General features: G+C 43.0%; 4 protein-coding genes across 5 annotated transcripts in view; 2 read left to right on the top strand and 2 right to left on the bottom strand.

The window, feature by feature from the left end:
* Positions 1 to 9,073: 9,073 nt before the first annotated feature.
* PDE6B (phosphodiesterase 6B) lies at positions 9,074 to 30,380 on the top strand. 2 transcript variants are annotated; one of them, XM_027901171.1, is made up of 22 exons: positions 9,074 to 9,673; positions 11,986 to 12,138; positions 12,475 to 12,564; positions 15,249 to 15,389; positions 16,402 to 16,476; positions 16,566 to 16,630; positions 17,561 to 17,627; positions 17,775 to 17,822; positions 18,004 to 18,153; positions 19,153 to 19,296; positions 19,882 to 19,947; positions 20,523 to 20,669; positions 22,123 to 22,230; positions 23,201 to 23,310; positions 24,312 to 24,399; positions 24,972 to 25,072; positions 26,477 to 26,584; positions 27,310 to 27,373; positions 27,714 to 27,788; positions 28,704 to 28,787; positions 29,040 to 29,196; positions 30,257 to 30,380. In XM_027901171.1, the coding sequence occupies exons 1-22, from the start codon at positions 9,263 to 9,265 to the stop codon at positions 30,313 to 30,315; spliced, it is 2,511 nt and encodes an 836-aa protein (XP_027756972.1). In that variant the 5' UTR covers positions 9,074 to 9,262; the 3' UTR covers positions 30,316 to 30,380. The 2 variants fall into 2 exon arrangements, with proteins under 2 accessions (XP_027756972.1, XP_027757056.1); XM_027901255.1 differs by lacking the exons at positions 9,074 to 9,673; positions 11,986 to 12,138; positions 12,475 to 12,564; ... (2 more) ...; positions 16,566 to 16,630; positions 17,561 to 17,627 and having other exon boundaries at positions 17,793 to 17,822; positions 18,008 to 18,153.
* Positions 30,381 to 34,176: 3,796 nt separating this feature from the next.
* Positions 34,177 to 36,435, bottom strand: ATP5ME (ATP synthase membrane subunit e). The gene is made up of 4 exons (XM_027901494.1): positions 36,358 to 36,435; positions 36,120 to 36,174; positions 35,807 to 35,905; positions 34,177 to 34,316 (listed from the first exon to the last, which is right to left on the bottom strand). The coding sequence occupies exons 1-4, from the start codon at positions 36,391 to 36,393 to the stop codon at positions 34,291 to 34,293; spliced, it is 216 nt and encodes a 71-aa protein (XP_027757295.1). The 5' UTR covers positions 36,394 to 36,435; the 3' UTR covers positions 34,177 to 34,290.
* A 2,426-nt stretch (positions 36,436 to 38,861) lies between these two features.
* On the bottom strand, positions 38,862 to 52,161 carry TMEM175 (transmembrane protein 175). Its single transcript, XM_027901375.1, has 10 exons — positions 51,995 to 52,161; positions 51,605 to 51,643; positions 47,612 to 47,709; positions 46,430 to 46,481; positions 45,528 to 45,563; positions 44,066 to 44,149; positions 43,255 to 43,419; positions 42,310 to 42,388; positions 40,494 to 40,635; positions 38,862 to 39,980 (listed from the first exon to the last, which is right to left on the bottom strand). Exons 1-10 carry the CDS (start codon positions 52,145 to 52,147, stop codon positions 39,317 to 39,319), a joined length of 1,512 nt encoding a protein of 503 aa, XP_027757176.1. The 5' UTR covers positions 52,148 to 52,161; the 3' UTR covers positions 38,862 to 39,316.
* Positions 52,162 to 55,838: 3,677 nt separating this feature from the next.
* The window catches only part of LOC114066698 (S-adenosylmethionine synthase-like), a 15,428-nt gene continuing 1,273 nt past the window's right edge, over positions 55,839 to 69,993 (top strand). The window contains exons 1-9 of the mRNA XM_027901630.1: positions 55,839 to 56,189; positions 58,937 to 59,014; positions 60,603 to 60,725; positions 61,253 to 61,365; positions 61,973 to 62,116; positions 63,223 to 63,441; positions 64,862 to 65,044; positions 66,511 to 66,644; positions 69,857 to 69,993. The exon at positions 69,857 to 69,993 is cut by the window's right edge and continues 1,273 nt beyond it. Of these exons, the coding sequence (XP_027757431.1) occupies positions 56,117 to 56,189; positions 58,937 to 59,014; positions 60,603 to 60,725; positions 61,253 to 61,365; positions 61,973 to 62,116; positions 63,223 to 63,441; positions 64,862 to 65,044; positions 66,511 to 66,644; positions 69,857 to 69,959 (1,170 nt within the window). The 5' untranslated portion in view covers positions 55,839 to 56,116 and the 3' untranslated portion in view covers positions 69,960 to 69,993. The remainder of the gene's footprint in view (positions 56,190 to 58,936; positions 59,015 to 60,602; positions 60,726 to 61,252; positions 61,366 to 61,972; positions 62,117 to 63,222; positions 63,442 to 64,861; positions 65,045 to 66,510; positions 66,645 to 69,856) is intronic.

Raw genomic sequence — 69,993 nt, forward strand, 5'->3', positions numbered from 1 at the left:
CATGAAGGCTGCGGGTTTAGAGGTTTTAATTTTCTGTGACTGCTGCTCGAAAGTGCTGATCTTTTCCAATGAAGAGGGTAATGCAACACAGATGAAGAGCAAATTGTTTGAGGTTTGTTCCTCTGTCATTCAAGGGCAAGGTTGTTGGGTGTTTTACATCATCAGGTTAAAAAGGGACCACAGATCACTGCCGTATGACTTTCAAGGCAACAATCAAATACCCCACAGTTTTGAATGCCAGGAATAGAAAGGCACCTTTCTCTCCTGAAATATGATAGTGTAATTCCCAGTAAATGTGTTGACTGACAGCTGGCAGAGCAGGGACTCACAGTACTCCCCTTGTATATGACATATCTCAGACAAAGATACACACATCTTCCCCTGCTCTCAAGTAAAAACAAGGGGCTGCTCAAGGCACAGAGGAATCAAAGAGCCTCAGCTCCTCTGCCACAGTGGATAGTCAGGCTGGAGCAAATGGCTTTCTCAGGGCAAGGTCTTGCCAGAAAAATTAAGTAGCAGCTGCTCTCCCAAACCCTTCAGCATCTTGCTGCCTTGGTAGAACAGGGTAAAGGCAGAGGTAGCTAAAATCTCTCCTGCAGTGGGATTTTAACACTCAGTGATCTGCTGGGCAAAGAGGCACATCAGGTTTTGTGCCATCTACTGGTTTCTGCACGGCTGTATAGATGGTGGTTGCAGTTTGATCAGTGAGCTACTGGATTTCTCTCTCCAATGCATGACAGTTTCCCCAAATGGCCTGTTGCTAATCTCTAGCAAAAGACAATTCAGGCCTGAGGCAGTCTCATCAAAAATAGACCTTTTTTTGGCCATCAAATAAGAAGGTGAACATTTTGATTGTTGTTTTCCAGTATTTACTATAAGGCATCCCGTTGACATATCTCCATATGTATCTAGTATTTACGACAACTGAACTAATCCATTTGCGGGCGTTGGCAGGTTTATTCACTTCAGATGCAACATTTGTTTAAAGATACAATATTTGCCTTTTTCATGCCAAGCTGCCACTTCCTGGAGGGCAGAGATCAGCCCTTTCAGTGAAAGAAGGCTGGAGATTCTGCCATTTCAAAGTGGACAGGGGAGGTGAAATGTGCAAACATGAAAGGAATTCTCCTCTCAGGAGGTAAGGTGTTTACACCTGAAGGTACACTGTGAGGTATCTCTATGGCCTGATCCTACTCTTTCCCTAGGGTAAGGCAGGAGGAAGGAGATTGTTCCCTTCAGACAGCAGTGAGGTAACAGACCAGAGTTAATTTAATACCTGATGTTATTCCCAGGATGCCTTCCAGAAACAAGAGGCTATGTGAATATCCCTGGAGGTATAAATCATGCATGTAGTATTCTATTTCCTTTTCTGTCCCTGCAACAGAAGCAGCTTAACACCCAAAATTCAGGAGTAAATGCGTAGGCTCTAACCTGTTGCAAAGCGTGATGTAACAAGAGGCCAGATGTCAGTATGCTGCAGAACAGTAAATGCTGCCTCCAGATTATTCCACCAGATTACTCCAATGGGATACAGCTTCTTACATAGCATGCATCTCAAGGTGCTTTACAGAAGTGATACTGCTGGCACAGAGCGTGAGTAGCTATGGATAAGCCAGGATGTCCATGCCAGCCCCGATGATGGATTTAAAAGCTAAAACCAGAAGCACAAATTACAAAAGCCAAGGAAATCTGTATGTGCACGCAGTCAAAAGCCATTAGCTGGGCACATGGCCCTAGTAGGCATTAGAGGACACAGTTTTCATCTGCAACAGAAGGTCAGGGAGGGAAGGGTTAGGTCAGAGCACCTCTCTGAATTCCAAGAGGAGGGAAGGTGTGAACACCAGGCTGATCAGTGAGTGATAGAGCAAGATAATACACAAAGGCTTTCACAAAGAACTGCATTTCAGCTTTCAATCTCTGCACCTTCTGCAGGACAAATGGATGGAAGTATGTAGCTTCAGAAGGAGAAAAGAACTGTGGGGGGTTTTCTAAGCTGTCAAAGATGTTAAAATTATTTTTTATTCACGGAGGATTTTTTTGTTTGTTTTATGCTTTGAACAGCTGATCTTTGAAGCTGCAAGACCTTAAATAGTGTAAATCTTCTCTAGGTAGGAAACTTCACCATTTTCACTATGTCATGCTTCTCATACGCAGCAAAATTGTTTGTTTTACTGAAGATCCCAGAGGTCTCAGTCAGCTCTCAGAGCCCCTCAGTGCTACTACCTCTGTAAATTTACAGCTGGAGAACACTTGCCCTGACCAAGTTTACATCTGCTTCAGACTGAGCAACAAGGTGGAAACACTGAAAACTGCAGTGTTGCCTTAAAGAAATAGTGACTAATGCCCATTAAAAATATCACCTTCAGCAAACTCTGCTGCAGGAAATGAACACCAAGCACCCCTCTGCCCACAAGGAGAGAAGGAAGAGGAGACAGGCCACAGTGTGCCCAGACATCATCAAAACCTCTGCAGGACTCCCTGCAGTTCGGTGCCTGCAGCCCCAGCACGGGGAGCTGTGGCCACTCCTGTAAAACACTCAGTAGCCTTTTTTTTCTTCCCCATTACTTTATCGTCTCCCTGCTCTTTCATTACTCTTGAAGTCAGAGTCAATTTCTCTGCTCCCCTTCTTTTCCACTAAACAATCCTGCTCTCCGTATTATTTTCCCCCTCTCTTTGTGACCATATTTTCCAAAAATCACTTTAATTATCTGTGATGCTGTCCTCTGCAAATCTTTCCTTAGAGCCTCTTCTCCTCATTGCCTGCTCCTGAGACAACATGAGCAAACCCACTTTTGCATACATCTGAGCACCTCTGTTTTGTTATCTGTATTCTTTCTAAAAGTTTCTTGTATCCTGCAATTGTGTTTTCCTTTATTTCATGCCCAAAGTATTTTGGGAAGATGGTTGCACAAGGAGTGCACACAGTTTAGCCTGGGAAGGGTTTAATGATCTTTTTTGTTCTTGAGCTTCACAAGACATTTGATGAACAAGGTAATCTTCTTATTCAAGGTTCAGTGATTTGTGCTAAGAGCTTTGAATACAGTCTGTCAATTGAAACATAATAAACTCAAGTAGACTTATTGCAGAAATTGCCATTGCTACTGTATTGTAATATTTTTTACCTGAGCCATCTCACCATGACCTTAAGGGAATCTGTGCATATTTACCATGCATACGAGGAGTCAAAAAGGCGTTTATCGGGTCTGTGGTGTCTTACTGAAGGCATAGGCATGTTTCCAGTCTTCTGGCAAGGCAAAGATACATTTCCTCATAAATGTCTCCCAAAAAAGTACCAATCAGACTTGCCAGATCCCAAACTGACCTGTGAGCTAGAGTGCAAGGAAAGGGCTGCCACTTCCAGAAATCCACCTCCTTTCTGTGAGGACCATTCAGATGGAAATCTCTGACTGATTCCTGCAATTTACCAGTGCAATACATTAATTAATATGCTAATTTTGAGGTAATTCTCCAAAGGAATTAATAAGGTGAGGGCTGATGTTCCCTTGTCATGACAAAATGGAGTCAGCATCCTGGCCAAAAAGTAAGCACATTGTTCACCCCTTGCAACTGAACTGGCAGCAACACACTTTCCCCTCTACACAGTAGTGCTTGGGATTTATAGTTTATATAAATATTTATCGATCCTGCTACAATTCAGATATTGGCTGTCCCTCCAGCAAGGAAACACTGCTCTAGCATAATCAGCTGCTACTCAAGCTGCGTTTTCTGCAGATCTAGAGTTGTCAGTGATCCATGCTTCTGTGCTCTGCTGCTGCATTTCTGTGCAGATTGCATTAAACAAGTGTGTGTTTCCAGCTGTGATCATGCACACATCCTGGCTGACACACGTCCCCACTGCTGCCGTCCTGTACCTCTGACGGTTCCTGCCAGGGCCAGGAACAGGACTGGACACTTACCCAGGCTGATGGTCCTGATGAAGGGTAGCACTGCCCCCTGCTCCCTCAGCTTGGTACCATCCCCAGGCTTTAGCTAAAGTGCCCTCGGCCCCCATCCAGCCCCAGCCAGACTGACCATGTGTGTTGACAGGCAGTGGGTGGCATCTCCCACACACTGGTGGCTGCACTACCTGGCACTGCAGGCAGGAGTGTGGCCCAGCAGTGTCTGGGATGAGGAGCAAGATCCCAGGTGGCAGGGTCATGCTGTGGTGCCATCTTAAGGTCCCTGGACAGCCACAGAGGGGAAGGAAAAGGGGAAGATGCTGAGCAAGAACCATAAGGTTTTGCATGCTAGCCCTCCACAGAGCAAGAGACAATCCACATCCAGCTGGGGGAGCAGACCAGACCTTGGTGGGGAGAAGAAGACCCTGGCCCAGGAGAGGCAAGGGACATGGCTCTGATCCTCGCTGGGCTCCCATGGCTCCAGGCAGGAAAGCTTATTCTTGTGTACAAGCAGGTGGCATGAGAATATTACACGGTAAATCAGATAAGCTGCAATCTCGTTATGCAGCAACGGATGAGGGGGTCAGAAAGGTTTGAGCATAGCTGTCAATACAGCGTCCTGTAAGGATAGTGTCTAATCAAATTAGCCACTTGCAGCTCCCCCCCCCATAGCCTCTTGGTTAGGAGGAAAACAACCTTCCCAGGAAGCAGAGGCATAAAGCGTCTTCAGCCCTGGCACCCTCAGCACGTGCCATCCCTCCTTCTGCTTTGCAGCTCATGTCTGCACCCACTGCTTTGGACACAGTCCCATGAGTGGTCCTAAAAGCACTGCTTCTCCTGGGAGGTGTTTTGCACCGCATCAGCTGGATGATTTTACTCCACAGTTGGAGTTTTCAGTAGTGTCCCTCCTAGGACTGGGGACATACTGTCCTATGAGTCGTTGGGAGGAAAGGAATTTTATTCCCAGGTACTCGAGCTCATTTTCCCATCTGCCAGCCAAGCCTTCAGGGCAGCTTAAACATTTGAGGTTTTCATTTGAAACACTGTTTAAACGACGTCCACCAACACCCCACGAAGTAGAGGTCCTATTCCAACTTTGCAATTCATGTTTAAAGCTGCTAAAAACAAATTTGTGCAACCACACGTGTTCCGATATTATTGTGCTGCGTGACAGCCTAGTGCAAGTTTCCTAAAATAGCATCCTCATCCTCCATTGTCTGCCTAAGTCCATTCAAAGAACATTATCCTATTGCGAGCTTAGATTGTATCCACCTCAGTTACCAATGTTATGCCTGCAGGGGCTTTCTTGGTGCCACTTGAGTATCCCTGAAGGCCGAGAGAAGGAATACCTGAAGCCTTGGAAACATGCTTTGAATTCTGGGTACCTCAGCCCACCACTCTTCTCCAAGGGGGTTTCTGTGGCACTGCTGGCTCCATTTGCAAAGGAGATTTAGATTTCCACCTGCCATTCCTACATGGTTTCAACTGGGCTGCACTTACACAGCCCTGGCTTGGCTTAACAAATATTGCATCAGGTTCTCCACCTCCGCAACTAGAAACTTCAGCACTTCAGGACTTTCATTCCTTCCCCTTATTAAGAGGAAAACTTCTTGTTAAGTTTCAAACCCTGAGTGCAGAAGCAGGAACTGAGCTCGGATCTTTAGTATTTTGGGCCCGGAGTATTACTGTTGGACGCTGCTTGTTTTTCTTACAAATGTTTTGAGACAGAAACATTTATCCTGAATGAAACATAACCTTTCATACCAAACAAAGTGTGAATATCTGGAAGGTTTGGATCCAAAAGGGTGCCAGTTTCGATTGAATATGAATAGTTCACCCATTTGCAATTTTTCAGCTCCCAAATCACAACCAAAATGCGTACACAACAGTTTGCATACCCCTTAATGCATCCACAAGAAAACACCACATGTTGCCAAGCCCAAAGAACCTTCTGTTCAGATAAAGACCATCCTGAGCATACCCTCTAACTGTATAGCTCTGTCCTGTGGCAGCCATCTCATACGTGGTCTGATTCCTGGACACTGAAACATCTCTGAGAAGTGGCTAAGAGCTCCGAGGAGGCCTTTCCTTACTCAAATCTGACCTGGCCCAAGGAGGTTCCAGTAGATCCTAAAAAGTGCCAAGCTGTGGTGATGCTGGACTGTAAGAGGAGCTATGCTTCACTTCAGGCTTTCTTCAAGGAAAGAAAGTGTCTTCAGTGATAGAAAAATTAGTTTTCCTCCAGTTTTAGGAAGTTTTTTGTCTTTATAAGCTCCAGCTGGCTGTGTCACTGCATGTGTATCTCTTCTGACTGGAAGTGTTCACTGAGAAAAAGGATGGTGTCTCTGCTTCTAGGGGTACCTAAGATTGGGTAAGAGCAATCTCTTCCCACTGTTTTGGAAGCCTTTCCTGTGCAGGTTTAAAATCTGCTGTGCTAACATGATTATGGAGAACAGACTGATCCCTTTTCCTCAGCGGTAGTATTTAATATAGTTGGAGATCGTTTTGTTTAGAAAAGAGATGACTCCAAAAAGAGACATGAGAAACCTCAGTCTTTCCTCAGAGGTCACATTTGCCCACTGTATTCCACGTGAGTCATCTGTTATGCAATAGAAGGTTCATCCCGGTGGATGTACATTTCCTTCTGCCTGGTAGTCCTGACACATGTGAGGTCCCTGTTAAGCCCAGGTAGTGACTCATCCCCATGAATCCACCAGGTGACTGTTCTCAATCTAGGTGGAACTTTCCATACACCCCTGGTGAGGTCCAGTGCTCTAGTCCTGAACACACCTGTCTGCAACTTAGTTTTAAGATGGTGCTAAAGCACATTTACAGACACCTGACCACGGCTTGCTCACTGGCTTAATGTTTTTCCACCCATCAAGGGAAATAATGAAATGCCCTGCATCTGTGACAGCCTCCACAGAGATTCCTACTCAAGAAATTCTATGTTTCATTAGTGACCTACTAACAACAACTCTTCATCTCTCAAACACATTTGCTGCCACCTTTTAACTATTTCATCTAAGCCTTTACTTGAAGAGACAGAGTATCTTGTGTGTCATTTGCTCATCAGTTGAGAGTTGTGACAGTCAATCCTTTCCTTGTGTCCAAAGACTTTTTTACTCCAGCGCAGAGGAAATTATGATGTATGACACAGTTTACTCTTGACAAAAACACGCTGACTCTTACTTGCCTCCTCTATTTATGTTCAGACACTTCTGTTCCTGTATTTTCTTAGAAGCCTAAAATGGTCTCTTGTTAAATTCTCCAGTTCTTCTTTTTTCTTATTTTGCAGTAAGAATCATTACATTTACCTTTTCCCAGCATTTCAAAACCTCAGAAGATCCTCCATTAATTGTCAGAAAAAGTCATTAACAGTTCAGAGGTTACTTCATACAGCCCTCTAAAAACTCCAGCTCTTCAATACTTTCCCTAAAATTCCCTTCCTTATATGATAAACAGAGTGTTCATTGCCCTTCATGTTCCTAATGTAATCTCATATTCAATTTGACTTTTCTTACTTTCCATTTTTACTTCTTCACAGTATTTTTATACATATCTTCAATAATTTCACCATGCTTATACATTTTCTGTCTGGTTTTCTCTTCCTTAAGATTAACAAGAACACAAAACTTACAAAATGGCCTGTTTTTTCCAGTTTGAAACTTACATTTCATGGTCTCACTCACCTAAACTGTCTCTCACCTTCATTTGTCAGCCAGTTCTTTCCCTTACTTTCAGTCAAACCGAAAGAAAACTCCCTGGTACTCTTTCTGCCACCCTTTGTACCCAGAAAACTCCTGCAACGTGAAACCTCGCTTAACAACCTGCAACTTGAAACACGTTTTGAAAAGCAGGTTTGAAAACTAAAATTCACCATTGCCACCATGTTCTGTGCTTGGGACTGTCCTGCTTGTTGCTCAGAAAAAGGTTTCACTGACCCCCATTCTGGAGATCTGGAGCAGTCACCCACCATGCTAGCCCTGAGCAGGTCCCCCTCCCTCTTTTAGAACGTGGTTTTTGGAGGCAGTGAATGCCCTGGTATTCACATCACCTCCTTCAAGAGTCTTCTTGAGCAGTAATTCTGTTTTAGTATCCTGGCTACGAGAACTACCAAGACAAGCCACCATCCTCCCGGGCATCCACATTCCCATTTGGGCTGGATTGCACCACTCCTGGCAGGAGTGACGATACTCACAGAGAGGCCAGATGAGACCCTTACTCCTTCAGCAGGTTAGCCTTGCTTATTTTCCAGCAGTGTGGTCGATGGGACTTACTCTTGTTTGCCAGTAATGAAAACTCCTGTGCGTTGTTTAATTCCTCTGAAAGGTAATGGCCTCAGAGGCATTTTGCCTCCGAGCATCACATTTATCCTCACTTGCTGTTTGCACAGCGTGGTGGCTTCACTGATGTGAAACAACTTATGTTCCCCACAGCTATAGATCTCACTCTTTCTCTCCACTGACAGTAATGAGGGAAAATTTTCTACCTTCCTGGTTTGCTTGGGTTTTATTTGGTGTTTGTTTGTTTGTGTTGCCTTCAGGGCTTACCATGTTTCCTTAGAGTGTTTCAATCATAACCAAATAAAACTTCTCCAGATTCCTTCCTAAAAGGATCCACTAAGAGGCACATTTTTCTGTCCTTACTAGGAAGAAGAAAAGGCCATAGCCCTTTCAAATTCAGTCCAAATCCTGGACTAAAGCACTCAGCATTGGTGTTTTTGTTAGAGAACAGACATTAGAAGAGCCACCCAAGACCCATGAAATTGTAGAGAGAGTCCTGAAAGAGCAGTGTTATCTCGATATTTTTGTTCTGGCCACTGTGTTCTTTTGTGAAGGATGCACTTCCTACTCCTGCTAGGAGCTGGGAGAGCAGAAATAATAAGATGCTCACCTTGTTAGCCAAGGATTAGGCCCAAGCAGTATATATTTAATTAGACTTTAAAGAGCTTATTTCAATGTTAGGAGATGCAGTTCTTCCCTGTTGCTGCTGCCTCAATATAATTGTTTCAGTAAGTGTTCTGCTTATCAAGAGAAAGAAGAGCGTTTTCAGATATTGTGAGTATTCAGTGTTTGTTTGCATTTAGATTAAGAAGAGGAAAGTTGACCCAAAGCTCTTGTAGAGGTCGTCTAATCTCTTTGGTTGAGAAGATCTGTCCTCCCACAGACTCGCCTTCGACACTATAAAGGAATACATCTTCCTGATGACAAGCTCTCTTTGCAGTGATACCTCACCCTTGGTCATTCTAGAAGCAGCATCTTCCACTACAAAAGCTTAGGAACTACATGAGAAGTTAGAGTGCTGCTTGCAACGACCACATCTTTGGACTACTACCTTCCACAAGATCCAGGGCATTCACAATGAGCATTAGTCAAGACGACGTGGAGAAGTTTCTTGATGGCAACCCTGCTTTTGCCAAGCAGTACTTTGAGAAGAAGCTGAAAACAGAGTCCTGGGATAACAACGAGAGTGAAATACTTTTTGAGCTGATCCAAGACATGCAAGAAAGCATCAACATGGAGAAAGTGGTTTTCAAGACCTTGAGAAGAATCAGGTCCCTCATTCACGCCGACCGCTGTAGTCTCTTCATGTACAGGCAGAGAAATGGCACGCCCGAACTGGCAACAAGGCTTTTCAACATCCAAGAGGGAAGTACTCTGGAGGAATGTCTGGTGCCCCCAGACTGCGAGATTGTCTACCCGCTGGACATAGGCATTGTGGGTTACGTTGCACAGACCAAGAAAACCATGAACATCAAGGATGTCCACGAGGTATGTTTGCCATTTATTCATTTACTGGGTAGAAGAGAGGCTCACATGCTTACCAGTACAAAGGGGTCAAGAGGTAGCAGCACATCTCAGTGCTTGGCCAAAGGTCTTGTGGTGGTAATAGCTGTGTACTGGAAACAAAAGCACCAGTAGCAGGTCTTCAAGTTGCTTTCAATTTCATTTATGGAATGAGGTGAAGCTAGGCTCGTTAATTACACTAGGTCTTAGTGTCTGGAGACACTTGGTGCCTGCCACACTTGGCCTGTCTAATTAAAAAAAAAAAAAAAATTCACACAGTCCAGTGGGGGAGAGCGAGGAAGTCAGATCTGAACTGAATGCACATGGAATTTTCCACAGAATTTTATGTTCCATTTGTAAGTTGCAAAGAGAGAGAAATCCTTTACAGGAGTTCAGAACAAGTTTTCACACTACAGAAAACATTTGAAAATGTTTGCTGTCTGATGAAGCTTCAGCATTTAGAGACATTTTTGTCAAATAGAGTGAGTGAACCTCAGAGCAAGTGCTTCAAGTGCAACCTGTGTCTGATGGATCTTCAACAGAAGCAGAGACAAACTTTGACCAAAAAAACTCTTTCAGCAAACATTGTGAACTGCAATATCAGGAGGGATCTGAGGAATTTTAGTGTTTTATTTTTATACCTTCATGACAACATTTACTCCCCATATTTCTGGGTTGAATCACATAAACCAGAATGGCAGCAATAACAATCCGCTTGTTCTAATCACAGGTATAAAACTAAAATCCATGTGACCCAAATATGGCATTTGGGATTACTCCATCTATTGTTTGCTAGTTACAGAGAGACCATCTGTTGATCCATTCATTTGTTGCTCAGTACAGGCATATCCAAACCCTTCAGCAAAACCTCCCTTGGCTTCCACAGAACATAGATATTGATTTGGTTCTGAAACTTTTCTTTTGACAGGGGAGGTTTCTGATGTTGGGGGAAGCATCAGAATGTGGTAAACTTTTTAAAGCTGTTTGCTTTCTGATATTTCCTCAGAAATAGGGGAGGATTTCAGTGCTGTGAGCTAAGAGCTGCACTCCAACTCTAGTGCTTTCAGACATGGCCATAACACATTCCTTTAAAGGAGACCCAGAGACTCAGTGCTTGGCCTATCGCATTTGGCAGAAGGCCCAGCAGTGGGGAAAGGTATGGGGAGAAATGCAGTAGGAAGAGATTATTCTTTCTGGTTCAACCTCCTGAATATGATCAGGTCTGTGTGCCTTTTTCTCACCCAAATGGAAGGACTTATAACTGACAAGTTATTCAGCTGAGCAGAGAGAAGACCCTGGGTCAGCAGGACTGTCCCTACACTCCCTACTGGAAGGTGATGAAGGTGTCAATAGGACTCTGTGCAGGTGAAGTGATGGGCCACCTGCCTTCCCTGTGCTATGCTTTCTCTGCTTTGTTTTCTTCTGTCATGGGGGGAAATGTGACATTGAGACAAGGATGAATCAGACAATTTATTTTTGGGCTTCCCCTACAGCATGACCTAGCTTGCCCCCAGTGGTTTGAATGGCACTTTCTTCCTGGGTGACCTCCTGGGTAGCCCAGTCCATTGCAGAGCTGTCTGCACATGGCAACTGGCTGCCAAAATGCTCCCGGGGCAGAAGGGGGTGGGTTGCTGCCAGGTGCAGGGGAAGATGGCCAGGGAACACGCACTAGCGGTGCCAGCTGCATCCTCCCTTGGAATACGTGCCCTACCATCTACCATCCCATGCACAGAGGCCCAGCAACAGGTGAGGGAATGTCTGGGAGAACATTTTCAACAAGGAGTAGATGGGCTTCAAGGATGCTGCAAGCTGACAAGAGGCTGCAGGGCCCAGGCAAAAGCAGAAATAAAAGGAGGGTGAGCGAACTTCCCGGTGGCTGCACTGGTTCAAACACTGTGGCTACACAGTGCTGCAAGGTATCTGGCTGTATTCACTCCACAGTGCTAACAAGAAGTCAGAGGAAAGGATGAAGGAGGCACTATGAAGAGTGTAATTGATCCGAGAATGATGGGTGCAGGGCCTCCTTGTTCTGACAGATTTTGACATGCTAATGCCTATGATTTGCAGGATCTCCACAGAAAGTTAAAAGCACAAGTCTGAAGCCGCAGCCTCTCCTCTTGATACTAGCTTTATCACCTGCAGACTGTCCAAATTTCTGCTAATTCATTTATCTTCCTCAACAATTTTTAACTAAAACTTTCTTTAGGCACCTTACTTTGAGAGGCTGTGCTTTATCTTGGTTTCAAGACTGTGGATATTGTGGAAAATGCCTAATTTGTAAATTCTCTCTTAAACAGTGCGCCCAGTTCAGTCCATTCGTTGATGAGCTCACCAACTACACTACGAAAAACATCCTTGCAACACCCATCTTGAATGGCAAAGATTTGGTTGCTGTCATTGTGGCTATTAATAAACTGAACGGCCCCCACTTCACCAGCTCTGATGAAACAGTAAGTGGTCAGTAGCTGAGTTTCTACCAGCAAGGTGTTACCTGTGTCATGTAACATAGACTCTTTTATACCGGGGATGTCTGCTTTTGTGAAGCTCCAGTGGTGTGAGTTTCCCTGAAGGGGACTCGCCTGCTAATAAAAGAGGCTTAAAATGAGGATGCTTATCTCCTAAGTCTTTCATGGAAGACACAGTGGGATAAGCCTCATCTCATGCCAATGCACAGCAAAGCATTTTCCCAGGGAAATTACCATGATGCTTGTAAAGCAGTGTTATGAAATACAGTGTACACGAGGCTGCTACTGCATTCAACTCAATCTCATCATTTGTCTTTGCAGCTTTTTCTGAAGTACCTGAATTTTGCGTCCTTGAACTTGAAAATTTATCACTTGAGTTATCTTCACAATTGTGAGACTCGAAGAGGCCAGGTAAGAGTGAAAATGCAAAACGGGTTATATCTCAAAACCAAGTGAGTGCATTCTTCTGATTTCAAAGGTGTACCTGATCTGCTTCAGAGATTTGTGCCCTAAAAGCAGGGAAAAAAGATACCCTCAAGTGCTTTCAGATACTGCTCCTTCCCCAGAGCCCTTCATTACTCTTTCTGCTGCTACTGGCAAAAGTGTGGGACCTGACACGGTGGTACCAGTTTCAGCAGGACTGACTTCCAAATGTTTTGTGGACTTGAGGCTGTGAAACACTCCTGGGTCATTTAACCACTTCGACCAGCAGCATTGAAAGATTTCCTGAAATATTTAAGAATGTGGTATTTTTAACTCATCTGCTCATTGAAAAGTACCATTGAATTTCCTCTTACAACCGGTGAAATGTTTGTCATATGCCTTTTGTACTGGCCTCCATCAGTAGGAATGAGCACAGATTAGGGTTTTAGGGTATTCTGAACAGAAATAATTAGCCAACATTCTTTTCAATGACTTGGATTACAATAGGATTCTCAAATTTATTGGGATGGATGTGAATCCTTGCAGTCACTTTCTGTGTAAGGCAGTCATTGAAGAGGACGTGCAGTTGTGTCTGTGCTTCTTGGCATCCATACTCCCCAACCCATGGGGGTTCCCATGGGGGATAAAGGCCTATCTCAGCAAAATGAATGCAGAATGCAAGTTTATTTTGAAACTTTGGGACAGCACTTTTATTCACTAATTCATTGTTTTGTAAGTTTTACCTAATTTTATTCATCAAAACCATGAGTGACGGCCAGACCATACAGCCTTCAGCAGTGATGAGTATTTCAACTAAAGTAGAACTGGCAAAGGCTGCGGGTTTAGCAGTAGGGCTGGTAAGAAAATGGTTAGAAGATAAAGTGGAGACTCAAAAGGTGGAAGGCCTAATGTCTCCCACAGGGTGCTCTGGTCTAGCTCTGAACCCAGGAATCCTGTGTTCACACACCACTGCTGCATCAGCAGGTCCCACAGAAAGGGAGGAAAGCGAGAACGAGATTCAGGACACACTGCTGTAGTTCTTCCAGTAGTTCAGTTATCAGACCTCTGGCTATCTAGGTGTCACAGTCTGTGTGAGAGTTAATACAGTTCATTGTATAGGTGGTCTAGTGGTTAAGGACGTGGCACTGCCACCGCAGAGACCCGGGTTCGATTCCCGGTCAGGGCCTCTCCCCGGGCAGATGGAGCTCATTAGCCCTGTAAGGCAATCCATCTACGTCCTGAGGACCTCGCTGCCACCGTCCAAGCTCGCTTGGCCCCGGCAGATGAACCTCAGGATTAAAGGGTGGGCTCAGTTCCGCGCACACTGTGTCTCACCTAAAAAATCCAATGCGCAGGCTGGAAGGGGTAAAGACCTTTCCTGGTTCTTTGTTCGCGAAGACTGGCCATTATTATAACAAAAAATACTGAAATACAGAATGAACAAATCACATTCTCAAAGGTGGTCTAGGATTTTATTACTGTAAATCCCATCAAGACAAAGACTTGTGCAAAGACACAAAGACTGCGCAATACTGTGGGTAAAATGATTTGTGTAAAGAAAGTTCAGTCTGTTTGCACTCAGATACCGTGTAAGAGTCTTATCAGAAGATCATATGATACATTTTGACCATCTTCTTTACATCATTCCATGAATTAGACATTTTTCAGATGTTTCTTTCCATCCTCCTCACAGAGCTTGTGGCTTTTAGCATTACTTATTGCATGCTGTAAAGTGCCAAACACTAAACTGTTGCTCATTTTTCTCCACTATCCTATCTGAGGGATGCTGACAATGAACATCTCAGATTTTATAGAGTTGTCCCAGTTTATGGATTAGAAACAGAGATAGATGCAGCTCACAATTGTCAAAAATCTCCACCAGTGTCCAGTGAAGAGGTGGGGCATGCCTTTTCTGACAGTGGCCATGTAATAGTACTTCTTGTTTAAAGCACATGTCAGCCTACTCCAGGTTGCACTCTCAGTGCTTTTGAAGCACTGCTCCTCACATCTCCTGGGCTCAGAAAACAAAGCACTCACATTTGGCTACAAGCACACATGCGTTAGCTAAGCTAAGCAGTTGTGTAGCTGCTTCCTTACCATTTCAGAGAATATTTCCCCTTTAGGCCCACGAAGACTCTCCTTGTGCCACCAGCAATACTTGTGTAACCTCCATTTTTACAAGGGAAGGAGCCTAATAGCCGCATCTTTCTTAAGGGTACATCTGCGAGGTGCAGAGCAGGGGAAAGGATCAAACACTGATGTGCACACGAGGCAATTGTGCAAAGGCTTTGAGGAAAGTGTTGATTGGCATATTTTGAATGCCAGCCTCTGTAATTTGCAACACTTCTGGCGTTAGCTGATTTTGGATGCAAGACTTTACCAATGGCTTTAAAATGTAAGTGGAGACAGCTCTTTAACAGACAGAACTATTTTTTTTGTGCTGTATTTTCAAGACTGCACTTCTACGTAATACTCCAAGATGACCTGACTCTTCCTCCCTAGTAATTCTCAGTGGGAACAAGAAACGCTTTTGCCTTTTGCTTTATAGGTTTCCTGCACTTTTCAGGAACTGTAGCATAAACCCCCTATCATTTCCTTGTTACTCCAAATACATTTGGGAAGCCCATCTCCCAAGGAAAGGCTGCCCCTTACGTTTTGATCCCTCGCTGCAGGTGCTGTTGTGGTCCGCAAATAAGGTTTTTGAGGAACTGACGGACATTGAGAGGCAGTTCCACAAGGCTTTTTACACCGTGAGGGCGTACCTGAACTGCGACCGGTACTCAGTAGGTCTCCTGGACATGACGAAGCAGAAGGTGAGTGCTCATCTGTGTTGTGCTTCTATCTGATTGTTGCCTTCCCCTGAGGGGAGATAACGCGGAGATAAGTTCTCCCGAGGCAGTCAAAGTGCAAGCTAACTTTGAGTTGTAATTCCTGCTTTGGTTGGCATCTTTTTGTTGTGCAAATGAAGAGATGGGGTTAACGAAAAGACAGGAAAAGGGGAGAGCTTGTCACTAGAATGAGGCTGTCAAAGGCTGGGAAGACAAAGGAGGGGAAAATGTGTCTGGCAGTGGCAATGCTGGTCAAAGCCTGCAACACAAACACAACCCCAGAAAGCCAGTGGATATCAGAAGTATAGTGAGATACTTGTGGAAACGCCATTTCCCTGAAGGACTCATCCATGTGCACAATATCCTTTTAGGCTTTTAGATAAAATTTGTCTTCATGAAGACAAGCTGACAGAAGCTAAGTTACTTCTGATTTGATCTGACTGTTTGCAACTTTGTCAAGCTCTGTGTGGGGGTCACCCAGCATCCTTGTCAATATAGCCCTGCTTTATTCCATGGTCAGGCTGACCATTGTGTTGCCAGAGCTTTTACAGCATACTGTCTTGTGAAGAGGCGTATTAAAACATCAGCAGTGTGCTAAAGACACTTTGATCAGCACATTAACGAAGCCTAAGAAAAACAAGCAAACAAAATATTTCAGCAATCTGGCAAGTAGCAGATCAGCCCCGTAGTCACACTCTGGAAAATGAAGAACACCAGAAACACTGGCATTGCTGTTTGCACTGAGTACAGCCAGCACTGTTCACTGAATGAAGCAGCACCCTGTGTACAGGCAGTGTATGATTATGTAATGTACCCCACACTTCCCAATTTAGGTATTTGGGTGCTGTTCTGCTGCCCAGTATTGAACTAGTCTTACTATTTGATGCCTTGTTTCGCACACTGCGAAAGCCAGCATGGTAGAGCAATAGTTGCTGTGAGATTAGAGGCAGAATGCACTTTTCTTCTCTAAAACTGACTTCTTTAATTTTAAAACCAGGAATTTTTTGACCTGTGGCCAGTCCTGTTGGGAGAAGTACCCCCCTACTCAGGACCTCGCACTCCAGATGGCAGGGTACGTGAGAACAGGACTTCTTTACCTCTCTCCTGTCTCCTGGATTGCCTCACCACTAATTTTAACACCACTCTTCTCTTTATTTGTAGGAAATAGTCTTTTACAAGGTCATTGATTATATATTACATGGAAAAGAAGACATTAAAGTCATCCCGTAAGTGCCTAGTCCCTGTAAGTAAGGTACTGACACAGAGTGCAGGTAAAACCAAGATTCCCCATGATTTAAAGATATCTATGAGGAGAAATGCAAAGGACTAGTAGAAAACTGAGTAAGAGAGACAGAATGTAAGTTGGTTCTTCAGCTCACATCTCTGTGGGATAAAGATTTCCTCAAGGTCTTTGGGATCCTGACTTGTAAACCAGGCTCCTAAATTCACTGCAACCAGTGATTCTTTTCAGATGCAGAAGTGAGCTGTCTTGACTGCTTGCTGTTTTGCCACTCTCCTTGCCAGGCTGAGGCATCACTCCTCCTCCACGCCTTCCCTGTGGCAGTGGGTGAGCCCACTCAGGGTGCCCTTGTGTTGAGTCTCTTCCTTTCTTCTCTCTAGTCCTTCGGTTGCTGACCCCACCTTAAGGATACCCCTAGCCTTTCCCCCTCTCCAGAAAGGAGAACTTTCTGAGAACTGTCCTCCCTTCTTGCCACTGAATGTTTCAGGGGAGCCTTGGGCACCTTAGACGAATCTGATATAGCAGGAGTTCTGCTCAGTTCTGGTCCCCATTACAGCAGTGTTCAAAGTTCAGGCTAGCAGACATCCTTGGCCAGGAACTTCCTTTTATCTTTCTCTGTGTTAAAGGTCTGAAACATGGCCCCCATTCCCAGGAACTATTTTTTATTAAACCTCTCCAGACTATGATATTTTATGTGTTGTTTTGTATTGAATCCTTGAAGAAAAAGTGTTTACTTATGTGAAAAAGTTTTTGCTTGTGCACATGGATTCTTTGAAAGTTGACAAGACTGTTTAGGAACTGATAGTAAAATATGTAAACCTGGATTATGCAGTCAGCTGGATACACTTCAACTCCATGATCATCCTTCAGTAAACATATATCCTTAACTTCCTTTATACATTTTTCTTTCCTTCAGAAATCCTACCCCGGATCACTGGGCACTAGTTACTGGACTGCCAACCTATGTGGCTGAAAGTGGATTTGTAAGTACTTAACCTAGGATTCATCCAGTCTTTCTGAGAAAAAGTTAGACTCATGCTACTTCCTCATCAATTCAGTTCTTTGTTTTAGTAGTTAAACTACTCTCATTGTCCATATTGTAAAACTTTTTCTTTTGTGTGATCCCCTAGATTTGCAACATTATGAATGCTGCTGCAGATGAGATGTTTAACTTTCAGGTATAGTGAAAACTTCCAGTTTTGTGAAGGATTCTACTTTTCTTTTTTTTTTTTTTTTTTTTTTTAATAAATGTAATATAGAGTCAATATAAGCCTGAAGTCTTAATGTAACACGGCAGTGCTGATGTATTTCGAAAACACATTAAGTACAAGGTGTCTTTCTGCTTGCTGTTGCTTCAAGGAAGGTCCTCTAGATGAATCAGGGTGGACTATCAAAAACGTTCTCTCCATGCCAATAGTGAACAAAAGGGAAGAAATTGTTGGCGTCGTCACATTTTATAACAGAAAAGATGGGAAACCGTTTGATGAACAGGATGAAACCCTCATGGAGGTACAGTTCCTTTCTGTGGCTGGAAGCAATTCATATGGTTGAAGAGCTTACTGTTGCTTATTCTTGTTAACTAGGCATCTTTGTTGCTCAGAGAGGTGTTACACATCACCCTGGAAGTTTTGAAAGCAGCTATCTGACATACTGGGGGAGTTTGGTCTTGGAAACCCAGCTGTGTTAGCATCATTTTGTTTCAGCATTCTTGGACTGGACACCTAGCCACGAGCAGCTACTGTGTGCCAACACCACCATTCTGACCTGTGTTCACATACCTGACAGCTGGCTCTGACTGCCTGGGCCAGCTCCACCCCCTCTCCCCCCCCCCCGAATTATATAAAAATTATCTACATAGCCAAGATATAAAGGGAGGCCAGCTGTTGAATCTACCAGCAGCAGCTGTGAGCAAGGACCTTGCTGCTTAGAAATGCTCCCATGTTTGTTTCAATGAAGCATGAGCATTCAGCTCTTGGCATCTGCTATCAATCAGGGCATTTCCTGAAATAGACCTTTCTTATCAAACTAAAAGACTGTGGAAAAAAAACCCAAACAAACAGTTTGAATTGGCCACTGGACAGCAAACAAGTTGAAAGCAAACACAGTGTGTGCGTAAATACACGTAAGAGATGATGAGACAACCTTGCTCTCCTGTGACACCAGCATTCCTGACCTGCTGTCACCATGGTAAGAGCAGCCTTTCCACAGGCATGGAGGCACTTGCAGCAACACAGAATTAGTTTTCTGTATGCTGAGCTGGATAGAAGGTCCTTGAACCTCCACAGCATGGATGCTCTAAAGGCCTGGGTAGATTCAACAGCTGGGGAGACGCTCTGCTGAGGAGTGAGTCACAGCTGGGAGCAAACACATAATTGCTCATTGCTAGAATTGTGGACAAAGTGGAGATTGTGTTTCTCTAAAAATGTATTACCCAGTGTTACATTTCTGTGTGTTTGAGGAACAGATGTTTTGGTTATTTCACTGCCTCCTTCTTTTCCCCTCTACAAGTCCTTGACACAGTTCCTGGGTTGGTCTGTACTCAACACAGACACATATGATAAGATGAACAAGCTGGAGAACCGCAAGGATATTGCCCAGGACATGGTGCTCTACCACGTGAAATGTGACAAGGATGAAATCCAGGAAATTCTGGTAATGCCTCATGGTGTGCAGCACACGTCCCTGTCTGCTGGCCTGGCCCACGGCTCACGGCACAGGCACAGTTCTCCCATCTCACAGAAATGCTTCCAGCCACCACAACGTGGAGGCAGCACCTGGGGCCCTAGTCACTGCACAGTGGCAAAAGAAGTCTTTCTTTTGACTCTGTGGTCTTCCCCTCATCTTGGCACATGGCCCCGCTACATCCTTTCTAATTTCTTCAGCAAAGCCAGCCTTGGAGGTGGGCTCACACAGGTCCTACTCAGGGCAGGGCTGTAGGGGTGGAAGAGAAACTGATTTATTCCCCAAAACCTCCTTAGTGCAGTGGATGTGAAGTTAGAGGACCCAGCTGGGACACTGGGTCTAGGGGGACATCTACAAGTAGGGGAAACACAAAACAAATTCAAGGAGAGTGAGAACACTACCAGGAAGTGTGTGTTGAAAGACGAGAAATTGAAGTAAGATCTAGGAAGGAAACACAATTTCCATGTGACAGCTGCCCTAGATTGCCCCAAAGCTGCCGAGTGCAAAGTCCATTGGGGTTTGGTTGCCGACTTAACACACTCATCCTCTTTGCAGCCAACACGAGAAAAGCTGGGGAAGGAGCCAAGTGAGTGTGAGGAAGAGGAACTGGCAAGCATTCTGGTAAGAACAACGCACTGCTGGAATAAACAGCCTTGGCAAACAAACATTTCCTGTGTGGATGCAGGAAAGAGTTCCCAGCATTGGCATGCTGCTACCTGGTGAGGGGGTGAAGGCAAAGCATATCTTGTCTTCCTCTGCTGCCTGAGTTTGGGATTACCATTACGACTGCACAGCAAGTGACTTCCCCAGCTCCTGGGGAGCCCTTGCTCTCTGCCACTTTATCTCAAGGGGTTCAAAGTCCGTCTGGAAACACATCAGTCACCTTGGCTTGTCACCCATATTTGTTCTCCAGAGGAATTAAGGAGGGTTAAAAGTCTTCCCCCATTTTGAGTCTTCAAATGGCATCAAATCAAGTGCTTAACGGAAAACAAACAATATTTCCTGCACTTGACCAAAAACTCCCACCCTTTTCCCCTACTAAGGGGGTTATTATGAAAAGCTGCATTTCAGTCTGTTTATGTGTTATATTCTAAAAGAAAAAGTTCTCAGTGGTGTCAGACTGATAAGTTTTTACCAAGCAAAGCTTAGGAATTACATGGGTAGCACAGTAGTAAACCATCCCCCCTCTCTTACAGAAAGAAGAGCTCCCAGGGCCCACAAAGTTCGAAATCTATGAGTTCAGATTCTCTGATTTTGACTGCACCGAGCTGGAGCTGGTGAAGTGTGGCATTCAGATGTACTACGAGCTCGGCGTGGTGAAGAAGTTCCAGATCCCACAGGAGGTAGTAGGGGCTGTCAAACCCCAAGATGCCCTGCCCTGGGTGGCCCACCTTGTTCGTGGCTGAGGTCCCCAGGCAGAGCCCTCTCTGTGCTTGCCCAGCGCAGCTCACAGAGCAGGAGGAGAACTGGGTTCACGGGGCTTGCAGAGAGGAGGACATGTGTCCTAAGCCCCTTCACACACCTCTGAGGACAGGGGGCCACCTCTCGCTGCCTCTGGTCACTACGTGAGGGTTTGCAGTCCCTCTGATCTGTGCTGCCTGCCACAGGTGGGGTTTGCTGTGAGGTCTACACAGATGGGTAGCATAACACGCAAAAAGTTGCTTTCACTTGCTGTATCCAACGCCCCTAGCAGCCGCAGGGCAAAAACAGCTTCCAGGCACAACTGCTATCGACAGGAATGGTGCGACCCCGTGCGAACAAGGGCCCCATAGCCCCTTTCACGATTTTTTCCACCGTTCCCCTGTAGGAATCGTGAAACTGACATTTCAGCAGTTCTGGTGCTCACCGAGGGATTTCTCAGCCCATCATGTGAGGTTTGTTCCCATCTAGTGGGATCTGGAGGTAACTGCAGGAAGCGTTTTCACCCTGGAAAGGCAAGCTGGGAATTAGAAGGGAAGCGAATGGGAATTATCTCTGTGCTTCTTACTTGTAGCGCGTCAGTGCCAAGAAGTATTCAAAATATCTGGGACAGCTAACTCCCGATACGCATGTGAAGAAAAGTAATTCTTTGCTGCAACTCGGAATAGCTGAAATTTTAAAAAAATGAATACTCATCCATAATTAATTCACTCTCTAATGGGAAAACCTGCACAGCTGCATGATGTAGTACACGTGGAGAAGCAGGATGCAGAGGGAAAAAAACACTTTGTAATTAGCACCCTATATTGTAATTGCTTAGGTGATATGAGTGCTACCCATATCTACATTTATGAATCCCCATCTCTTGAAGAGAGACATCAGTATCAGCAAATCACAAGACACAGGACAGATATATTTTATGAGTGACAACTCAGAGAAACAAAAAATTCAAGAAATCCACGATCAGTAAGATGAAACCACAATAAATTCACAAACAGTACGATGAAATATCTTTTCCTTTAGAGAGTGATGACTCTTGTTTACCCCACAGGCATCTCTGTGATTTTATTTTTCTTACCAAAAAAAACCCCCCAAAATCAAACCAAACCAACCAAACAAAAAAACCCCACCCAAACCAAAACAAAAAACCAGTAGAGAGCTATATTTTAGTTCCCCTTTTTGCTCTCCACTAGGCTTTAGGTTTTACTCTAATAACACTGTCAGGGAAGCCTGATGATATGACAGCTTCTTATCCCTTTCTGGCACCACCTCTGCAGAACTGGAACCTCACCCATGACTTCTGGACACGATTCTTATTGCAAGAGCAAGGGGCAGCGGCTTCATCACCCAAACTAACATCCTCTACCCCATTTGCAGGTTTTGGTGAGGTTTGTGTACTCCGTCAGCAAAGGCTACCGGAAGATAACTTACCACAACTGGCGTCACGGCTTCAACGTTGCACAGACCATGTTCACACTCCTGATGGTAAGGTAACACCACCATGGTTAATCCTGTGGCACAGTTTGTTTACAGCACCCAAGAAACATGCAGGTCTCCCTTTGAATCCCAGTGTAGGAAAAAGGGGTTTGTCACTCCTCAGCACAGGTCCTGATAGATTTTGCCTTAGGTAATAGTCATTACACTTAAATCTTTGTTCAGTGGTGGCCAATGAATGGAATGCTTCAAATCTCACAGGTACAGATGTGTGTGGTGTTGAGTAGACTCCAGATTAAATCCTTCTGCAGACTAGGGGAGAGATACTACAGGAATTCCATTCTTCCAACAGATTCTGACAGTAAGAGCCAGACTGAAGTTAGCTGGCTGGGATAGAGGCAACCCCATGCTTTCCATTTCCAGGCAGGACAGACAGAGGTGTAAGTGTATCACTAGTGTGAACATGGCAAGTGCCATTTCTCACAGGCTCTCAGGGCAACAAACACCTCAACAAGAAAAACAAGTGTCTGGCTGCTGTTCCACACCAAGGGTTGACCAGACAGGAATCAGTGAGGACGATTTCACACATCTGCCTACACACCTGGCAACAGGCTTATGCCCACCACAGTCCCTTGGGTGATTCAGCTTGGACACCACATTGCCCAGAAAGATGCAGAACCTCTTCATATAGTACTTTGTGCCCAGTGACTGGAGGGGTGCTTATGACAACCTGGGTGAACCCTAGGGCACGAGGCTTCTAGAGCAGGACGTAGCCAAAGCTAGAGGTGTGCATCAAGCACATATACACTACATATATGCCTGTCTGAGTCTGAAATGTTCTGTTTTTAGCTGATTTCCCCATTTTAACCTAAGCCTAGCATGCATTGGGTTGTGGTTCACAGATATTTTCAGTTCTCCTGGACTGTTTCAGTAAGGACACCCCCGGCACAGAGCAGTTGCAGCTCAGTACCTGTTCCTGTAAGAGATGCAAACATATGACATGTAAATTCTCTCCCTCCAGACTGGCAAACTGAAGCGTTACTACACGGACCTCGAAGCCCTGGCAATGGTAACTGCTGCTCTCTGCCACGATATCGACCACAGGGGAACCAACAACCTTTACCAAATGAAGTAAGCACTTTCTTACCACTTCAAACCAGTTCTGTTGCTCTCAGGTAGAGTAGAATCAGGCTGTTGACCCCATCAAACTCCAGTACAGCTCTGTTTAATTCACAAGGGTAACAAACTTCTTTTGCAAACCACCTTGCTTTTCAGCTTACTACCAGCACTCGGGCTTATGCTTTGGCCAGTGGTGACACTGAAAAATTGCAGTGCTCTCTGGGGCTTTCTTTACCTCTTAGCAAACCTCTTTTGGTTAAAGCAAAACCTACATTACCATTGCAGAGTAGAACAAGTGTAGCAAAGGCACTTGGTAGCCTGAGTGCCACAGGAGACCCATGATGCCACCAGGAGCATCCTGGGCGTAAGAAGACTAGTTTCTGCTAGAAAATATCTATGGAGAAAGCACCATGCATGGCACTGCCCTCACCACCTACAGAAACAGAGCACCTATGAGAGTGCTGCTCTCAGTAGGTAGTTATTAGCTAAGGGGAAAAAATTGACCACCCAAGACTCTGTTGGTCACTTAAAGTAGTGTCAGATCACAGCTCTTCTGCAAAGCTTGCTGGCAATACAGACTTACTGTTTTCTGGAGCTTTGGAAAAATGCTGAGTGAAGCTGGCTCATGTTTTTGATACAGGAGGGCCTTGCTTTTCAGCTAGGAAGGTGTCCAAGGATTGCAGGTTTTTCTGTTCCTATTACTAGATCTCAACATGTATTTAATTCAGGAATTAAACAAGCTTACTAAGCTGAGTAATTACAGTGCAGTCAGATACAACATTTGGGGTGAAATCATAGTTGAAAGACTGCCTTATACAGTGTCCAAATAGTTATAAGCAGTGTCACAAAAGTCTTTAATTAGACTGAGGTCATTAGCTATTGAAAAGTACTACTCTTAAACCTTTCAAAAGGAGTTGAACTTATGTGTGTGACAAAAATTAAATAAAAAATGAGACACGTTTTTATTTTTAAATGTTGCACTTAAATTTTTAATCTTTCCTTTACACAACCAGATCTCAACATCCCTTAGCTAAACTTCATGGATCCTCAATTTTAGAAAGACATCACTTGGAATTTGGAAAATTCTTGCTCTCTGAGGAGGTTGGTAATGTACTGTAATATAAGGGCACGAATAATTTACTTTTAGGGAAGTTTTTCATTAAAAACAGAGCTGTCAGCACAAAGCCTTTCTCTGGATTGGATACTGAAACACTGTGGTTGCCTCAGTCCTCAAGTACTCTATGCTCACCCAGGACCAAAACACATAGGCTTCCTTAATGCATCACTTGGTTCCTTCAGAAGACACACCATTATCCCCATAGGAATATGTTAAATAAAGGATTGCTCTCCAGTAGCCCCTCTGACAGGGCCAAGGCTGACACATTCCCACAGTTAACTTCTAATTTCAGGCAAATTTGCACTGGGGTCAGGGGATGGGGTTTGGGTACACGCTGTGTAACAAGCTTCAGGATACTGACCCCCTTCACAGTAAGCAAGAGGGGAAAACAGCCACCCTCACGTGAACGGGGCTCACAACCCTTGCACCTCAGGGGAGCAAGCTGAAACCATTAAAAGAAAATAAAAGTGAACACACTGGGGAAGGGGAGTTGGCCAGAAACTCACAAAAACACTCTGCTTGGATTTTGCAACTCCCTTTCCTTTTGCTTTTTCAGTCCCTGAATATATGTCAGAACCTCAACCGCAGACAGCACGAGCACGTGATCCACCTGATGGAAATTGCCATCATAGCAACAGACCTGGCACTCTACTTCAAGTAAGTCAGTCCCATACACCACGTGTGGAGGGCACTTTACAAAGGCCAGATGTGGCGTTTTGCTCTGAAAGCCCCCCGACCCGTGCAGCAGTCCTCTTCACAGACACTGGCTCTGGGAGGCTGCCTTTAATACTGACTGCAGGGATGGTGGGAGAACTCAAATCATTCAAAAGAATGTTGAACTTCCATTAAATCACATATGTGGCTTTTTAACCCTCTATCTCCAACAAGGCAGGGCTATGTTACCCCCTAATGGAAAGAGATGTTGGGTTTTGTTGTTTTTTTTTTAAACTAGCGCTTCAACACTAAAAATACTTATAAATGGCAAATGGTCTGGCAAGGGCTACACTAACTTCTCTGTGAGAGCAGCTTGATAAAAATAACAAGTAGTCTGTTGTAGGTGAATATCCAGCTCATAGTCTATTTCACACACAAAAGCCAAAATTGCCAAAAATCTTGGAGCAGTGTGCACTAACTCTCTGGGACATAAGGCTGAAACTCAACGACATATTACTTCCTAATTAGCAAGGAGTTTTCAAAATGTGCTTTCAAAATACTGTGTCAAGCCCAGATTGCTGTGTTTTGTACTGCAGTACAACTATGCAAAACACAAACAGTCCACAGAAGAGGAATTTGAGGGAGATTACAATATCCAGAAGTCTTACTCTGGAGATACAATGTCTATATGGGACCATATACCACCACTTCCTCACCAGCTGGGAACAGACTGGTCCTTGACCTTCTTGGTCCATGAACTGCAAGCAAAGTCTTAGTTGGGTTAAGACCCAGAAATATTGATATAGATAGAGAACATATGAAGTAGTTTTGTGATGTGGCCTGTCTTCTCTGCTAGCATTGAAACATCAGGTTTCTCCAGATTTTATGCCACTCAAAACATGGATGTATTGTGTATAAACTGTTCCTCAGAATTCCCTACATATATTTAGGTATATAAATAAGGTTAGCAGTTCTTGACTAAGTATATAAAGCCAAGTAGCTTTAAAAATACTCCAGCCAGCTCTAGATTTCTGCAGTTTGCTTAAAATTCAGGGAAAAAGGCCTTGTTGTGTTGCCAGCAAAGGTGGAAGTATCTCTCAGCTGACATAATTCGCAGTTGTACATACTTTCAAGGTCCTGCACGTCTCACCACTACAGTTATTTTAAGGCATTTACAACAGTTTCCAATACTTAAAGAGTAGCAGACGGTGGTGCTTGGGTTTGTTGGAGGTTTCCTTGAGGACCTAAGTGCCAGGAGAGCAACTACTGGGAATCCTTCTGGGAGGGTTACCAATACTAGGAACAGGCATTTCTGTTTTTAACATATTTGTTTCCTTGTTTCATGGATTTTTCTTTTTGTCTCCTTTTTTTTTTTTTTTTTAATCTTTTTTTTTCCTCCCCTCAAAGAAAGAGAACAATGTTTCAAAAGATCGTTGATGAGTCTAAGACATATGACAGCACGACTGCCTGGACTGAGTACCTGTCTCTGGAGACAACAAAGAAAGAGGTTGTCATGTGAGTAATCGGCTCTGAAAAGGTTGGTGATGTCTACACCTGGTGAGAGCTCCAGGACAATACTCTGTGCTTGCACTTAGTGGAAAATCAGCACATGATACATTACTGCCCACTCAGATTTGACCTTCTGGAGAAGCAGGGGAAAAGAAGGGAAAATAAAGCTTTAAGTGGCTCTTCATCCAAATAAGTCTGGGTATATACTTGTAGGGAGATGCAGGGCCCCTTCTGGCTGTATACTCCTACCAGGCCACCCTGTGGCCTGTGGACCAGAAGCAGGGACATCCAATCCATTAGCTGTTCTTCCCAGTGGCAACCAGTCTGAGTCACAGTGCTGCTGGTGTGACTGGGCAGATGGTTTGCAGGTTGCTCTGCACTGGCAGTGAAGTGCACTCACCACCCCACTACAGACTGCACTGATACAGGTCCGTGAGGGAGCCAGAGATGTTACTCCAAAGCCAAGAAGTTCAGCCCAGCACTGACTAAAGCAGCAAACATGCTAGTGCCAGAAAGAATCAGTTTCCCATCAGAATTCCATTTTAGCCAAGAGAGCAATTCTTGATGAATGTCCCAGTCAGAACCAAGGCTGCTACAGCAACATGTCTTTCTTTACCACTTCAGCAGGAACCAGGGGATACCTGACACAGTACTGGGGCATAAAGTTCCTGAGCCTGCAAGAAGTGGGGTGCAGGCTATAGACAATACATTTATTTCTTTCCTGTCTTTAGGGCCATGATGATGACTGCCTGTGACTTGTCAGCAATCACAAAGCCTTGGGAAGTCCAGAGTAAGGTCAGGTGCTTGATATATCATTAGATTTCCGTAGTTTACACTTCAAAGTAATGCAATTTCCTAAGCTGCCTGGAAGATCAATCATTCTCCTCCCAGAACTACCAAAAAGAATAGCTATAGTCTTGATGGTTTAACCGTTCTTTCAGATTGTAGTTGTGTTGGAAATGTTTCTTAATAGGTGAACAGTGGAGTAATGAGATCCAGTGCAATAAGACTGTTGAGCTGTCACTACACAGAAGGGTTAAAAGTCAGATTTTCTTCATGATGGAGACCTGAAGCGCATCAAGTTATGAGTCTGAAGTTGATGCTAACTTTTCTTTTCCCCTCCTTGTTGATGTAGGTAGCTCTACTGGTAGCAGCTGAGTTCTGGGAGCAAGGAGACTTAGAAATAAGCGTCCTTCAGCAGCAGCCTATTGTAAGTACTGTGTGAGAGTCAGGCAGCTCAGTTCAGTCAGCGAGTCTCAGCTGAGACTTACTACGAGTGGTGCTGCTGTCATAGTGCTGTGACTCTGCCTAAAATCATTATGCCTGCCAAAATCCTTTGGAAAAGTGTGTACTCAGTGAAGAATCTCTCTGAGAATGTCCAGTGACTCTTGTCCAGCTCTCCATATACTTAGATGGGTTCAGTGGCTGTGAACCATCAAGGAGTGGAGTCCCCCTGGAGACTTTGTGCTGGTCCCTGACAGAAAAAATGGAAAATTAAATAGATAAGTCACAGAAGAAAACAGAGTTTCTGATAAAGAGAAAAACTTCAAACACAAAATCTGTAGAGTCAAGAAATTATTTCTGGTAAATGGGAGGGTGTTTCTAGCATTTTTTTTTTTCTTTTTAACATTTAGTTAAATTTGGCTCTGAAAGAGTCAGGAGTCATTCCTTGATGCAGCCTCCACCTGTGTGGTTTGGGTTTTATTTAGGTAGACTTTCATGAACCCTGTCTACCCACAGTGGTATTACAGTAATACAGTAATCAACAAGGTCTTATAAGAATATAATTTCATGCTCAGTTATGTTTTAGAGAATTTAAAACCTCTTCAGCCCTGTAATGAACCTTCCCTCGGATATCTAAGAGGCACATGGGAAAGATTCTCTGTCCTCCTCCCCATTCACAGACACTCAAAGAGCTGTCTAAAATTTCTACTAAAATGGCAAAGGAAATCAGCCCACTTCACTCCTCTGCAGTGGAGAAAGAGGGCTGTGATGGACAGTCTTTATGTACAGCATGACAGAACTGCCAGGCTGACACAACAAGGCAATTTTGGGGGAGAAAATAGAGATGTGTTTTTCATTTAAGTGCTCTCATAAATCATGGTCAACTTCTGTCCTCCCGCAGCCCATGATGGACCGAAGGAAAGCTGCTGAGCTTCCAAAGCTTCAAGTGGGTTTCATTGACTTTGTGTGTACGTTTGTCTATAAGGTAAGCAAAAGGTGCCCTTGCATACCCCATCCTTCTCATCAGGGGGCTCAAATATCAGGTGAGTGAGTCCCAGTGGAGAGGGACAGGGGAGAGGGACAAGTAGAGGAGGCACCATCTGCCCCTCTGCAGAGTTTGTGCCATTAATGCTTTCGCTGCATAAGCCAGCTTTGGAGGTGAGGTGTCAGGGTCTGCCCTGGTGTATGATGGACAAGCCCCTACACTGTATTGTGCTGACAGGTGTGTTTTGGTTAGGAATTTTCACGTTTCCATGAGGAAATTCAGCCTATGCTTGATGGACTGCTGAACAACCGAAATGAGTGGAAGACCCGTGCTGATGAGTATGATGCAAAAATGAAAGCTCTGGAGGAAGAGAAGAAAAAAGAGGAAGAGAGAATGGCTGCAAAGAAAGGTCAGAAACAGTAATTAGCTTTACATTCTGAACTCAAAATCTTATGCATGCAATACTCTCACAGATTCGCAGCAAGCTTTGCTGAGATGGCAGAGTAAGACGTCCACAAAAAGTTTCCTAAATTTGCTGAAGGCAGCATGACTGGCTGTCAGAAAGGCCACCCACTTAAATTCCTAAGAACTAGTGTCTGAGGAACTAGTGAGAATACATTCAGCATGAGTTCCCACGTATCTGTGGACAGCAGGAAGTTGTATGCTGTCCCTGAAAAGGAGCAGGGAAACATCACCTCACACACAGGGACTGTGGTTTATGTGCTGTCCCACAGGTCATAAAGCAGAAGCTAAGAAAAGTTAACACAGTCCTAGGGGAACACTTGGGGAACAAGGGTTCATCCCATTTCTAGTCCAGATTAAGTACTACCTAGAAGCCAGCAGTAGTGGTAGAATGTAGGAGCAAACTATTTTTGTCAAACCTGTTTTTCTTTTTCTGTGGGCCCAGCCTTTGTAGTACTGAAATCCATTGGCTGCAGTGGACATATTGGGTGAAAGCTTGTTTGATAGCCTGAGGATTTGTTTGACTTTCAGAAATGTGGAAATAGAGGGTTCTCCTGGCCTCTCCCAAATGTCTGATCAAATATCTGCCAGAACTTGCTGCCTCCACTCCGCAGTGTCTGTATCTGAACTCTGCTTTTGTTCCAACAAAATTCCAACAGCCTTCAAGTGACAGAGTTCAGAAATTATTAGAGCTGTCTAGGTGTCTTAGTTTAATTCACAGAAGTAAAAATATCAAAAGTAAGTGTTTATTATTTGGAAAATTTCTGAATAATTACTTCATGAACAAGTAATTGATATTCAAGTGAGGAAGATTTCTACTAACTCTAAAATACTCTTTCCAAGCAGCCTTACATATATACAATTACTTTGCACAGCAGGCAGCTCTAGACAGGGTACTATATGCGTGATCTACAGTGATCACTGGATAACATAGAAGTCCTAAAACACTGATTAAGAAGAAAATTTATGACTGTGTCTCTAATTCTGTGTTTCTTTTTACATGGCAGATGGAATAACCTGTAACGGAGGAACAGCTCCAGCTTCCAAAACCTGTAGCATACTTTAGACGTATTACCAAAGCAATATATGCCACCTAAAATGAGAATGCCCATGCTTAAAAAAAAAAAAAAATTGTGACATACAAATACATTCCTGATTGGACTGTTCTGATACTTTATTAGGCTTATGACCAACCAGGGAAGGGCTAGATCTTGTTTGCCTTAACTGCATCTCTTCCTGATGGTAAGGAGCCAGTGCAGTCCTGTCTCTTGCTCCACGTAATGCACCTGATGTCAGGTGGTGTTTGGGAAATCAGAACAACATTTGGCCCCATAAATCAGGTTGCAAGACTATGGAAGAGCATTTCTCCTGCACTGAAACACTTCCTACTCCAAAACTGATGGGGATAGTCCTACTCCATACAAACCCATATGATTGACAATGCATACAACCATAGCCTGCAGACTAGAAAAACTGAAGAAAAGCTAAATTTGTCATATCTAAGCCTATATATGGATATCAGATTATATCCTATATCTGGATCTCATGATATCAGAAAGAAATCTGAGGCTAAGGATAAAGCATGAAAACTGACCATAGTAAAACTCTGAACTGCTCTTAAATACTATGATTCCATGTAAATCCGAGAAACACTTGGACAGATAATAATTCTGCACTCACTTCAAGAATTGGGACGTGTTGCTGTCACAAAGCATGGAGCCATAACACCCAGTAGCTGCCTTCTCCAGGAGCAGGTTTCACAGTGTGCTGAGGCTTCATTCTTTCACACATGATTTTAAGAAGACAGTGTTAACATTACCCATTACAGTTCCACTTATAGTTAATCAAGCAACCTGAGTTGTGGCATCTCCTAAATTTGTCCTGTTTTGCCTCATAGTGCCAGTTATGTAATACACTTGATCAGAACTAACCCCTCCTTCTTTTCCTCCTCCTGTTCTGAGGTGTCTGTCTTCTAGATTCCACTCCATACTTGTGACTGATGACTTGCACCCTTTTACTTTAGATAAAAGTTAGTTTTCATGTTTGTTCATGTAAACATATTACGGCATTTACTTACACTCTTGTAGTGGTAGAGACAATCTTCTCTGCTCCTTTCTCTTTCTCTCTCCGTCTTTCTTTTTTAAAAATTGTTTGGAGATCTGTTTTGCTGGGGATTTTCTTCTTCTTCTATTACTCTTGCTACCTTTCAGGGCTTTACCCTTCAGTATCTTGTTTTGCATTACAAAAATACTGCAAGTAAAAGGAAAACTAGAGCTATGGCACCTGGTCATCATTTATCTGTGTCCCAGTGTAGTAAGCAAGATGCAATCTTCTATCACTATGCGGTGATTCCATGAGAGGCAATTTGTGTTTCAGGAAAATACAGAAACTTGTCCACTTGTATGAAAGCTAAATATGCCACCAGTAATGACTCCATGCTGTATGTCTCAGCTTCATTAAGAATCATACAATTGTAGAATGTGAGGAGTCGGAATGGACTTTCAAAATGATCCATTCCCAATCCTCTCTGCCATGGGCAGGGACATCTCCCACTAGACCAGGTTGCTCAAGGCCTTATCCAGCCTGGCCTTGAAAACTCCCAGGGTTGGAGCATCCACAACCTCCCTGGGCAACCTGCTCCAAAATCTCACCACCCTCACAGTAAAATATTGCCTGCTTCCTGATATCTGACCTAAATTTCCCCTCTTTCAGTTTGTACCCCTTACTCCTTGTCCTACCACTACAGCTCCTGACAAAGAGTCCCTTTCTGGCTTTTGCCTGGTGGGGGCCCTTCAGATACTGAAAGGTTGCTGTGAGTCTCCACGCAACCTTCCCTTCTCCAGGCTGAACAGCCTCAGCTTTCACAGCCTGTCTTCGTAGGGAAGGTGCTCCTGTCCTCTTACCAACTTCGTGGCCCTCCTCTGGAAACAATTCCACGTCCTTCTTATGTTGAGGGCATCAGACCTGGATGCAGTACTCCAAGAGGGGTCTCACAAGAGAAGAGAACCCTGCAGGAAGCTTTTATCATAGAGCAGATGAAGCCAAACAAGTAATTTTTTTTCCTTGTTTTTGGTGAGAAAATGCCACAAGGTCATTGTGTCAGAGAGTGGGAAGCAGTGAGATTTTGAAGATCACCGCAAGACGCTATACACTTAAATGCTGAGAAAAGCTCCTTATGTTCTCAAATGTTTTCTGGGAAATGAAACCTGGAGACTAATATTACTGCCCTCTGTGCCCAGTGTGAAGTGCTCAGAGCACTGCAGGCTGTCCCAGCAGGGCTTCTCACACAGGGAGTGCAGGGTACCTGCCCAGCACACCCAGCAGCACTGGTAGGACACAGGGACGTGGGTGGCAGTGCCCCTCGTGCCCACGTGCATGTGGGAGCACAAGTTGTCCCACACAGCATTGGGGTGGGCATGCTGCTGCTCATTTCCAAAGGGGACCATGCACACTTGCAGAAGGGTGTCCATGAACATACAGGGTGCAGTGCCAGTGGAGGAGGCTGTTTCCCAAGGATGGACCATTTCCATGGGAGCAGCGGGGTCTCTGACGCTCCCTTAGGAAAAGGGTAGCCCTGCAGTCACACGGCAGTGGAGATGTCGTAGCAGGAAGCTGCACTGGTGTGGACAGGGCAAGCCTCCCTGCTGTCTACACAACAAGCTCCTCTGTCCCCTTCCTCCTGCTCCTCTACCTGCTTGTGGACCTTCAGCACCCCCGGCAGAGCACACAGCCCTGCCACACATTTTGTTGGAGTATTTCTGTAGGTCAGTGGTCTCACGTCCTTGCTGCTCTGTAGCTGACTGCTCCTCATGTTGCTGTGGCAAGCCGCATGCAGCAACCTGATGGCAATAAGGGAAACAGTGAGGCAAGACCTTTAATTCTCCTTTTTTCCCCCACGATAAACTGTATCAGTTTCTGATAGGATACAATCTGTAGGTTAATTTTTTTTCCCTGCAACTGATTCTCAGGGGCTGCAGAGTTCTTGCCTGTCTTCTGTGCAGAAGTTGCATCCCTGCTGGTCAGCCATCAGTTACTTGCCCTTTGAGGGGAAGGAGCTGTGACAGGAGGCAGAAATAGTCCTTGCAAATCCCTAGGAAGCAGCACGTCTACACTACTGGAGCTGAAAGGAGGGGCAGGGTGTGGTCAGACAACAGCCAGCTACAGTCTCAGATTATCCAAGAATAAAGTGCAGGGCAACACTCATCATTCACCTCTGGTGTCCCGGGACAGTCCCTGATGCCTTGATTCCCGGGCTGGCACATCGAGGGGAAGCATTGATGGCAAAACACAATGCTCCAGAAAGGAGTGGCTGGTGCTAGGAAACTCTGCTCCTCAGAGGCTTTGATGAGATGCTTCATCAGTTGCTCCCACCATCCTCTGTTCTGACACACAGGTCATGTCCAGCCCTGAGCTCTGGGCAGCCTGCTCTGCCCTCCTCCCCCTTGCTGTGGCGATCACTCCCACTGCCTAACACAGGGTGAGTGTCTGAGTAGAACACTGACTTTCTGATTGATACTACGCCAGCCAGGTGACAAAAGTAATTTTTTTCTTTTTCCCAAAACGGTACCATCTAACCATATAGTCAGCTAGCCAGAAGACTGGGATCACCGTCCTTTCAGGTCAGCAATTCCTTAACTGATGTTAACTTCACACCTTTGAGGCTGGTCAGTTACTGGAACCCAGGGAGGCTGTGGATGTCTCAGCCCTATCAGTGTTCAAGGCCAGGCTGGACAAGGCCTTGAGCAACCTGGTCTGGTGGGAGATGTCCCTGCCCATGGGAGGGGGGATTGGGACTAGATCATTAAGATCCATCCCAACCCCTTAATATTCTATGATTTCTATGGAACTCCCCAGTCAAGCCTAACTGTTTATCTATATTTAAGTATATCTGCTGCTGCTCTGGGCAACTCACTCAAAAAACGCCAACTGAAGTGTAGTAAGTACTTTATTGATAGAATATCATGCAGAGTTCAGAAACCATTGGACAGTTCACAGCCTAGCCATGTATTTCCATGTGCGAAATTCAAATCAGATCTTTTCTTCATTTCAATATGGAATCTTCACTTGCTGTAAGAGAAGAAAAAACAAACATCGTTAGGACACTAGCCAATCCCATGCATTAGTGCTGAAATATGCAAAACATTAATGGAATCAAAAGCTACTTTTATTTAAGCTCTTTCTAGTCAGTTTTTGATTCCCACTTCTGCTTATTCAACAGAACTGCAATTCATACTTTGCGGTAAAGGCACTTTCAAGTTTACTCATTGGTAAAAGACAACTTTCTGAACTGACAAATCAAATAAGCCCAGAAAAAGGTATCTTTACAGATACGTCCAGTTATCCATCTGTAAGGAAAAAATCTCCAGCAACTACACTGCATTCAATGAAAGTTTAACAATTGCTTTTCTGAAAAAAACACACCAAAACCATTGCTGGGAACACAGACCTGTCACCTTTATGCCACTTTTAAAGAGATTAAACATTCTACAGAAATAATCAGAAAATTTCATTTTTAAGTAGATTGGTAACACCACAGCACGGACTCTACCTCCGAAATTACAAAAGTTTAACCTAGTTAGAGAACATCTAAAAGACCCATTTATTTAGTACATGAGCAATGGAGACTATGTATTTAAGATGGCAAAACAGCCACGCAAAATGGCTTTATCTCTAGCAGGTGATACAAATCACCCAACTGCATATTTGATTTTCTGTAGGTATAGTTCATTTAATTGTACAGTGTTTTGTTCAGGACAATGCAAATGTCACCAGTTTCCATGGAAAGTTACTGAGCACCAAGAACAGCTTGAGCTATTAATCAGTTTTCTGTCTCTTCTTAACTATTAAATCCACCCAAGAAAAACTTGCTGAATCCAAGCTAGACAGCACACTCTGCTGTAAGGCAGCAGGGAAGGAACCCTGTTAGGACCCAAGAAATAATCCTAAGGGCCAGGGCAACAATGCTGCAGCAGGAATACTACAGGGTGGAAGGGAATGAGAAAAAAGTAGCAGTACTAATATGAACTGATCACCTCCAGCACACTCACTTCACACGAGAAATGCCACAAATAAAGCTGACCTCTAACACTACGCCTGTGACACCGCTTAAAATCCTGGAGATGCAATTACACGCAGTTGCCTATGACTTCTAGTTTAGAAAATCAGTCATACTTATAAGGTTCCTGCACTGCACGGAGAAGAGGGACTGTAAATTTCTTGCATACAGCTGAATAAGGGGCATCCCACTACGGTCATTATACATATCCAGTTATTCCTCACAGGATAAGCAGCAGCTTTTAGCATTTTGTTTTCTCACTGGAAATTCAGATAGCCATTTAACAGGTCCCGACCCGTTTCAAAAGCATTTTTAACGCTTCCTCTGACGAGCTTTTCCAAATGCAGGCATCAATAAACAGCAGCACTATTTTCTCCTCACACCACCCCAAGCATTTCCTCCATGGATTAGCTGAAAGCCACAACTCCTCCTAAAAGCACTGCGCTAAAACAGCAGTCCAGCAGCCGAACGTGGGGATGCATAAACTAAACCGAGGGACTACCTTCTGCGATCTCTTTTGCGATCCGCTCCAGCTCCTCACGCTTCTTCTTCTCCTCCGCCTCTATTCTCCTCTCTTCCTCAGCAATCGGCTTCAGATAGTCTGCCAGCGACATGCACTCGCTTTAAAACCCACCTTCCCGCACCCGCGGGCTCGCTCGGAAAAGAGGAGCAGCCAGTTTTTTTGCCGGCACGAAGGCACAAACCCGGGGCCGCGGCAGGGGCGGGGGTGGGGGGGAGGAAATGGCGGCCGGGCCGCCTCAAGGTGCCCTTGCGGGGCCCGGCGCGGGCGGTGGCCGCGGGGAGGCCGCACTCACCGTATCGCTTCTTGCCGTAGATCATCCCCACGAGCAGCGCCGAGTAGCGGGTGAACTGCGGGGACGAGAGACAAGGACGCGCCCTTCCCTCAGCCCCACACGCACCGCCGGCCCCCCCGCCGAGCCCCCCCCGGCCCGGCCCGCCGAGCCCCCCCCCCGGCCCGGCCCGGCCCGGCCCGCGGCCCCGGCACACCTGGGACCCCCGGAACCCCCGGGACCCGCAGCCCGCCGCCCTCACCTTGATGAGCGGCGAGACCTGCACCGGCGGGACCATCCTGGCGGCGGCGGCGGCCGGAATGACGGCGGCGGGCGGAAGGGGAGGAGAGAAGCCGTGAGCGGGCGGCCGGGAACTGCGTGTGCTGCGCCCTCGGGGGTTCGCGATCCCGGCACTCGGAGAGGTCCCAGGGCGCGGGGGATGGAGCATCTCCCCCGCAAGGAGAGGCTGGGCGAGCTGGGACTGCGCAGCCTGCGAGAGAAGGATCGAGGGGAATCTCATCGATGTTTTTCAGTGGCTGATAAATGGGCACAGACTGAGATGCAAGAAATTCCTTTTTAAGAAAAAAAGACCAACACTTTTTTTTTTTTTTTTTTTTTTTTACTCCCGAGAGCAATTTGACATTCAAACGGGTTGACCCGTTTGAAAATAGATATTAGGAAAAAAAAAAAAAAATCACTGTCTGGGTGGTGAGGTAGTCGGAATGGGCTGCCCAGGGAGGCGATGGAGTCACCATCCCTGGTTTTCAAAGAGGTGTCTGGATCTAGCACTGGGTGATGGGGTTTAGGGGTTACAGTGGTAGTCCTGGGTTGATGGTTGGACCCTACAGGCTCTTGAGTTGTTGGTGTGTCTGTGTGCAGGTGCTCAGTACGACTCGACACAGACCTTTGCAACTGGAGGGTTGGACTAGATGGTCTCTTTTAGTGTCATCCATTCTGTGATTCTGGGATTGTCATAATCGTTGTGTTTCACTTTAATTCTCCTAGAGACAAAAGCCTGTGATATTTAGTAAATCTGTAAAGAACAGCTATATTTGGGAATGTTCTGCTTGAGAACGACACCATTCAAATTAGTGCAGTTTGTTTCTCGAGAACACATCAAAGCTATCACAATGATCCTAAATCAGCTGTCTTTACACAGTCTCAAATCAAGTTTGCCCTCAAGTTTAGGTTTTGGATGCTACCAAATTTGGTTTGAATAATGGTGTCTTGACTACAAGAAAAAATAAAGTTCTTTTTGCAGAACAAATTACTTATTTGCAAGTGGGATACAAAGAAAAAATGCATTAGTTAGCCAGTACAGTTCCTTGTAGTATTTATACATTATAATTAATTTCATCCTTGTAAACACTGTAGTGAAACTTCTTGGTCAGATTCAGTTTGTGTTCTCATTTTCTTCAAGTACCAACAGAAATAGAATCAACATTTCTTCACATCACATTAAAAGCATTTGTGTGTTTTATACAAAATCACAAAACTGAGGTTTTGGATGATTTTGAAGGAAACCCCCCCCACCATCTAGCATAACTGTAAACATTGGATATGTTTCACCTGCAGAGCAGAAATAAAGAGCTACAAACTTTGTTTTTTCACTGATTTCACTGATTGAAATTTATTACAAATACACATATTCACTACTTATGTGCCTGCTGCACATTAGAGACAAAACCATACAGAACCAAAAGTGCTTTCATTAAGTATCAGAAAAATCCTGCTACACACGACACAATGGAAGTTGTTTAACCTCAGCTAGGTATAAATCCCCTTGAATAGCTGAACATACTCTCTTTACATGAAGTATGTAATATTTACAATTACATACAGGTATCAAGGTGCTTCAAACCAAAAGCACAAGTGCTTTCAAGACTGATCTCAACTGAAACGAGACATCTGAGTTTGTTTTCACCTATAATTTCTTCAGGCATACTTCGGCACAGTATTTTTTTTTTTTTTAAGATGAACAACAAAATTCCCCAAATGCCTTTAAATATGGCATTAAAGCTGTCAGGCACTAAGACAGTTCAAGATACAAACTAATGGCTCTCCCAAAACAAAATGTAACAGCTTCCAGGGCAGCCAGAGGCTAGATGACTTGATAAACGTAAAGCTTATCAAACTGCACTTAAGGGTAAAAAGAAGATCCACCAAACCAGAGACTGGAACTTCGACAGGGTTAGTTTCTTCTGCTGTCTTCCCGAGGCTCAGATCCTTTAGTTAGCCACTACTCAGGAAAAAGCTCAACTCCCTTACCTGATGGGATACTCTCATATGGGGCAGTCTGATACTCTCTTTGAATATGGCATCATGCCTTCAGAATAACAGAAGGATGTTCCATTCAACAGACAGGAAAACAGACACAAAAAGCCTGAGAAATGCAAACTTTTCAGATGAGCTGCTGCTGCAGGACAGCAAACAAATTTACCTCTAGTCTCACAGCCCTTTTCCCTGGGAGGTTATCAGAATTAGTTGAAACCTTGGATTGTGGCAAAGCCACATGAATCTTCATTTGTTACATATATCCTTTTTTAAAAAGAGCAAATATGCCCAAAGAACTTGTGTTCAGGTAGCCTGGAAGACTGCTATCACATTTGAAACTGCCATCTGAACTCACACACAGAGCCACTCAAACACAGGTAGGTTTCCAAATGCTATCCCCAGTTTGTGATTATGCAGAACAGACATTGTAACCATTTGGGAGGGGAAACACACACACACACACACACACACACACACACAAAAAAAAAAAAAAAAAAAGACCAGCAAACCATATGCACAAATGTTCTACCATGATGCAGTTTCCAGAAATCCAGAGGTCTCCATTGTCTTTCATACCTCACTTCCTTATCTTACAGTAGCACAACCAGCTTCTACTCTGGTGTTTGGTTACCATTTTGCTGGGTACCCGTTTGCGCATTTCTTAATCGACCATCACTGCAGTTACATGTCAAGTAGCAATTTTTCCTGGAGAGTAACTCCAAAGGAAACAGAACATGCTTGTCTTTGTATCCCCTATTTATTTGCCCAACATTTTCAAAAGCAGATTTTGGAAAAGGGGTCTCGAGCACGGCCAGCTAAAACTTAAATATGCCCTAGTTATGGTCAACGCAGGCTTTGGTTTAGATCAGTATAATCCACACATGAAGATAATGTGAGTTAGAAGAACTAAAGTTAATCTCATAACTTCACATGCACTGCGTGGAAATTTAGGACAGCGTTTCAGTAGGAGACAAACATGCCTCTTCTTCTTCTAACAACACAACCTTCCGTCTAGAGAGAGACATCATGGCCTTTACAACAGTTAAAGAAATTCTGACAAAAATGCGCAAGGCAAGGAAAGCAAATGGGATTACAATCTGCATAAGATGGAAAATTGCTGTGGAAAATTCACTTAACAAGCACGTTAGAAAGAAGGCCCCAAGGCTTACACAAGGATAGAGGGCCAGCTTGGCAAACATAAAGGCATGCTCCCTGCCACCGTATCTAGCAAACGGATGCAAGGTTTCCCTTTCATTGAGGAGGGCTGTAGTCCATATTGCAAACTGAAATATGCTGGCAAAGAAGGTGATAACACAGCTGACCTGAATGGCTTCTATTTCATTATGAGACTTCTCTGCAAATTCACTGGTCAGCTGGTAAGCTAGTGGAAGCCCACCAATGAAAGACAACGAAAGTATGTTAAGCAGTCCCATTAATCGGGTAGCTTTTGTTACATAGAGGAAAAGGGAGTGATGGACAAACCACAGGAGACCGATTGTAACAAATGAGCCGAAGTAAGCAAGGTAGTTTGGCCCGTATTCACTTAAAGCTTCAAGAAGACTGCCATGGAACTTCTCTTCAACTTCTCTGGGATCAGGGACATTGTCTTCACTGTGGAGAGAAAACTTACTTTACCTTACATATTACTGTTATAAAACCACTCACTCTGAGTGAGTAGGGAACAACAGGCATCCATTATAATTTCTAACTTAAAAGTGTTTCAAGTAACAGCTCTGCAAAGAAATTAGATCTAAAAGGAAATCTGAATGTAAGCTGGCATTCCTTTATGTTAATGTAATAAAGCTGCCAAAGTGACTAAATAGGTTTTATTGATAAAATCATCTGAAAATATAAATGAGCAAAAGAGAAAGCTTTTTTTCTTCAAAACTCCACATCCCAACATGTATTACATAAACTGACGATCACTACTGCTACAACATGGATGTCAGAAGTATCTTTGGTTTGTATTCTGTATCTTTCCAGAAAATCATGCCTGAAGTAACCACTGCAGGTTTTAGAAGTCACAGACAATGTCTGATGGACTTTATTTCCTCAAATATTACATACAGACGAAAGTTGATACATTTAACAATACAAAGTGAAGGAAGCAGCACAAAGCCTTACCATATATCCAAAATGAGCAGGGTTGCTACAATAGCATAGACTCCGTCACTGAATGCTTCTACCCGTTCCTTACTCAGAGGCTCACTGAGGTAAAAAGTGAAGGTTTCTAAGCTGTGGTGTTCCTCCTCTTCATTTCTCTGACCTGGAAACAAATTCAGATGCTTAATAATGAAAGAAGAAGGAAGTATAAAACAAGGCAGTTCAACAACCTATGGTGACCTCCTTTCCTCTTTCTCCCCACCTGCCAAAATTTTTCTACAGGAAGAAGGGTGCCAGTCGTTCACATAGGTCAGACAATCCACCTTTTTTCGGCATCTGTACCTCTCCCTGAAGTTCATGTTTCTTTCAAGACAAGCACTTCAGGGACAAAAAAAGCCCTGTCCTTTAAACTGTATGGCAAACAATGTCCTCCAAGCAAATAATGACTCAAAGCTGTCACTGAACAAAACAAATCAGATGCTGTGCCTCGGGAAGCCGTAACAGCTTTAGGTCCTCTATGACAGTGTGAAGAACTTATGGCTGAAGAAACCCTCCTTGGAGTATGGTGGCTGAACTGGGATATAAAATTTAAAATATATCAAGTCTGTGGTCAAAAGGTGGAGCTTTTACAGGAAAAGTCAAACCCATCTCTAAAGACTGGACTCTGGACCACCTAGCTAGCCAAAATGCACTGCTGCAGGACTCTAGGTTGGACAAAGAGAAAGCTTGACCTTCCAGAGGAACCAGGAAGAGGAACTGAATACAAAGCAAGCGTAACCACAAGAAATTCAGTAAAGCAGTAATTTATGCCAGCTGTCTAACGGGGTGAGACGTTCACAGACATGACCTGACTGCAAACTGCAGCGTCCCTGTCGCAATAAACACGGGCAATATTTTTATGTGTTTATTCTCGGGCCCTGACAGCCTGGCTTCATCCTTTCAGAGCATTTCTGCCTCCCTATTACTGCTGCCACACGGGGGAGTCAGAAGTACGCGCCCATTTGCACTGCAAACAGATGGACTTGCACTCAGTAGAAGCACAAAGGTTGTTCTTCTGCCCCACCACGTGAGTGTCGATTCCAAAGTCATGATCTGCTTAGTGTTTCTGTGATCAGTTTATACTGCTCTGCCACTGCACCTTTCAGCTGAGAAGTTGCATGATACCACATTCTCTTTTATTTTGGCACTGGCAACCTCTTTCTCAGCAGGGTTTAGGAGCAGCTCAGGCTATTGACACGGCTGTGCAATTGTTAGTCCTGACACAAGGAGGGCAGAAAGAACATAAGCAAGGAGCATGAGGGAAAGGAGCGTGGATTTAGGCTGACTCAAGCCATGCATGAAGGCAATCCTCTAGACCATAGCACTTAATGAGATCTAACCCCCTGAAAAAGTATGATTTACAAGTGCAGCTCTTGCCAGTTTGAAAATGTGTGACTATTCAGCATTGCAGGCAAGAAAGTGATGACAGCACAGCGCTTACTTCCTTATATTCTACCATCCCCGTGTTCCTTTTTTAGGAGGGAAAAGGGATGGACAGCCTGCAGCCATCATTTATATACTTGTGTCAGCATGCATGTGCAGACTCAGGACAAACCAGAGGGGTTTTTCACCTTTTTCATCATTAAATGTGTTGTGCCTTACATAAATCTCATCACAAATATGGAAAAACAGGGAGCAGGGGAGAAACTCTTTGGAAGCACATCAATAGGCCCCAAAATTACTACATTACAAGACTGAAAATGGAAGCAGAACTAAAATAACTTCATTACAGGCTGTTTGGATAACATGCTGACAACCTAATCTGAATATACTCCTTTGAATTTTGTTAATTACTCACCAACAATTTTGGTTTTACACCATTTAATGAATCGAGTGAGATGTGGAAAAATGATTACGAGTCCAAGAAGTACATAAGACTGTGGAAAAGAAAATGAACAGTTTAAATATAGTTACAAAAATATAAATTACCTTCCAAGTTTAATATGAAATATTACTCTCAATCTTAGATATAATCACATAGAGAAAAACAAATACTGACTTTACAACCTGAAAAAAGCTCAGCTGAAATGAACATGCACATCCTTAATACTGCATTTTGATAGCTAATTTAGTACCAGTAATGAAGCAAACTAAAAGCAGTTTGCTGACAAAAAATGTAGGCATGACTGCTTTGGACATTTTCAGATAAAATTATGCCTTTTCACCTTTGGACTCATAACTGCCCCTTTCATCAGCTGCAACCTGATTCCTCCCAAATGTATTATTTAAACAATGCCAATTCTTTGGAATCTTTCTCAAAATTCAGTTAAATCCACCTTTTCCTAAAGAACAAGAGGAACAGAAGCTCAGGAGACATTCAAAAACTAGATTTCAGTTCCAAGTAGGGATTCTGAAAAAATAATAAAAGCTATTAATAAGTAGGAGCAACTCACTGCCATTAAATAAAGATGGAAGATAAAAAGGCTGTGAAAGAGCAGGCCTTAGCCAAAATTATTTGTTTTGAGATGCAGGCTGGCTAACTAGTCTGTTTAAAAAAAAAAAAAATCAGGTTAATTTTGTAGCAGAATAGTCTTTTTAAACTATATGAATTCATGGATCAAGTTACAGATCAACAGGTCTGGATTGAACACATTCAGTGCAAAATAGCAGCCACAATATCACAGAACAGGCAACTGAGAAAGTCTGCATATTTAACATGGGCATCATTATCTTCATACACAGTCCTAAAGGCAACTAATATAAACTGCTGCATCAAAGTTTTTGGCTAACTGGGAGAACTTACCAAAGGAATAAAGAAAAAAGAAAAGATGGCTGCTAAAAAGCATAAAATTGGTCCTCTTAGGATGATCTTTAGGATATGACGTTTATAGAAATTCTGATTTTCAGAGTCCTGTATCTGTTGATTCAGTAAGTGTGGGTGATAGAATCCATATGCTACTATCACAGCCTGCAAGGAGAAGAGAGTTACCGAACTTATTACATATAAGCCTATGCAGCATTTCAAATATAAAACGTAAAGTTGTAGGTCAACAAATTCCAAAACAGCATCAAACTTATTCTTCACTCCCATATGGAAGGTGGATAACATGTTAGAAACTCTGAGATTTCACAATGCATTGCACGTCAAGATTTTAGTCTCCCCTGCAGAGCCTGTCATGACCGGGGGTCTTACACAAAGAGGAATGAGGACCTCTGTAATAAGGAATAGAATGTGACAAAGACCAGGAGAAAAACAGTGCCACTGGACTGAGGCTGAAAGCCTGAGTTCCCTCATCCACCACTGCACGGTTCAGAAAGAACCTCAGCAGGAAAAGTAAACTGCAATTTCCCCCAGGCATTTTTAGAAAGAGTAGGAAAGGAACTCTGTGGAGATCAGCTGATTTTGTTGGATGAAACAGCTTCACAAGACAGTGGAAATGCAAACTTTCATCTTACGTACAGACACTGCATTATCACAACAGGCACAACTTTGAAAAAGGATGCTGTACAAACAACACATTTAGCAATTTACACTCTTAGACAAGAAACTTCGTTTTAGTTCTACCCATGGAAGTCTATTTAAAAGCAAAAATGTAAATGGATGGCTCCAGTACCTGTATAAGGCCAATGACAACAGCACAGGCACTGAACAGGAAGATACCAAAAGGTACATCTGGAAAGGAGGCCATTAAGGAAAACTGGAAAAAAAAATGCAACTAGATCAAATATTTAATTAAGAAACAATGTAGGAATAACAGCAGAGAAATGGAAGCACTCTTCATTCAAAACTGAAACTCAAAAACCTAAACGATAATTTGCATTTCAACATAATTCCACTAAATGCAATTTCTAGCCACAGATAAATGCAGGCATCCCAACCAAAGGCATCTGGAGAGATGGCTTTGCTCTGACATCGATACTGCTCAACCTTAACCACTCTGACACTGTGCCTCCATAATAACCACAGACTGGCCTGTAGCTGAGTATAAAGTTTAACTGTTTTTGGTGGACATAACCTTCATAGCAGTGAAACTTGTTGATACTAGACAAATTAAAAAGATTCAAAAAAGTATCCTTTCCCTGTGGCTCTCCCTTGTATCAATTTCTGCAGCTTCCTTGGTGGGGGAGCGAAAGCAGAGTGTAGTATTAAATTAACATTGACAGCTTTCTGAAAATTATTTCAGCTTCAAGGCAAAGTTAAAATTATGTGCTCTTGCAGATAAAGACTGCTTTATTGACCACAGCCTTATTTTTTGCAGACTAATATTTAACAGATACAGCCACAGAGAAACAGGTGCCCGTCTTACACGTATAACAGTCAAAATGCATTTTAAGCAACTATTTTATTCTGTTAATATGGTGTTCAGTTGCAAATATTCTTTTTAGGTCATCTGACCAAAAACTGTGCAGAGTTAAAAAATGAACATCCACATCAAAATGACCAGAATCAACCTTGCTGATTAAGTCAAAAGCAATACCACAAACTCCGTCTAGATCATGAAAGGAAAATGTTCTATCAACCAAAGAGGAGTCTGAAATACAGTTTTATTTATCTTACCAAAGGCAAAATTCTCATCAGATAACTTTGACCTTTTTCAATACACTTGCTCTTTTAAAAGAAATCATGGGAAATTTTTTACCATGAGGGTGGTGAAACACTGGCACAGGTTGCCCAGTCCCTGGAAACACACAGGGTCAGGTTGGAAGGGGATTTGAGCAACCTTGTTTAGTTTAAGATGCCCCTGATCGTTGCAGGATTAAGTGACCTTTAATGGTTCTTTCCAACCCACACTATTCTATGGTTCTATGATACTATGACTTTCTATGACTATAATTTTTCTTCTAGAATACCCATTTTCTGCCAGGTCTAAGACACGCAATAATTGAAGGTTATAACATATCCTCATGAATTTTAAAGAAGTGTGTCTTACTATTATAATGGATTCAGGGTTAATATTACAGTAATACTTTCCTGAGTTTCTGAACACTTTGGTAAAGTTTCTCCAGACAAATAAAGAAAAAAAAAAACACAACACTGTAATTTAAACAAATATCACATTTTAGAAAAGTACTTACTGTATATGGCAAGAAAGTTATGATCATCATACAAGCCTAAAACAGAAAAAAGCATACTGAAACACTAGGGAAAAATACAAAGCAAGCAATGCCCTCATTGAAGATGTGTCCAGAAAATAAAAACAGATCAAACAAATCAGCTTTGCTGCATCATGAAAAATACCTGCATTTCTGAAGTTGCTGAGCTTTGACTACAACAAATGGATAGTTTTGTACACACCTTTCATGTCTGCTATCCAAACTGTACAGGTTGATTTTAGAAAACACTACAGTTTTGTTACCTATACCACAGGTAGAAGTGTTGCTATGGTTTTTAACAGACTTCTTAGCAATGGTAAATGTACCAAACCTTCTAAATAGGTGTTTCTGATTTGTCAAGAACATTAATTTCTGACTGCAAATATTTCATAAGTAAAAAACCAAAATTTAAAACAAACAAACAAACTAAAAACAACATCTCAAGCACAAAGAAATGCTTGGCTTTGAAAGCTACATTAGATAAGAATTACAGGCCTTGAGCTAGTCCTCTAAAAGAATTTCCTGTAGTGTTATCTCATGGAGCTTAACCAGTGCTTTTATTAACAAAATTAAATTAACTGTGTGTCAGAGAGCACAGTTTTAAACAACATAGAAAAATATCCAATTCCCTCAGATGAACTTCAGACTAACCTGGTGCAGAGCTTCTTTTGGCTTATAGTAAAACATTTGGAAGTTAAAAGCAAGTTACTTATCAATCAGTTACCCTGGAAAGGAGGAATTAGAGACCTTTGTATCTTCCTGACTTGGAAATTTCACAGTGATGCTATATAAACTAAAAACTTTTGTATATATTGACAGACACACTTCAGAAAAGGTGGCCTGTACTTGCCAGTTAAACATCCAGCATGTATGACAAGACTTACCAGATTCAGAAGAGCCAGGACATCATCTATAAGCTCAATGACTTGGAACAACCTGTCAAGGCAAGGCAAGGTATCATGAGCAAGCCAACTCCCCAAATCTATTTTACAATACTATATATAAATTGTACATTTAGGATAGCATAGGGGAACCTCAGTTCCTTTGCTCCAGAATTAATACAAGTATTTCGGGTATTAAAGAAGTATTAATACAAGCTACCAAAACTCATTTACCTCAAACATGCAAGTTAATTTGTTAGAAAAATCTGAAGGGTGAGATACAGTCAAGGTCATGGAGCAGTTATTAAGAACTCAGTTTCCATTTGAATGACAGAGTATTTTCAGAATGCTAAAGCTTAAAATTATTTATCTTGAGACAAAGCCTTGTTATTATCACACAATGTAAAGCTTTGCTTGCAAACTTCCCCACACCTTGTTAAAGAAATTCCTCATCCATGTCACTTAGAATCAACAGAATCAATCACCTTCCACAAAACCCTAAACCAAACAAACTAAACAAAGACTATGCCTCAGCATTTACTCATGCAAGCAAACAAAAGCAGTGTGATAAAAGCATCAATGTGAGGTATCAAGTCCAAATATTGAATTGCAGGTTGCGCACCCCGACTGCAAAGCAGTCAATCCACTTGCACAGTAACCTTTGTAAATGTAAAAATCCCAACAAAAACTGCCGTGGTTCCAGTATGATGCCTGCATGTCAGTTCCTTTTTAATTACCAAGACAGGGCGGGTGGGGGTGTGCCCACAGCTCTATAAAATGTAGAATCTGCAACATTACAATTGATTTGTGAGAACCACGGCTGAGGACAAAGAGACAAGTTTTTGGGCAGCTGTATTGTATCAGTTCCTCTCTTCTGGAGCGCGCAAGTTACAAAGTCACGCTGTTTCAGCATAATTAGAAGTTTAATTGCTTCTAAAATATGAGGTAAAATGAAAAGCAAAAAGATATATGCTTGTTTTTCTCTGTCTCACTATGTCAGTGGTGTAAGAGGAGTTATTCAATGCTAAGGGCAGCATTTCTTTAAAATGATTTTTCAACATTTTTTAGAAACAGGCAATTCAGAAGTATGTCAGCAAGACAGAAATGTATCAGACACCTGCTTATCTTCTGTACTTTTAAAAATTAGTTTGTCTTCAACTTTGGAGTTAAACATATTCTTCCTACCTTACATGAGCTGCCCATGCCACTGTGACTATTAAGAAGGTCATCAAGTAGACAGCAATTTTTGCTAGAAGAAGTTGCTGAACACTTTCACCTAATTTCTGCAACAGAGAAACAAAAGCTAAATGTTACAGTATGGAAGTATTACCAACGTCTGCAAATGAGAAATTACATTACTCCCAAGAATGCAGTACTCTTCCAACAATCTTTTCAGTACCTTGCAGAGGAATTGGTTTACTAGAAGCTTATTAAGGCTGAAATATGGCATATGATGTATCAACACACCTCTTTGATTTGTAAAAGGGCTTCCCAGTACTCTGTTCACCTTGAGATTCACTTACATGCTTTCTCATCACTGTTACTGTGATAATGCATTTCAGAGCAGGACTGGTCACAACGTGCCTCTTTTATTTTCACAGCACTGACTTCTAAACTAGAAACATCATACAAGTTTTCATGGGATGATTGTCAGCAAGGTGGAAGGAGAGGGTGTAATCTCTGAAAATTTGGCACTTACCACTACAGTGGCTTAAACAGACCCATGCAGCATATTTGCTGTCTTACAGATCATACTTGAGCTTCCTAGACTGAGACAAAAGGTCTGTTTTTTAAGAGCAGAAAAATATATTGTGATAAAAGAAAAAAAAAAAAACTGTGAACTTTCTCAAAATATTTTGTTTCCTAACGTAACTGTTTTTTTCAGAATTAATTTATTTTCTGTAATCTTCTTTTCCCACCTTTGCTTATTCAGTTTACATTTATTTATTGACCTGATTTTATAGAAGCACAGAAGATGCTGAGTTGGAAGGGACCCACTGAGGTTATGCAGTCCAACTCCTGACCCTGCACAGGACACGCCAAGAATTCCACCATGTGCCTGAGAGGTTGTCCAAATGCTTCTTGAACTCTCTTAGGCTCCTGGTCCTGTGACCACTTCCACAGGGAGCCTGTTCCAGTGCCCAACCACTCTCCGGGTGAAGACCTTCTCTGACATCAAACCTAAACCTCCCCTGACACAACTTCAGGCCATTTCCTCAAGTCCTGTCCTTGGTCACAAGAGGGAAGAGATCTGTATCTGGCCCTCCACTTCCCCTTGTGAGAATGTTGAAGACCCAATGAGGTCTCCCGTCAGTCTCCTCCAGGCTGAACAGACCAGGTGCCCTCAGACACTCCTCACACGGCTTCCCCTCCAGACCCTTCACCATCTTTGCTGCCCTCCTTTGGACACTCTCTAATGGCTCAATATCTTTCTTACACTGTGGTGCCCCAAACTGCACACAAGGTGTGGTTGCCCCAGGTCAGAGCAGAGTGGGACAATCCCCTCCCTCAACCAGGACAGGGTTGGCCCTCCTGGCTGCCAGGGCACTGCTGACTCAGATTCAACTTGCCATCGACCAGAACGACCAGGGCCCTTTCCATGGCACTGCTTTCCAGCATCTCATTCCCCAGTTTGAACCAACATCTGGGGTTGCCCCATCCCAGGTGCAGAATCCAGCACTTTCCCTTGTTAATCTTCATATGGCATCCAAGTCATTGATGAAGATGTTGAAGAGAACTGGGCTGAGGACAGAGCCCTGCAGAACCCCACTAGTGACTGGACACCAGCCTTGAGTTTGCAGGAACAGGCTGTACCGGTGTGCCAAAAGGCAAGCCAGCGGGGTAGATGACCAGTTTGGTTGAACAGGGAGATTCTGAAGGAAATCAGGGATAAAAAGAGAGCTTACAGACTATGGAAAATAGGGCTGGCTACTCAGGATGAGTTTAGGAGTATAACTAGGTCATGCAGAAACAAAATTAGAGAGACAAAAGCGCAATTTGGCTACTTCTGTTAGGGATAACAAAAAGCGCTTCTATAAATACATTAATAACAAAAGGAGGGGCAAGGAAAACCTCCATTCCTTGTTGGACTTGGGGGGGAACATAGTTAACAGGGATGAGGAGAAGGCTGAGGTACTTAACACCTACTTTGCCTCAGTATTCACCAGTAGGACAGGTGGCCCTTGGGACAACTGTCCTCTGGAGCTGGTAGACAGAGATAGGAAGCCAAAGAGTCCCCCTGTTTTCCAGGAGGAAATAGTCAGTGACTTACTGGGCCACCTGGACGCAAGTCCATGGGATCAGATGAGATCCATCCCAGGGTGATGAGGGAGCTGGCTGAAGAGCTCGCCAAGCCACCCTCCATCATTTACCAACAGTCCTGGCTCACTGGGGAGGTCCCAGACTATTGGAACTTGGCGAATGTCACACCAATCCACAAAAAGGGCTGCAAGGAAGACCTGGGAAACTCCAGGCCTGTCCTCAGTGTCTGGCAAGGTTATGGAGCAGATCATCCTGAGTGCAATCACACAGCACTACAGGATGGACAAGGGATCAGACCCAACCAGCACGGGTTTAGGAGGGGCAGGTCCTGTCTGACCAACTTGAGCTCCTTTTATGATCAGGTGACCCACCTGGTGGATGAGGGGAAGGCTGTGGATGTGTCTGTTTGGACTTCAGCAAAGCCTTTGACACCGTCTCCCATAATATACTCCTGGAAAAGCTGCAGCCCATGGCTTGGACAGGGGCACTCTGTGCTGGGTCAGGAACTGGCTGGAGGGTCAGGCCCAGAGAGTGCTGGTGAACGGGGCTGCATCCAGCTGGGATCCAGTCACCAGCGGTGTCCCCCAGGGATCAGTGCTGGGCCCAGTCCTGTTTAACACCTTTATCGATGATTTAGATGAGAGGATTAAGTCCATCATCAGCAAATTTGCAGAAAATACCAAGTTGGGAGGGAGTGTCGACCTGCTGCAAGGCAGGAGGGCTCTGCAGAGGGACCTGGATAGGCTGGAGAGTTGGGCTGATTCCAATGGAATGAAGTTCAACAGGGCCAAGTTTTGGGTCCTGCACTTTGTCCACAACAACCCCCTGCAGCGCTACAGGCTGGGCACAGAGTGGCTGGAGAGCAGCCAGGCAGAAAGGGACCTGGGAGTTTGGATTGACAGGAAGCTGAATATGAGCCAGAGTGTGCCCAGGTGGCCAAGAAGGCCAATGGATCCTGGCCTGGATCAGGAAGAGTGTGGCCAGCAGGAGCAGGGCAGTGATCCTTCCCCTGTACTCTGCGTTGGTGAGGCCACACCTTGAGTATTGTGTTCAGCTCTGGGCCCCTCAGTTCAGGAAGGACATTGAGGTGCTGGAGCAGGTCCAGAGAAGAGCAACGAGGCTGGTGAAGGGACTGGAGTGCAAGTCCTATGAGGAGAGGCTGAGAGAGCTGAGGTTGTTCAGCCTGGAGAAGAGAAGGGTCAGGGTTGACCTCATTACTCTCTACAACTCCCTGAGAGGAGGTTGTAGCCAGGTGGGGGTTGGTCTCTTCTCCCAGGCAATCAGCAGTCGGACAAGAGGGCATGCCCCTGTGCCAGGGGAGGTTTAGGTTGGATATTAGAAAGAAGTTCTTTCCAGAGAGAGTGATCAGGCATTGGAATGGCCTGCCCAGAGAGGTGGTGGATTCACCATCTCTGGAGGTTTTTAAGATGAGGTTGGATGTGGCACTGAGTGCCATGATCTAGTAATCACAGTGGGGTTGGATCAATGGTTGGACTTGATGATCTCGGAGGTCTCTTCCAAACCAGTTAATTCTATGATTCTATGGTGTTATCCCACCAGCATTCAGACATCACTACATAAGTAGCTTCTCTAAGTGATGATTTATTACCAAGAAGAGCAGATGCTTTCTGAAAGACATTTTGGTCAGACGGGCAATTCATTGTTCATAGAAAAGTAACTATAAAATCTGTGGCCTACAATATTCAGCTCATTCAGGCTTTACATCACAACATGTGCTATTTAATTTTTCAGCCAAAGTTCACCAGGTCATCCCCTATGCAAAATTTCTGCTGGGCTTAATGTTACTCATCGGTTTCAGCTTTTTAAAGTCTGAAACTCGAAACGAAGCAGGACTGCTATATGAGGATGCTGCATCTGCTTGGGAGGACACGAGGAACAACAAAAGACACGTGTTACCTGATCAGGATGTATTTTTGTGTGAGCCACCGGCAAAATCTGAAATAACAAAAACCTTATTAGCACACGGAACTCTTTTTCTCGGTATGAGCTTCACCAAAAAAACGTAACAAACTTCAGGTGGCCGCCAGTGTCGCCGGAGGGGGTGGCCACGGGCAGCTCGGAGGCCACATCCGCTTTTGGGCCACCGCAGACACCGCAGGGCTCGGGGACCGCCGCCCCATGTCGCGACAGCGCCGCGGGCCGGGCCGGGCCCCGCGGGAGCGCCGGGCGGGCCGGGCGTGCGCGGCCGCGACCCGGAAAGGCGGGACCGACCGCGGCCGCTCCGGCACTGCCCCTCCCTCCCTCCCTGCCTGCCTCCCTGCCCCCCTCCCGCCGCCCGGCGCTCACCATCACGGTGGCGATGATGGAGAGCAGCGCATCGCTGTAGGCCAGCAGCCGGTGCGATGTCTGGGTGCTGCAGCTGCCTGGCTCCGGCTCCGGCTCCGGCTCGGTCTCCAGCCCCCAGCCGCGCTCGGCGCCCGCGGCCCGCGGAGCCGACATGGCCCCGCTGCGCCCCGCCCGCGGCCGCGGCGGGGGCGGCGCTTCCCCTCACGGCCCCGCCGAGGGGCCGGCCCTGCTCCCGCTGGTCCCCGCACACGCCTGAGGGGAGGGCGGCGGTGCCGGGAGCTCGGCGGCCGAAGATGCGATACCCCCGTCTTTCAAAAGGCCTTCCAGCTGGTCTCTCCGTTTTTCCATTGCAGCATCCCGAATCCGGCGGCGCTGGCGGTTGTTTCCGCGCTCGGCCGAGGAAGCACCGAGGGAAGAGGCAAAGGGAACACATGACTCTCGGAGAACCAATTGATATTCCTCAAAATAAGTTTCGGTTTTTTTTTAGAAAGGGAAGAGCGTTGCCAGCAGGTCGAGGGAGGGGATCCTGCCCCTCCGCTCAGCCCTGGTGAGGCACATGTGGAGTGCCGTGTCCAGTTTTGGGGCATCTAAAGCGAGGGAGGGGCATGCCAAAAGGATTGATACAGGCTCTTCTCAGTGGTGAAAATTCCCAGAAAATTCCCTGTTTGTGCACCTGGGATCTCACTGAACATAATCAGACTTATAGGTTGTTATAATCAGAAATGAAGCCTAGCGGCATCCAGCCCCTCTGATCTCCCAAGACCGGAGGATTTATTTTCTGCCATATTGCCATATTTTTAATACAGGACTCAGAAAATATTGACTGTTCTTGTAATTTTTTCCCCCTTTTACTTTCAAGGTTGGGCTTAGAGTATATGTATACCCTACTGAGTAGTATATGTTGAGTGAGAACATTGTATAAGACAAAATCACAGAATAGGTAAGGTTGGAAGGAACCACTTGAAGTCATCTGGTCCATCTCTCTGCTCAAGCAGGGTCCCCCACAGCTCGTTACTCAGGACTGTGTCCATAGGGCTTATCTCCAGAGCAGGAGACTCCATGATCTCTCTGGACAACCTGTTTCAGTGCTACACAGTAACCTACACAGTAAATGAGATCTTCCTCATATTCAGGTGGTACCTCCTGTACATAAGTTTCTGCTCATTGCCTCTCATCATAATGTACAGCAACACTGAGAAGAATCTGGATCCAACCTCTTGGCACCTGCCCCTTTTAGATACTTATATACATTGATAAGGTCCCCTCTTAGTCTTCTCCTCTCCAAGCTGAACAGACCTGGTTCCCCAGCCTTTCCTCATAAAAGAGATACTCCAGTCCTCTCATCATCTTTCTTGCCCTCTTGCTAGACCAGTTCCAGGAGCTGGACACAGCACTCTGGATGTGGCCTCACTAGGCCACAGCAGAGAGGAAAATCAGCCCCCTCAACCTGCTGGCAATCCTCTTCCTAATTTACCCCAAAATCCCACTGCTCTTCTTGGCCACACAGACACACTGCTGGCCCATGGACAGCTTGTTGTCCACCAGGACCCCCATGTCCTTCTCCACAGAAGGCCAGCCCCCAGCCTTACTGGTGCCTAGGGTAATTCCTCCCCAGGTGCAGGACCCTACACGTGCCTTTCGTGAACTTCAGACGTTTATGCTCTGCTGCTCCATCCACCCTGTCAAGGTCCTTTGGAAAGGTTGCATGATACCTCCAATATTAGCTACTCCTCCCAGCTTTGTGTCATCAGTGAATTTGCTGAGGAGGCCTCTGCCCTTTCATCCAAGCCATTGACGAACAAATTAAGCAATACTGGGCCCAGTATTGAGCCTTGGGGAACACCACTAGTGATAGGCTCCAACTAGACCCTGTGCTACTGATCCCTCTGGGATCTGCCATTCATCCACTTTTCAATTCAACTCACTGTCTACTTGTCCATCTTGCAATTGCTGAGCTTACTTATGAGGATATTGTTAGAGAAAGTATTGAAAGCCTTGCTGAAGTCAAAAAGTAGACAATATCCACTGCTGTCCCTTCATCCCTTCAGGTAGTTGTCCTATTGTAGAGGGCTATCAGATTGGTTAAGCATGATTTCCCTTTAGTGAATCCGTGCTGACTACTCTTACTTGTTATCCATGTGGATAGAAATGGCCTTCAGAATGAGCTGTTCCAGCACCTTTCCAGGTGTAACAGTGTAAAACACAAATATTTTTGAATGTAGTGCAGTAAGGATTAATGATAGAGTAGACCGAAATTATTCATATGAATGTTTTTCACTGCTTTGTATTAAGTGTTTTATGGAACATGTGACTTGAGTTTGAAGTGCATTTATTACACAGAATTGAAATACTTTCAGGCACGCAAATCTCTGTATGACTAATTTAATTTTTTATTGTATCTTAGTGTGATGGTTCGGACCTGGCTCCCTGCCAAATGCCCAAACTCATAGTAGCAACTGTGAGAAATAGTATCAGTAAATGTATCGTAAAAATATCAGTAAATAATATCAGTAAATTCTGATATGAAAGAAAGCCAATTAAATACATGAGTTAATGGATTTCATTACTCAATTTAATGGATTTCATAGAGCATTTCTGATAATCTTTTAACTGTGGTTTAAAGTCTTCTCTTTATTGCCCTTATCCACAAACACGTAAGCAATCAATGTCCTGTGGTTAACTGGTGGGTTTTTTTCGTGTTATGTATGGAAAACTTTGTTCCTAGGATTTAAAAAAAAAAAAAAAGCAAAACAAACAAACAAACAAACAAACAAACAAAAGGGGTGCAGATGGCCTCTTTCCTTCAACTAACTCAGCTCTTCATGTATCACTTCCCAGAGAGGTGTTTTTCACTGAGAGGGACAAGCCTCTTGCAGCATACTGGCTGCCACCTGAGTTACCACAGTTAGGCTGGTAAGTGTCTTGAAATGAAGGCAGGCTGCTTCCCAGCATTGAAGACTTTGCAGAATGAACAGACATCTCCTGTGAGATGTTTGCTGGTGGTCCAGTAAGGAATGTGGTTTGCTTTTGACGGGCAGTTGTAAAGCCTTCTGTTGTCACTGAAGTTTTTGCCTGTGTCTCAGTGCCACTCTTGCTGCTGTTTAACGTGCCTAGGTTACGGACCAACATTTTCAGAAATGACATGATTTGGAGAAGTTGAGCTCAACAAAATGTACTGCAGCAGTGTAGAGCTGCTCAGCAGCACAAGGGGTTTTGAGACCAGACACGTTGTTTCTAGGTAGCCTTTTCACACTGTGCTGCACTCAGGTGTGTTGTTGCACTATATTGCATATGTCTATGTATGAAATAAGCCAAAGGGAAATAGCGCTTCCAAATGGGCAGCACTTCCTCGCTTAGTTTGGGTACTTGAATCTAGCTGTTCCCTACTAGCGTCTCTCCATCAAGTCAAACGGTAGGAGGAAAGGGGTGTGTAACATGAATTGTGAGAGCCTGACCATTAACAAGTTTAAAATTCACTGAGCTTGTAGTCTTAGAATTCAAGGGGCATAGCTTTTAGTCTTAGAATTCAAGGTAGCTTATAATGAACCCCCCTGTCTTCATCCCTGTTTCTGCAGAGCATGCTGTTTTGTAGCTCTTACAGCTCCTGACTTAGCCTCTGAGATAAACAGTATTGTGGGAGAAGAGCACAGTGCTTACCGCCTGGAATGGTTATGAACACTTGTTCTCAACTAAAGAGAGACACATTTCTGCGTGGTTCACCACTGCAGATGAGTACGAACTGTGGATACTGTGCCTAGTTGAAAGCATCATTTGTCCCTACAAATTCAGATAACATCTCGGCGCTGAGATAACATCTGGTCTTGAAGTGCTTTTTAGCGAGCAATTAAGAATGGAGGCTCGGCCAAGTGTGCAAAAGTGGGAGGTTAACCACACCTAAGAGTCTTGTGAAAGAAGTTCCTGTAGCAGTGTATAAAAGGCAGTAAAAGCCACACGGATCAGTCTTAAACTACTGAACTTCGAGAAGCAAACAGGAAGGAGCAATTACGTCAGCTGTTTGCACAGGCGTATTAACCTTTCCACTTCAGCATCTGCCCGAGCTTGTTCTGCAGCCCAGTTGCTTTGGGTCTTTCTCATTTACAAGCTTGTGAAACATACGAAGACATGTCTGCTCAAACCGCAAAAAAAGAAAAACGGTTTCTTTTTACCTCAGAATCTGTTGCTGAAGGACATTCTGGTAAGTTAAAATTCTGATTATATCTTGGTTTTTATTAATACTTCTCAGTGAAGAATGCTATCTGATGAAAGTTCAATCACATCTCTTGCAACAGAGAAATTAATGGAAAAACCCAAATGATTATTTTAATAGATTTCAGATTAGTGTATTTGTTTACTCGGCTAGAATTTGTCCTATTTGTTTAGTATACAATATATCTGGTATAGATAACTTTAAAAATTTGCTTGAGAAAAGCATGGATTGGTCTTGTACGGGTAGACTTGTGGCTGCCACGTGTACTGGAATTACATTTTTACTTTTTATTCTGTAATGAGAAAAATAATACTTTATGCACATGTATATTATAGGTGGTCATTGAACTCCAAATCTCTGAAATGTTTGGAATAATAAGCATTAATTTTCATCAGACCTGTATTCCAGCTACTGCTGTAATCCTGCACATGTCTATTTGTCACACTGCTCTCCCCAACACAAGTTTACATATGATGTAGGATGTAAAAAGGCATTGTATTTTCTGGGTCTGGAACTGCAGACAGTTCTTCAGCTCTAGTCGCTGTTCACTAAAATCAGCTATTTTTTCATAAAGCTTTGCTTAAAGCAATATGTGTCTAGAAGTTATGTTAACTGAGGGACTGGAGGAAGTTTGGACCTCCAGGAGGCACAGTAGTGACTCAAATTTACAGTAAGGGTAGTAAGGGATCCTTCTGTGTCAGCATTTTCATATGGAGCATTTTAATATTTGGACTAAAAAACCATTGCCTCTTACTTTTTCCACAGTAGAAGGAAAGACCAAAAAAAAAAAAAAGGGGGGGGGAGAAAAAAGTGTGATGTCAAACATGGAACATTTGCAGACAAGTTTTTGTGTGTATCCATGCTCTCAGGACTCTTACTCATCAGGTGAGAATGGTACAGCACAAAACCATTTGTACCAGCCTATCTCCCTGACTCCTACTGCACACTCCAACTGCAAAACCACTGCTGCACGTGGCACCATATCTTGAACCACCACAACCACTTGTTTGCTTTAAAACAGTGCACTCATTGTTGTAATTGTGCACGAAGCTGAAGGCAATAAAACTTACCAGTTGTTGCAGGCTATACCATTCCTGCTTGAGCGCTGGACTCTTCAACGTTAATCAATTTCACAATCTTCAGAGCTCAGTTTGTCTCAGGGTATGAAACCAGCCAGGTGGAACCAGGATTTGTAATCTTTGAGTGATTGTGCTAGCAATTTCAGGAAGATAATGTTTAAGCTGGGAAATAAGGAAGCTTTACAGCTATCAAGTTGGTGGGGGTTTTTGTTCCTTTGTTTTGTTTTGCTTTTTTTCCCAGCCCTCTGAATTGTTGGACTTCCTTTGCAAATGATCAAGAAGTCCACAGTGAAATGTGTAGTTTCAGCTTGTTTGAGGAAAATGCTAGAAACAGAACATAAAAGATACAGAAGTTGCTGATTCACGTGGTGATAATTATGCTGGTAAAGAAGCAACCTCTGCCCTTCCATAAAAAATCTCATGATGACATTGCAGTCACTGCAGCCTGTGTGAATAGAAGGGGCACACATATTTTTAGCATTCATGCTTTGCTTTTGGTTTTAGTCTGTATTTGAATGTGGTGATATTGATGGCACAATAATTTATCTATTTGAAGCTACAGGCTAGCATATCTCACTTTTCCTTGCTTTTAGGTTGTACTGTAAGATATGACCCTACAGTTCGTTTACTAAAATTCAGTTTGCACTTGAACTTTGTGTTGAATTACAGATCTTTTGTGGTGCAGAATAACTCTACTCTTGCCTTATAATTTCATTCAGATGTTTCGTTGCTTCCAAACTAGATTATCTGTAAAAGTAAATAAGTAGTTTAAGGTGGGCATGCAATTATGATTCTACATTAATTTTTTCTGTGGGCCCTTGAGAGAAGTTATTTTTGATTGGCAATCCCATGTATAATTACACAGACTATTTCAAACTCTATAGGCACTTGGCTTATTGATACAGACAGTGTTGTAGATCCAGCTGAGCATCTGTGTCGCTGAACATATTTTGGATAAATTTTTTCTGTAATGATGGTGGGTGAAAATTAATTCATATTCCTCATGTTGGTTCTGCAGGCATGCAACCTTTCAAACATGCACTTTGGAAGTAATAACATGGATTGCTTTTACCTGGTCCCGTTTATGCTAATGAGACAGTCTCAATTTGTCCACAAAATTGTTCATTAACTTGTAATAAACCAAGTGTATTTGCATTACTGAGGTCTTATTTGGACAACAGAATAGGTAAGGCCTTTTTTCTGCAGTGCTTTTTTCCCTAAAACAGAAAGACCAGCGCTCAGAAACAACTTGTGAGAGGCCAACGTTTGTCCCCGAGAGAAAATTTGCAGAAGCTTTTTTAAACTTTAATGAGCCAGATAGCAGTGCCTAGTTGCAGGAGTGGACTTCAATACACTGTACCCTTTGTGGGGAGGGCGATGTCTCTTGTCATCTGAAAACGTTCTCATGTGAGATTTCAGAGGTCTGCAGTGCAGGTACAGAAAGGATAAACACTGTTGGAAGTGCAAATCTCTGACAGCTATAAGATGTAGATTGAAATAAGTTATTCATTTCAGAATATAGGTTGGTAAAATTGCTTCTTGGCAGATGCCCTATAAACAGAAGTCTCTTGCCCATCGGGAAATAAATTTTATTAAGAAATCAATTTTTTTAATTACAAAAAGAAATGTGATGTCTATCTTATTTTTATCTTCTAGATAAGCTATGTGATCAGATAAGTGATGCTGTTGTAGATGCTCATATCCGTATTGATCCAGATGCCAAGGTTGCCTGTGGTAAGTACAACACAGAAAAACAGATGAATGAAGTACAACAAGTAGTCAGTGGTGATGTAATATCCTTTAATCCGAAATTCTTCCAATAGCTGGCTGTCAGTCAAGACTTCCACAATCAATCAAGAGGTCAGCTGTGGCTCACTGATTCAGAGGAGAAGAGAAGGCAGGAAAAAAGCTGCAAAAAATGAACAGAAATACATATAGCACAGTGCAAATTAAAAATTATGAAATGTAAGAAGTAGAGCAGGAGAAGTCATTGTTATTAGGGAAAACCATGGCTGTTGAGGATGATAATAAAGAGGAAACTAAGACAATAAGGGAAAAAAAGAACTGAGGAAAGATAGATGTCAAGGTGCATGTCTTTTTAAAGTGAATAGGGTGATGCTTGTTGTTTACAGAAGGATAAGTTAATTTGAATGTGATTCTGATCAAAGTGGCTTGCTTTTTTTTTGTAGGACTTTCCATTAGGACTGTGTTGTATTCTGCATGTATTAGTAATATTACCCACAGAGGCTATGAGCGTATTATCCAACTGGAAGGAGCTGGGTTGCCACAGAGGAATAGACACAGAAAGGGACTGTGTCTAAAGAGCTTTCCTAATAACCTAATTTTGTTTTGAGAACAAGCCATCAAGGCCATAGTTACAGCACAGAGGACTAGCTGCATCCCATAAACACAGAGATCTAATATGACACTTAATCTGCAAAATTTCATGTGAACCTTGATGCACAGATGTGAGCAGTGAGGAGATGTGGAGGGAGGGGTTAGCATGAGTGTTAGACTTGATGAAGGGTGTATTTCAGTATTGCAGGCAGTTATGGTTCCAAAACTACTGAAAAGCTGAATATGGTAACATAGGAATGCTGCAAAAATAACAACAAAAAGTGTGTAATAAGAGATGTGGGAAACACCATCAGTTTGTCTTACCAAGACAGAAGACTGAGATGTGACACAATTACATAGATAGTAGGTCGTATTGTTGTGCTAATTTTTTTTGTGATTGTTTGCTATGTACTTTTACATAAAATGGAAAAGTTTGGAAACCAAGTGGACTCTTGAAACAAACAAAGAAATAAAATTGAAACGATTCTTCACAAAATTTGTAATGAAGTTCCATTGCTTGTTGCTCCAGGATCTTGTAGAAGATAGAAGTTTTTGTGGTTGCCAAGGGCAACTGGATGAATTACTGTAACAAAAATATATCAAAGACTGGTAATGCCATCTGTTAATAAATAATGTCCCTTTAGTTTCAAGAAAATTCTGACCTTAAATTGTTGGAGAACAGGGATTTATTTGGAGAAACAGCCCTATATACTTGATCTATTCTTAAAGATATTTTCTGCTGGCCAATGTGGAGATAGGATGATTGAGTACAGGGTACCCCCACCACATGCAGGCATTTAAATGCTCATATCAGCTAAAGAGAAGAGTGGTATACACAGAATTTTAGTTGTAAGGTATAAGGCTAAGGCTTTACACTGAGTTTCCCCTATGATTAATCCTTTTGCTTATAGAACCATCTTCAGGATCTCTCTGTGTAACTGTAAAATGGTAGCAGTAAAATAGTGATATTTCGTATTTTTTTCAGAGTGTGTGGCAAAAACTGGAATGATTTTGCTCTGTGGAGAGATCACATCCCGGGCTATAGTAGATTACCAACAAATTGTAAGAGAGACCCTTAAGAATATAGGATATGATGACTCTTCCAAAGGTGAGATCCTACATGTATTCATTCTTAAGTCTGTTGCATGTGACAAAAGTCATGTTTCTAATGGTCTTCTGGAGAATAAAGTGAAATGTGTATCCAGGCCTAGGAGAAAACTCACAGATATTGTTGATATGTAATTTTCGGTGTGTAGTATTGAAGGAGCTGTTTTAAGGTGGCATACTTACTAAAGACTTATTCTTGAAAGAGCCAGGTATCTCTTGCTTCTCTGATGCAGAAGTGCTATTTTGTGCACAAAAATCAGAAGGTGGGTGCACACCTGTACATTTGTGCTATGAAAGCTTTCATGCTGATGTTCCTTGTCCTTGGAGTGCGTAAGCCTGTGACAATTGAAGTTCACACGAATGGGAACTCTGCTTCTGTTAGCAATAAAAAATGTAGTATAGGAAGTTTACGTGTTTAGAGTTTTAAAAGTTTTAGCCAAGAAAACTAAATAACCCTTAAGAATTTCTCTAGCAATTTGTGAATTCTGAGGAATGTACAACCTAACTTTACCAAACTCCCTTCACTAGGCCTGGACTACAAGACTTGCACAGTTTTAGTGGCCTTGGAACAGCAGTGTAAAGAGATCAAGCATGCAATCTCCCATGGCAAGAGCGAGGATGACATTGGAGCGGGGGATCAGGTAATTCCAGGCACTTTCTTAAATCTAGTTGTGTGCAAGCATTGCAATTACATTGGACCAGAGATTTTCCTTAAAAACTATTGTGCAGACTGTAAGAGTTAAAACTCTTTTAATCACTTAAGTGCAAAAATGTATCACAACCTTCATTAGTTTCAAGGACAGTGGCTTTCCAAATATCCAATAGCCTTAACGGGACAGAGCTACGATTTCATTTCTATCAGTTGCTTAGTTTCTGGTCTTTCAAGTCCTTGGTGAGCCTAGTTTTACTTCTTAGGCAATAACTGCTGGGAGATTTCAGTTGTCATGTGTGGGGAGAAGACTAAGCAGTCTTAACGAGCTTTATGAAGACTTTGACGAGGGATACTAAGGATTTCTAAGGCAGAGCCATTCTTGGGAACCAGCCCCTGCTGTGGCTCTCATTCTTGCACATAAATGTTATGTCAGGCTGGTTATAGGTCGAAGGGTATTAACTCTGCATATTGCTACTGTCTCTTGGGTGAATTTAAAGTGCTATGTGGCAAAGATAAGTGAAGAAATGGAAAGAGAACACGGAAATGAGAGGCTTATTTTCCCATTTTTCAATGCAGTTCCCTGTTTTTCATTGTAGGGTTTGATGTTTGGCTATGCCACTGATGAAACTGAGGAATGTATGCCCTTAACAATTCTCCTGGCACACAAACTAAATGCAAGCATAAGGGCTCTGGAACGGAATGGAACATGGCCTTGGGTTAGACCAGATGGGAAAACACAGGTTTGTAACATAGATGCATAAACTGTAAAGGTGAGAAACAACAGAAATCATTTACCCCATCTGCTACCGTATCAGAATTCATGTTTGTCAAAAATGGTGCTGCCATTATTATGATCCAAGGAGGTGTGAGTTTCATAAGGTACATTTCTATGTAGCACATATGGTTTGTTTAAACTGTTTTATCAGTGTCTTAGCAGGTGTCCTCAAAACAATACTTGCATTTTCATTCCTTTTTTTTTTCCTGAACAAATATGAGCCACTGACAGCTGTGTTTGCAGAGCTGAGTGGCCGAGTCACTGAGCCTACTGTAAGTGTGGTGCACTTTGGTTGCCTCAAAGACAGTAAGTTCTGTCCTCTGGGCTGTAAAATCTGCAGGAAAGGAAAGGAAAGCCATACATGAGGCATTTCCAAGACAGCAAGATGTTTTAGTCTGAAGTTCTGGTATTTAGTGTGGAAGTGCATTGGGTTATACTGCTGCTGTTGTTGCAGTACAACATGGATTGTATCCTTACCTCTTGACAGGACTATGTGAACATGTGAATAAGCTGATTTCTTTATGATGTACATATTCAACCAAGAAGGGTGGGAAAGTAGAGAGACCACTTTAGTCTGTTAGAAAACAGATGCTTAGGATGAAGCAATGCCAGTATATATTTTCATGTCCATAAAAGCTGTGTGGTAGGGAGCAAAGGATATAGCCTGTCATCTGACCTACAGTTGCTCGTTTTAGCAGAGTTCTCTGAAATTTATTTTGGCTTTACCTTGGTAACCTACTATCTGAAGTTATGGTAACATACCAAACCAGGATTGTTTTTAGCATCAACTGCTAAAATCGTAGGATTTTGTAGCTTGCTTGTTATTTTGCTTTTCTGTGACAATATGTGTAATGTCCTTTAGTTAATTCTTCTGGTAGTAGTACTTCAGTATTTTCTGGGGTTTTTTTTAACTTACAGTGACTTTAAGCATTGACAACAAGCCATAATTTTTCATCCCACTTCCCTTCATCTGTTTATTTTTGGCTGCAGAAAATAACTGAGGTTCATTTGCAGCTTTCAGACTGGTTCTTTTGGCCCTGAGTGTTCCCGGTCCTTTTTTTTCCTCACCAGGTTACAATGGAATACAAGGAGTGCAATGGCATACTGGAGCCCATCCGTGTGCACACACTGGTGATTTCAGTAAATCATGCCCCAGACATACCACTGCAACAAATACGGAAGGAGCTAATGGAGAAAATTGTTAAAAAAGTCATTCCAGAGAAGTATCTTGATGCGGACACCATTTATCATCTCCTTCCAAGTGAAAAGTTTGTGGAAGGTGGTCCTAAGGTATGGTGCTTTGAAAAATGACAGCCTATACAGACTTGGATTCCACTTTGCCACATGCTTGTAAATGTTCTCTTAAACAATAGTACACTGAACGAGTATACCTTTAACCAAGAAAGTCTATACATTTTTAAGGAAGCTTCAGTCATCTCTCCTGGAGTTTTCCTACTGGATAGCTGGTATCTAAACTGAAGCTCTACCTGCTTTGACAGCCAAATGTACAGATTCTTGGATCTTTGTCTTGCTTCCAGGAAGTATTTTAAATGAGCAAAAAGCAAAAGCCAGCCCTTAAGTGACATGCTGGAAGTGTCTCTTCACTTTCACAATAAATATCAAAACCAGGAATAACAATAGATCTAATATCTGCACTGAAATTATTTGTAAAGCGGAATGAATTTTGAGGGAGACAATGTATTAAATCTCAGTAGTTATTGAAATTTGATGCATGTTCTGCTTATCATGTGCTGTACTAGATAAAAAGGTTATTGCTGAGAAATTGTAAAAAATTATGTTACACAAAACTGTACAGTTTTATATGAAGAATTCATAAGGATTAAAACTACAAGGTGTGCCTATGATCACACTGATACACTCATGATGTAGACCTACCCCTTTCACTGAGAAAAAAAATGTCAGCTTTGCTTCCATATTACTTATTTGGAGATATAAAAATAGTGGATTAGTGCAGTTTATCTTTTTTCAGGATGGAATTTCTTAGCACTCTGGAGTTCATTTATCAGCATGACATTGCCAACTTTGCTAGTCTGACAGAGAGACAGTAATTCTCCACTGGTTGAGCAAGCTGGATCAGTTCATCAAGTTGTAGGAGGCAGAAAAAGTCTTTGCAAGAGTGTGGGACTCCATTATCAGGAGCACAGGAAGGAAGAAGAGTAGTATCATGTGTCACCACTGAACCATTAATATGCACTGAGTTAGAGTTTCTCAGTACTAGTGTTCTGACAGCACTGAGCTGCAGTTACATGAAGCCTCTGCCTCCCATTTAATATGGATATCTAAGTGAAGCTTGTTAACCTTTTAGATCATATGTGATCTGTTTTGTTCCTCTAAATTCTTGACCTTCACCAGAGAGTTGCTGAGCAAAGACTTTGGCCAGTAACCCAGAAACACTGTTTCATGCTTCCTTACTTGAAGTGAGCTTTCTTTTCATTGTTTTTAGAGTTGTGCCACATTCTTAAGGGTTTTCGAAAGTGACTGTAGCCCAGAAGACAGCTTAGTACAGCTTACTCTGTAAAGTATTCCAGTCATGTAGAGAACTCTTCCATTAAACAGCTGCATGTGAACGTGAGCACTGTGAACAGAGTCATGTCTGTGGCAAATACCAAACAAAGCTATACCCACTAACCTAATATGGGATTGGATGAACTGTTGTGTCTCTGGATATACTCAATTGTTTGTCCTCCAGGCCGATGCTGGACTGACTGGTCGGAAGATCATCGTTGACACATATGGAGGCTGGGGAGCCCACGGTGGAGGGGCATTCTCTGGGAAAGATCCCTCCAAAGTGGATCGTTCCGCAGCCTATGCAGCTCGCTGGGTTGCAAAATCTCTGGTGAAAGCTGGTCTCTGCAAAAGGGTATTAATCCAGGTAAGACAAGCCACGAAAGTAATACACCAAATTCTGAGACATTCCAGCCTGAGCTGCACAGCACACTGCAGTTATGGTAGCGCTGTCTAGGTCCAGTTGTGCAACTTGCTGTACTATATGGTCATACTGGTTGTAACTTCATCTGTTTTAAGCTGCATTTGAAATTATATTCACACTCCTAGTACACTCCTGTGGTGTGAGCTGTGATTAAAAGCAAAATTCACATGTTTTAAGGAGTTTAAAGCAAGAACAACCTTCACTGGTCTTGTATGATCAGAAGAAAATTCACTTCCTTCCTTGTGCAGGAATTTTTGTTATTACTATGTCAAAGAAGTAGAAGGAGGTGTTCTGACACCTAGACAGTTTCACCATTGAACATGAACCCAATGAGACTGTTAAACAAGCTATACTTGTTCTGAATATCTGCTATGTAATAACTCATTACATAACTCATTTACTAAATAAATAAAATGTAGCAGCAATCTGGCTGATGTTTTGCTGCAGAGCTGTGTTTAAAACATTTTGCTTTCTCCATGGGCCAGAGGAGAAGCCCACTGGATGTAGTTATGATCAATGACATAAGTACCCAGACATTCCAATTAGGAACAACGCTCCTTGCTTTAGATGTTGTGCATGTATTTGATACCTGATAGTTTGGAGTTAGTCAGGAAAAGGGGAGATGAGAATAAGCCAAGCACAAAACAATGTTGGTTAGCCAGTTGTTGATTTTTTTTTTTTTTCTGAGGGGATAGAAGATAAACCTCTGGTTTCTTGGTATGAACATTTTGAGTGTCATTTTTGAACACCTACATTACTGTCTTTATTTTTGAGTTAAGTGGGAATGTTGTCATTCCAGTAATTCTCAGAGACCTTCCTTAAATACATGAACTTGTCTCTAGACAAGTCAAGTTTGATTTTTTTTAACAGCAAATTACGGAGGTCTCAGATATTAGCAATGAAGATAAGATGGGAGGATGGGAGAGCAGAGAAGCCAGTGTCCTACAAAATCATGGAGGTCTGGATTGAAGATTAACAAAAAGAAAAATGTGAGAAGGGGAAATGCGGAAGTGTTTTCAGCCTGTTAATATGTGTGTGTGCTACACTGAGACTTTGCCAGCCTCCACTGAGGTTGGCAACTGTTTTTCCTATGGATACTTACTAACCAACTTTCATACTGAAAGGGCAAGACGGATAATAGAGGGAACTGCATGAAAAAAGTACCTCTTTTGCTTTAAAGGAATGTCACCAAGGTCTGGTATTTGACCAGGCTGAACATTCTCTGAGGAAAACATAATTTTCTAACATAGAAGACAAACAGCAAAAACACATGTCCTGGTTTGCTTTATGGACATGATATGCTCATAAACTCTACCCTGATGCATGTGATAAACCTCTCCTTTCTCTTAAGCAAAAAAGTGGGAAGGACTGTGTCAACCATATTTGTGTTATTTGCATGTGTTCTACAGCTGTCATATGCCATCGGTCTGAGCGCACCTCTCGCTATCTCAGTGTTTCATTATGGAACATCAGACAGATCTGAAGAAGAGCTGCTTGAAATTGTCCAGAAAAACTTTGATCTGCGCCTGGGAGCTATCATAAGGTTTGTGTAATGTTAATATTTACTGTACGGAATCGAGGGTTTAGTACTTTCTTTAACAGTGTAATGTTTAATTTTCTGGCTCGTAACCTCAAGAAAGTCACCTTTGTGATAAATCCCTAATTGATGTAATTTCTGCCCTTCCTTCATCCATGCTCCCAGCACAACATAAAAGGGCCAGTTGATAAATCTAGTCACAAAATGCACTGAATAACTAAGACATGCCTAAATTACACCATATATACATGTTACAACATGTGACAACGACAGTGAATTATGTTGCAGTTCCTTAGCCAGGTGGCAGTTTGCTTGATAAAGCAGAATTAAAGTTTAACATTAAGTGGAGTTAGGCTTTCCAGTTTGTTTACAGGGTGTGTAAGGCTCCAAATCTCTGCCTTATCTGAAAGACCATAGAAATACTGGCTCTTTCTGAAAGAAGTACTGAGGTAAGTATGGTCTCCGTGCCCTTGATATTCAGGAGACAACTGCTAGAAGATGGAAAGGCTCTGGTGCTCTCACGTCACGAGCAATCCTGTTGAATTGAGTGGGACATTACGTGCCGTAATTTGTCCTGGAACGTGCACAGGGGCTCTGCGTCACCCTACCACAGTGGTGGCAGTGTGGTGTTTGCTGTTGCTGTTCTAGGGGTACTGGGCAGTAGCCCAGAAGAAAAAAAGAACTCTCTAAAGTGATTGGCTTCTTCATGATATGTAAATGTAACTTACCTTTGCATCAGAACAACTGAACACTGAGAGCCTGTCTCTAGCTGTCTGCAGTTTCGTGCAGACTGTTTGAAGTCAACTAAACCCAACTAAAAATGAATCCAGGTTTCTGACATGCTCTCTTAGGATTTGGTAACTGAACTATTGTGTGAATTTAAAACCAGAACAAGAATAGACATGAAATGAATTGTCTTGAAGCGAAAATTCGGTTGTGATCAAAAGTGTCACTGAGGCTACCATGCAGCCAGAGAGGGCATGCAAACCCAAACCTATTAACTGTTGCCTTTTTCAGCCCACCTTTTCTGCAGTATTAATAGGCCAAAAAAAGCACATTTTTTAGTCAAATATAATCCTTACACTTAAAAGAAGCATGGGAATTACTCTTTTCTTTGAGAGAAGAAAGGGCTGGAAGAGAGAAGCAGATCAGCACCTGTTCTTATCAGCAGCTACCTGCCTGCATTCCAGTGAGCTGTAATTTGACCCAAGCACTTTTCATTGATTTTTCTCCTGTTTGTGACTAACTTATATGATTCTTTATGTGAAATCTTAGGAGACACAGTTTTCTTGCTTATTTGTAGTACACCTTCCTAAGACCTAATCTCATTCCTGACGAACTTCCTAATCTATTGGCTGATTGTCACCAAACCTGACAGGCTGATCCTCTTAAGAGTTTTGTGAAATACAGAACTAATGGACAGAAACTAATGGAAACACTATATCTTTTCTCTTTTAAGAGAGCACCCCACATTGGGAGTTCTCCCCCTATTTTAAGTCTGTGAATTGACATGGGAGTTCAAGCCTGAGATAGAGATCAGCAAGAACTTGAGTCCATGCAGACTTTGTCATTTTGAGCAATGCAGGTTTTAAAAGTTCTGTTCTAGAATGCTAAAGCCTATATGTTAGCTATCTCATTATTTGAGGAAAATGCTTTTAATGATTCCTGTCCTTTTAAAATAATTCGAGTCTCTGTATTCCAGAGAAATCTTGAGCATGTTTGACTCTGAGGGAAAAAAGATATCAACATGTTAGTGAATAGGAAGTCTCTTTTTTCCCTTAAAAAGGAAAGACATTTCTGACAAGCTATATCAACTGGTATGGTCAACCTTTTGCATTCCCTTTCAGATAATGGAATATATATGCTAAGATGAGAGCTGACTTATCACGTTAATAGTCTGAGAAAATACGATTTTTATTGATAGATAATGTTTTCCAAGTGTCATCAATTCACAAATACAGTGAAAACTGTTCCTCACCTTTGTCATTATGGGAGTTCATCACTAACAATAATTTGTGTGGTGATTCCCAGACATTTACCTTGATTTGCTGGTTTAAAAAATGCTGCATTTTAAAAATACACATAGTCCTGGAAGTGGTGAAGGCAGTAGGAAAGGAAGAAAGCTGGCAAAACCGTGAGCATAATTTCCTTGTTAACCATCACCTCTCAATATTTAAAATCCTGTGAGTGGTGCTGGTTGTCCATCCTAACCAACCATTCATCGATGTACTTTTCATTCAATCAGCACTCAGATTTTGATGGCTTCTGGCTTAGGGTCAAGCACAAATGACTACTACAGTAGCCATTGCAGAATGTGACCATGTTGTACAAAATATTTGAAGCAAGACTTAGCTGCCCTATGTCATAAATGTCCACATAAGTGTGAGAATGTGAGATCTTTTCACCCTCTGAAATGTATTGACTGTCCTGTTGGTATTTGTACTTCTTACTTTGTCAGTTCTCCACCAACTTTCTCTCCAGCAGTTTGCAATATGAATCATCTGTTCTAAATGTGCTTTCAAAAATAATTAAAGCAAGATAATACAATAGAAGAAAATCTAAGCAGACGAAAATGTTTCAGGTCTTTCATGAAATAAAGAGAAACTTCTGTGTACATACCTGTAGCTAGCCATTTAGCACAGCTGCAATCCACTATATTGTGTATTATTTATTTATAATATATATTATATATTTATATTATATTATTTGTCTAGTCATAGTTACGTCATCTTAAACTCTACTCTAAGTAGTGACTTAGTGCATCTATATAAGCAGTTAAACCTCCAGTTACCTAATCTACTAGATCATCATCTTTGGCAGCTTCTTTTGAGATCACTGTCTTTGTGGCCCAGTGGCATTAGAAAATGTCCCATATTACACTTGAAATAGCAGAAAACACATTGATGCTTGCCTAGGTGTAGCTGAACTTGGTTCCAATTAAAATGCTTCTGCATTGCAATGTTTATAAAGCCTAACTGCATTCTTACTGCGCCTCTGAGACTCTGGAAGACACCTATTTCTAGTCACTTTAAAATTCAAGCCATCAGCTCACTGTCTTTATTTCGGTAAGTCTGTGTGGGGAAGAAAAGACACCTAGGTTTTACTGTCTTTCTTCTGGGGATGATACTGATTATGCTTTTGATGTTTCCAGATCATAATGTACATTGGAGTAGAGTTAAGTGTAAGACTCACTTTTGTTTTTTTTTCTTTTCATTTAGGGACCTGGATTTGAAGAAGCCAATCTATCAAAAAACAGCATGCTATGGGCACTTTGGAAGAGAAGAATTTACATGGGAAATACCCAAAAAGCTTGTGTTTTAAGCTTTTCAAAATGATTCATGTTATTGACATGTGG

Source organism: Empidonax traillii, unplaced genomic scaffold (genome assembly GCF_003031625.1).
Source record: "Empidonax traillii isolate 1590-97213 ecotype Southwest subspecies unplaced genomic scaffold, ASM303162v1 scaffold2:size4533513, whole genome shotgun sequence".
Lineage (NCBI taxonomy): Eukaryota > Metazoa > Chordata > Aves > Passeriformes > Tyrannidae > Empidonax > Empidonax traillii.

Bases quoted from the DNA above. Each gene is read 5' to 3' on its own strand.
- PDE6B (XM_027901171.1), top strand. From the start codon at position 9,263: ATGAGCATTAGTCAAGACGACGTGGAGAAGTTTCTTGATGGCAACCCT. The intron at 16,477-16,565 runs GTACGTGAGAAC...CTTTATTTGTAG, and splicing joins CTCGCACTCCAGATGGCAGG to GAAATAGTCTTTTACAAGGT. The intron at 29,197-30,256 runs GTCAGAAACAGT...TTTACATGGCAG, and splicing joins GAGAATGGCTGCAAAGAAAG to ATGGAATAACCTGTAACGGA.
- ATP5ME (XM_027901494.1), bottom strand. From the start codon at position 36,393: ATGGTCCCGCCGGTGCAGGTCTCGCCGCTCATCAAG. The intron at 35,906-36,119 runs GTGAGTGCGGCC...TGTCGCTGGCAG, and splicing joins CTACGGCAAGAAGCGATACG to ACTATCTGAAGCCGATTGCT. The intron at 34,317-35,806 runs GTAGTCCCTCGG...CTTCTCTTACAG, and splicing joins CGCAAAAGAGATCGCAGAAG to CAAGTGAAGATTCCATATTG.
- TMEM175 (XM_027901375.1), bottom strand. From the start codon at position 52,147: ATGTCGGCTCCGCGGGCCGCGGGCGCCGAGCGCGGCTGGGGGCTGGAG. The intron at 47,710-51,604 runs GTAACACGTGTC...TCTCTGTTGCAG, and splicing joins CAAAAATACATCCTGATCAG to AAATTAGGTGAAAGTGTTCA. The intron at 39,981-40,493 runs GTAAGGCTTTGT...TTCTCTCCACAG, and splicing joins CTGCTCATTTTGGATATATG to TGAAGACAATGTCCCTGATC.